The 60,948-nt window shown below is 39.8% G+C and overlaps 2 protein-coding genes across 2 annotated transcripts; one reads left to right on the top strand and one right to left on the bottom strand.

Annotated features, from left to right (window-relative positions):
• Positions 1–1,258: 1,258 nt before the first annotated feature.
• Positions 1,259–31,022, bottom strand: C1H18orf63 (chromosome 1 C18orf63 homolog). The gene is made up of 15 exons (XM_058422484.1): positions 30,827–31,022; positions 28,523–28,692; positions 27,796–27,874; positions 26,338–26,394; positions 24,889–25,000; positions 24,129–24,170; positions 23,097–23,173; positions 21,592–21,701; positions 20,762–20,858; positions 20,581–20,666; positions 19,881–20,064; positions 17,500–18,576; positions 16,404–16,520; positions 15,118–15,205; positions 1,259–1,397 (listed from the first exon to the last, which is right to left on the bottom strand). The coding sequence occupies exons 2-14, from the start codon at positions 28,654–28,656 to the stop codon at positions 15,149–15,151; spliced, it is 2,229 nt and encodes a 742-aa protein (XP_058278467.1). The 5' UTR covers positions 28,657–28,692; positions 30,827–31,022; the 3' UTR covers positions 1,259–1,397; positions 15,118–15,148.
• Positions 31,023–32,328: 1,306 nt separating this feature from the next.
• On the top strand, positions 32,329–48,372 carry LOC120758986 (cytochrome b5). Its single transcript, XM_040077816.2, has 5 exons — positions 32,329–32,539; positions 42,092–42,220; positions 43,922–43,951; positions 46,418–46,452; positions 47,300–48,372. Exons 1-5 carry the CDS (start codon positions 32,396–32,398, stop codon positions 47,376–47,378), a joined length of 417 nt encoding a protein of 138 aa, XP_039933750.1. The 5' UTR covers positions 32,329–32,395; the 3' UTR covers positions 47,379–48,372.
• The last annotated feature ends 12,576 nt before the right edge of the window (positions 48,373–60,948 follow it).

The raw sequence follows: 60,948 nt of genomic DNA, 5'->3' as shown, positions 1-60,948 counted from the left end.
AAAGGAACCAATTTCACTAATTTTGAAAAACAACAAAAACCCCACTGGCTAAAGAGCTTGCCTGAAATTAAAGCGTGTATCTACTTATTTTTCAAGAGAAATAGGAAAAAAAAAGGTTGAAAGAGATGAAACTCTTTTAATATGTCACAGATTATAATTTATTGCTAAAGGAAGAGCCACTGAATTCCTCCTCCTCTAATTAGTATTAATTTGTTAGGTATGGACAGAAGATGTGCCTCTGTTCATATGAATATTTGAAATACTGACATTTTACCTACTATTCAAGCTATTCCCACAGAGGGGTGATTGGATTACTTGTGCTCCCCACACTCGCTGAAGCACTCCCAGGGCAGTCCTGAGGGGTCTGTTGGCTGGCTGAGAGTGCAGACTCCACCACCACAAACACCTGATGAAATAAGTGAGTAGAATTAATTGTTTGCCATGTGATAATGTGTTCTCGCACTTTAAACCCTGACAGCTCAGTTTTATCAAATGATAAAATGCTTTTATCACACGAGTCAATGCTTAGATGGAAAACGTGACTGGGGGAACTGGTGGTAGCTCACCAGTCAGTTTGCTCAATCCATTCTTCTGTCCTTAAACTTGTCAAGAATGAAGTCAATCCATTTTTCTGTCTTTACACTTGTCAAGCATAAAGACAATTAAATCCTAGCAGCATTTGCATTTGATGCCCATCCAGACCAACTTACTGAGTAAAGGAATTACCTTGGTCTGACATTTGAGGTCACCAAAAGGGTTTCTGGACCAAAGACACGAGCAGAAAATGTATCAGTCAGGCTTCTTGATGGCCCATCAGTATAAAAACAGCTTCTTTCTGCTGTGAGGAGTTTTCACCTACAGATGTTTATTGTAACATGTGGGCCCATGATTTTCTTGGCAACTTTTCAAGACTGGCCTTTTTGAAAATTATTTCCATACTCACTGAATAGTTGGATGTTTGGAGTTTGGCAAACTTGAAGAAAAGATCTGCAGAAGGGAATTCAGGGTTCAGAAAGTCACACTCATGTTATCAGCATTTTAATTTGCCCCGAACTCAGGCTTAAATCCAGAAGGAATTGTTAAATATTGTAATCTTCTGCAGATCACAGGCTTTCATACAATTACCCTCTGTTGAGCCCCAAAATTGTTTGTCTGATTACTCATTTCTTCCATGTGAGATTTGATTGTTGATTTGAAGACATCCAGACGCAGAAAACCTTCCACTTCTCTTCCCAGTGTGTTCCAGTGGCTAATCACTCTCACTTGTTTCTCAATTAAGTCTGCCTGATGCTGGCTTCCAGCCACCTCTTCTTCCAGTATCTTTCTCATGGAGTAAGACAGCTTTGGGTAAGACAGGGTCAGGCACTGGCACGCTACATCCACTCAAGCAAAATGCTCTGCAAGAATGTGTGTTGGCATTTTTAATTGAAAAACTCTTTGCATATTTATTTAAATGAACTGAGATTTAAAAACAAACAAACAAACAAACAAAAACTCCACAGTAGATTAGTGTTTTATATAGAATTTTAAAAGGCATTAAGTGCTCTATAAGCATATGGTTTTATTTTAATGTTTCTCTAGGCAGGTATTACTGAGAACTGACAAAATAAATAATAATAATAATAATAATAAAAACCAACAACAACAAAAAAACCCCCCTATGTATTTGTTCTTCTGCTTCGTATAATGAACATCTGCATTCTTTTCTACCTCAAGTATCTGTTTATGAAGTTAGAGAAATCCACTACATAAGGAGCAGGCCAGAATGGAACTGAAAACTCAAAAGAAATTCCAGATGACTGGAATTCTCTGACTAAAGAGAATGAAATAAAACTCAAAGCTTCACCTGTCTCTAACAAAACCCATGCCAAACCCCACCCCACCACCCCCCCCCAAAAAAAAACCCCAACACCTTAAAGACCCAGCCATAGCATTCAATAGCTATATTTTCATGAGAAAGCTGTTTCTTCTCCGCAAAATCTACTCTGAAATTGGGATGCACAGAGAAACTGAGTTCTCAGATACCCAGAAAAAGTAGAAATTACTCAAAAATACTAAATATTCAGCAGATAGAAGAATTAAAAATCTGTCTGCCTCTGTTGGAACTGATGGAAGTTTTGTTCTCGGTGCTAAGACAGGCTTTATTACTTTGGTTGAAATACTTCTGTTTCACAGTCCCCTGAGATTCACGGACTGTGAATGCCACGCCCTGTCAACACCACTGGGGTGGGGTGGGGTGGATCCATAGGCTCTGTGTTTACAGGCTGGGTTGGAAAGGATGGCAAGATAAGCACGTACCAACAATCTAAGACAATCCACCAACTTCAAAGCCCAGAGAGATGTCAAATCAGGCAGAGACCAGGGGCAAGAGCAGGAAAAGTAAAAATATTTAAATACCCTCCAAACAGCCTCCCAAGAACTACCCTTGAAAGTTATTGTCATCTTTCTAACTCAAGTTTCAAAGACCCCTACAAACCAAAGAGGCCAAGATTTATTTTAATAACTGATTCAATGGTTTAACTTCTTGTTTTTGTTCTCCACCGTGGAAGAACAACATTGCACTTAAGTAATTATTACAAATTAATCTATTACACAATTACCATTAGTGCAGTTGTACCATTAAGCCTTTTCACAGAGTTAAAGGAAGACAATCCATGCACATTAATGGTTTGTACCTTTTCTGCAGGATGCTCTGGCATAGCATTAAGTGCTATTTTTAAAGACTGCCTGCAGCAGATTTAAACTCTGGTTGGGATGAATAAAGGAAAGATGATGTTACTTCAGCCTCTTACAGTCATCTGGGTTTTGTTTTGATCATATTTCAGAAATATTCACATGCTTTCCATACATTCTGTAAGGGTATTTTTGTAACATAAAATTCTCCTTTCTAAGGTCATTTATTTTAGTTTCAATGCAGCCGTGCTGATGAATGGGAGACAAAGGGGCATGAGAAGTTATTTCCCCATTTAATCACAAGCTCTAAGCAACAAAATGTACTCCCCAAGTACTAAGAATAGTTTGGGGACAAATCTTTTATATGGAAAACTAGCTGCTTGCAGGGCTACTGATGACTGTCAGTCGTGGATCTAGCTCCTCTGGGATCTCTAAGCCTTTAACGCCCTCTGTGCACCTGCTCACTGGGCAGGTCTGGCACTGCTTGAAGTTGTGCAGTCATCACAGCCACCGTGAACCCTCCTGGTAGATGGTTTCTGTGCCAGCTCTAGCTCTGGCAGGGATGGGGAAGCTGTGCTGGCATGTCACCTCATCTTGGGATGCTAGAGGATCAGTTTCCAGATATCCAGATACACTACTGGAGTAACATATTTTTTTTGCAGTGATCACAGATCATTGGGCATAAAAGGCTGTAGGAGCTGGAAGAAAGGTATTGGTGCAATCAGGGGAAGAACATCACCTGTCTGAAATCAGCAGCACATACCCTAAATCTTGCATGCTGGAAAAGACACTGCTCTGAAAGATGTCTCAAACTCTCTCTTTCAAACATCTCTTCAAAATAAATACTGAAAGAGTAAAAAAACTGGAAAATTTCTTGGTCATCCCTGGATCTTTGTTTGGACATACAACTGTGGAAGCCAAGACAGGGGTAAGAAAACACTGATTAGTGACAGATTTCTGTCTGGGAAACTAAAAACATCAGACTGGAATAAGACTGTGAGAGAGAGCAAGCCTCATGGGAGGAGCTGGCGCTGTCTGGTTTTCTGAGACTCACTGGGCTGCTCAGAAATGGATATTTGGCATGTACTCACAGAAAGAATGAGCTGGTCCTGGGCCCTCCCTGGCCCAGGAGGGAAGCATCTCCATGCAACTCTTGTAGCACCATCAACCAAACTGTGTAATCACTTCAAGCCTGGAACGGGGAAATGGGGGAATGGATACCAGAGCATTATGGGAGGCATCCAGGTGGCCAGAGCCTGGGTACAAGTGGGATCAGCACTTTAGAGCAAAGAGTTTGCATTCAAACAAAGACCATTTGTGTTAAGATCTTTTCTGATACTGTATACAGGGCAACTCTGAGGCACAGAAGGCCGGGTCTGGCTGTCTGACCAGGGCTGCAGCCGTGTCACACTGCCTGAGAGCCCCGCCATCCCAGGGTTGTCTGCCCACAGATGATGATGGTCTTGGTACTGTGTAGCTGGGCTGACACTCCTGGCCAGAGAGATACTGGCAGGCACAGAGACACCCTGGGGCAGGCACAGGGACACCTTGGGCAGGGCCATCCCAAGGAACTGCAGTTGTGGGTGACCCACTTGGGAAGAGAGCAGGAGGAAAAGCAGGGAGCAGCAAACCTTCATCACAAATGGGAGTTGGCAGCTTTGTGAGACAACACACTGTAAGCACAAGCAAGAAGCAATAGAAGTTGGTGCAAAAAGACCAAGGTGCAAAAAGACATGAACGAAGACATGAGCAAATACATGAGCTGAATACCTGCGGTCACAGTTTTAAGTCAAAATATTTTTTTCCCCTCCAAGAAGAAACGTTAGAAGGATAAAAGAAATCTAACGTGTTTGGTGATGAACCAATCTCAAAAGACCAAAATGGGAAAAATAAAGCTTATTACAGGTCTTGCTAGATTTCCTTTTCAAAAAGCACCTGGCTCAGACACTCTGAATGGATTTAATCAAAACTGTCTTATTAAGCAAGATTGAGCAACCTAAACCATATGAAAATTGTTACTGGCCCAAACATGACTCACTAGGAATGAGAGCCAGTCCCATTAATTACCTTCCGTAGAGCATTCCCAAAAGTCCATTATTCACACTGTAGTTCTAAGCACACTGTAGCTCAAGAAGCAGAGGTGGGAAGACCCTCATTTGGATGGAGGCAGAGAACTGCACCTTTGCACTGAGCAAGCATAAACTTGTGGGAGACAGAGTGACAAAAATGACACAGAATTCAGTATGATTGATTAATTGCCTTTAATGGAAGCACCACCATAATCATAAAGGGAGACTTGATTAAATGCGCACAGAACTCAATGGGAACTGTGACACAGAACAAGTTGTAAATTTTGATACTCACTAGCTCTGTTCCTGTCCATAGTCTACACCTCCAAAAGTGTGTCTGTCCTGCCTGAGTATAAGCTCATCAGAACTACAAGTGCCCCATCCACTGATACTATGTGAGTCTTAAATTTTTACAGACCTTCTGAGCTTGTGTGACTGTTATATCTGAAAATGCAACATAATACATCTTAATAAAATAGTAAGTTACTGAATAAGTGTTTTAGCCCAAGTTCCCAAAAATACAAAAGAAATCCCTGGTGCACTCTATGCTAAGTTTTTTGTTTGTTTGTTTGTTTGGTTTTGTTTTGTTTTGTTTTTCCTTTTTCCCATAATGAACAAGTTAAAAGGCTACTGCTATTATTTGGAATTATTCTAAAATACTTGCCCTGATTATGCAGTAGCAGGCGTGTGCAGTTGATTCAAAGGAGCTAAACTTTGCATCGAATTTCCCCTGGGTACTGTGTGAAACTGCACAATAAATGAGTGTTGCTGTAACTTAAACAGATACTGACTCTTCGGAGACATGAAAATAAAAATGTTCTGGTGTTAAAACGTGGCCCTGACAGGTCTATTACACTCACAAAGTCTGATCGTTTTCTTCCAACAGTAGCTCTCTTAAAAATTAATGATGCATACTTTCCATGCTATCTCATTACTCATGCACAGCTCAGTAGGTTCAGATGAGAATCCAGCTAGGCGGGTACTCAGTCAGGGGGGTGTACTCCCCCTCAGCAGGGAATGGGCTTAGGTCACCAAAAAACTTTCCTTCTCTGTATCTTTTTCTATTTAATCTACAGAGACTTTCTGTAAGATCTCTCTTCTCCTTTCCAGTTGTCAATATGACTGCTTTAGATCTCCACCCTGGGTTTAATATTCAATATAATTGCATAATTATTTTTAAAAAAAAAAAAAAACAGAAGTTTGGAAAAAACCCCAAATATTTCAAAAGAAATCTTTTTCTCTACCACGTGTTAAAATTTCCATTAATATTTGAAAAGATGCCAGTAGATGAGAACTTTTCTCCATAAAGCTGCAAAAGTTAAGGCATTCAGGGTCCCGAAACTCCCAGCGTAACTGTCACAACAAATTCCCTCGGGCTCATTATCACTCACTAACAATGCAGCAGATAAGTAATTTTTACCCTTTTGATTTGAGTCATTTAAAATAAATTAATCTCTGAAGTCAAACATGTACATCAGCTTTCTAGAGGAGTGTCTGTGATTTAACTCAGCTTCTTGCCCACTCCTATCCAATTGGCTCCCTCCAGCTCAGAAAAGGCCTGGGAAAATAGGCAAAACTGGCATTCTGGTGCAAAGGACAGCAGCTCTGGCTGCGCTAGGGGAGTGCAGGGCACGAGGGAATGCAGTTCAGCACCGCTCACCCAGCAGCCTCGGTGGATGCAGGCATGCCAGTGGCCAAGGGATGTGTGTTTACCCAGTATTCCCAATGCACACGAAATCCCCATAGTGGTGTTGTTTTTCCCTTTACAGCTGAATGGTGGCTCACACTGTGTGCACTTATACTGCTAACATCACTTGACTCATCTCTAAATGAGAACTAATGAATATGTATGATTAATACCAAGCTGGGCTGGCTGGGTGCCCAGGTGTCGGGAGCTATGTGTTTTCTATTACTGGAATGCATTTACTTTCACTGATGGGCAGATTTTGGATTTTATTGTTATTCTTTCTAAATTAAAAAAACCTGCAGAGGCAGAGTATTCAACTAGTGGTATGAAACTGAAAAATAATAACCTAGGACAACACGATCACTTTGGGTGGCATTTTACCAAGAACATTCTTACAGGACCTGCAAAATCTGATATACAATGAAAATTTTGTCAGCCTTCAAAGCATCCAAACTCCCAGAAAACACAAAATTATGGAAGTGAGCCTTACTTATGCCTCTCTTGCAATACAAGGAGAGCTACAGAATTTTCCTGATTAACAAATGTTTGATTTTAAACATACTTCAGTACTTAACAGTGCTGGCCACATATATTAAAAGCTGCACAGTAAGCTTCAGAATGTTATCTGCTTTACCAAGGTTCCATTTTAATTCTTCCCATATTATTTTCCATCGTATAAATGGAAAATAAATGAAGTTAATGTTCTGATTTTTTTTTTCATTTTTAAGACTAAGAACTACATTTTGAATTATGATTTACCACCCCTTTTTCCCTCTTCAGCAGAGGTTTAATTTAGTTTCATTTACCTCATGTGCTTTGAAATATCCCAGAGACGTGAAGCTTCAGTTGCAATAAAAATATTTCTGCTTCATAATGTAATAAAAAAGGCGACATAAAAAATTAAATAAGTACCTTTTTTTTTTGAATGTGTAGATATATGGGTTTCTTGCTTGCACCTCCCAGGAGAATAACCCTTCTTATTTTTATTCTGGAAAACACTTTGGCACTGAGCAGTTTTAGCTGATTTCACAGAATCATAGAATTTTTTGGGTTGGAAGGGACCATAAAGATCGTCTCATTCCAACCTTCTCTCTCATGGGCAGGGACACCTTCCACTAGACCAGGTTGCTCAGGGCCCCATCCAACATGGCTTTGAACCCTTCCAGGGATGGGGTACCCACAGCTTTTCTGGGCAGCCCGCTCCAGTGCCTCACTATGCTCACAGTGAAGAATTTCCTCTTAACATCTGATCTCAGCCTGTCTCTTTCAGTTTCATTAATGTGTCCTATCACTCCGTGCCCTTGCAAACAGTCCTTCTCCTGCTCTCTTGTACCCTTTGGCTGGAAGGCTGCTGTGAGGTGATCCCACAGCCTTCTCCCCTCCAGGCTGAATAACTGCAGCTCCCTCAGCCTGTCCCCACAGCAGAGATGCTCCAGCTCTCTGATCATCTTTGGGGCCCTACTCCAGACCCACTTCAAAAGGTCCACTTGCTTCTGGTGTTGGTAGGCCCAGAGCTGGATGCAGAAGATCTCATGAGAGCAGAGTAGAGGGAGCAAATCCCCATCCTCAACCTGCTGGTTACCATTCCCTGGTACTCACTGGCTGCACTGAGACAGGTGGCCAACTGCTTTGCAAGACAAACGTTCCTTCTTGCCAAAATCTGTGCTGTGATACTATGCATAATTAAGGGAAATGCATTTTATCGGGCTGTGGAAGCTGAGAAGCACATAACAACATGCTTTGTGTTTATTTATGTTAAAGTTCAGCTTTGGATCACCCACCCAGGTGACCACTTTCAACTCCCCGGCACCTGCAGTGGACAGACTAGTTTTGGAACAGGTAGGTCCTGGCACACAGAGAAGAGTCAAAGTTTTACCTTCACTACTGAGTTGGCATCACCCAAAATTTCATGCCATAACCATACTGCAATCTGCAGATATCAGCACACTTCTTACTGTTGATTTATTTAGATAGCAGTTGATGGTTTAACAGTATTTAATTAAGCTCAGCACAGTTAAAACCAGCTAAGCTTTGGCAGCTGCTGCTGTCATTGCAAATAGAATTTTGTATTGTGGACAGGGGAATCGGGGAAACAAGAGGAAAATTATCCCTCTTGCACCACCCCCTGGTACTTGGCAACAGGGAACTTCCCAACACTGCTGCCCAATCTGAACTGTTTGCACTAGAATAACACTTTTCACATTACACACACTCAGCATAACTTTTAAGCATCTCTAATGAAGCAGAGTCATATGTATGTATGTGCTCTAAAACATATAGACATGTGTGTGCATGTTTATATACAAATATACACACGTATTTAGCTGTTAACACAATGGAATAGAAGAGTCTCCCTGAGAGTGATCATTTAATCCCAGACAAAGAGCTTCCTCAAGAAGATCAGATATATTAGCCTTCAATACTTTTGAACTTCTCCCACTGGAACAAGCATAAATCCCTTTTACATATTGGGTTAAATAAGAAATTTGTTGTCACTGTTTTGAACAATAAAAAATGGTTGCAAGAAGCTATGTGTGTTTCTGGTGGATCTGTAGGCTCTTTGAAAGCAATTTTCACATATTTTCCAGCAAAGTTGGACTGCCTTGTTCCAGATTCTAACACTACCCTGGGGGAATTAAGATGTTCAGAGTTTGCATCGAATTCTGCACAGATCCTAGGGAAAACAGACTTGCTCATCCTGGCTGCAAATTTTTAAGTGAGAGGTTAAGCTGCTGCTCTGTGCTGTGCATGGGTCAACAGAACCACTCAGATTTGTGAAGAGATGGAAGAACTCTGTATGGTTTTCAGGGCCGAGATAAGACGTTTTCCTGAACTAGTTCAGGAGATGCCACAATTCTTCAGTACCTGTTTCTCCGTGAAGGAAGGATGAGCAAGTTGGTGCAACAAAACATGCAGCCCAAAGCTCTTAAAGTGCTGTATTTGTTTGGTAAGTTACTTTGTGATACAGTAACTTAATACTTCCAGAGATCTGGTTTAAACCACAAGCAGGTACGAAGCTGGCACCAAAGGACTAAACAGCAAGCTTCCCTGCAGTTATAAACACCTATAAGATAATCTGTAAACTTTTAAATTGAGATTTGACAGAGGGCTTGAGCATACGCCAGTTAAAAGTACATAAAAATTCCCTCTGGCTTACATCTGTGAACACGAGGGAGGATAAGAACGGTGTCAGCATAGGAATATATGTGAGCAAAGATCACTCTCTGGAAATGCATATTTACTAAATATAGGGAACTCATCATGAATGCTTCAACTCAACAAATATTTGCTGAATCCTCTAATACAGAGGCCAAAGAACTCTTTGGCAAATGTGAATCGGAATGAAACTTAGATATAGACTCAGATGATTTGATAACTGATGGCAAGCCTATAAAACACTACAAAACCCACCAGATGTCAGTGGGCAAGTGATAACTGACCTCTTCGCCAGCTTCTCACACCTGAGAATTGTTTTAACCTTTTACATTTTCACTTGTTCCTATGTATATTTATATATTTTGGGACCTGTGGAGTAGTATGTTTCTTTAATCTTGAGAAACCAAGCCTGCAGATATCACATGTGGAAGCTGCATGTGATCCTGAATGTTGAGGGTTCCTGTGCTTTGACAGGTTTTGGCACCTGCCAGAAGTGAGGGTGTTCTGGCCAGTCAGTGAGAACTGACTAAAAGCAGAAACTGAGGTGGGCTCTTACAACCCCTCCACATAAACAGTGAAGAGTAAGACAGCAGCAAAGGTCCCTTCAGCATCACCAAATCCTCCCAAGGCAGTCACAGCACTGATCCTTCCTTCCCACTAGTGGCACTTCCACCACCGTTCCTGTACCCAGCGTCGTTCTGCTCACTATCATCACCTTCCCATGCTTTCACAAGGAGTGGGTGGGTGGAGTAACAGGGCTCTCCCCCACAGTTTAGACCATGAAAGTAGCTGGCTATTTAGCACAGATGAGAAACTCAGCACTTTATTTAAATGGAGCACATTGCAGCTGAGATAATTTTTTCTGTATTTTGAGTTTTATAACTGATAACACAAAATGACATAAACATTTAAAAAGGCAAAAGTAGTGCAAAATTACTTCTATGATAATACAGGACAAATGTTGGCAACCAGCAGCATTTTAAAAGCAACAATAGGAAACATATCAGGCAAAACACTAATTTACATAGTGTGGTAGAAATGTAACTACTCTACAGGCTTTTTCATGTAAGTCCGGAGAAAGATGAGTTACATACAGTCAAACCTATGAATGGTAACTAAACCACTGCATTTGAAAAGTAGCCTTGTATACCAGCTTCCAGATAAAATGTAAATATAATCTGATTTCTTGCTGAGTATATTGCACTAACTTCTTTTACTGTTTCTTGTTTGGTTGGTTTTCTGTTTGGGGTGGTGGTGTTTTTTGGTGTTTGTGGTTTTTTTTTTTTTTTTTTTAATGTATGAGAAAATGACATGCTGTTGAAGAGCTCACTTCCTTTTAAACACTGGCACCATGAAATTAGAGCTATACTGACAGTCACTATTCAAGAAAAAAACAAAACAAAACAAAAGTTGTCATAGTAGTAAGACAAAATCCAGTTTGGAAAAATGAAGTGAAGAGAAACACAGCTATTGCAATATAAACCTAAAAAAAAAAAGTTTCATGAAGAGCATAAAGTCCCATTGTGTCAATTCCTTTAGAAAAAAAGGATTTGCAAATGTATGTCCAAAACAAGTGTTAAACTACAGTTCTGTAAGGTTTGAGTTTAGGATCTAGCATGACATTTTCTTCCTTCTTTCCAGGTCACACAATATTGACTTCAAAGCAGTGATTATGAAGCAACGATCTTGTATATGTGTTTGTATTTGTATCTGCACATTGAAGTATGTCACTGAAGTCACACTTACTGCAACAAAATTACTCCAGGGACAACTACTACAGGTTCCCTATGAACTCCTGAAGAATGGGGTTGTCAATTAAACTTAAAAAAATCTTTTACAGAACAATTTCATATCTGAAAAGTCATCAAAAATTACAAGAAGAATTAATGAAGTCTGAGTAAATTCTAGCCTTTAAATTATTGCCATAGGAATAAAACTGTTTATTTTCCAATCACTTGACTTGACAAGGAAAACTTATTTGGGAATTTTTTACTGATGAATCAAACTGGCCCAGACACTATAACAAATAATTAAATATTTTATCTTTAAAAACCTGACTAGAAACAATGAAATAATTTGGAAGAATGATTAACTGTGTAACCAAGTAGCAGGATATACAAAATGTGATTCAAAAACTAAACAATATAGTTAAATTTTCAAATGCATTAGAGGCTTATTAACCTGAACTATCTGAAGAAGTTGATGATACACGCATTCACTTGGCTGTATGTAACCCTCAAGTTTTCATTCAGAAACAGCTACCGATGACAAACAGCAAAATACAGAAAGTTCAGAGATTCTCAAGTATGTTAGTGCGCTCTTGGGAACTGGAATGGAGGAAAACAGAAAAAGTTTACATCATAGAAGAAAACAAAAGACACTGAGAACTCTATGGCTAATATGAGGGAAAATAATATTGCTGTATTCCCACATCTGTATTTGCATTCTTTTTACAAAGTCTGGGTTCAGGGCATTCAAATTAAATGTCTGCATTTTTATACAGAACAAGAAAGAATTCTCCCCATCATAAGTACGTGGTACTGTGCACAGATTCATCCTCTTAGGTCTGGGCTTTTTAAATTTAAAGCCCTCAAAATATCACAGTCAGTTGTGGTGTTGGCAGAAGGAACTTCTGTTGCAGAAGTTTATTCATACCTTCTTAACCTTTGGCTGAGGTCAGGCAGCCAAACCACATTCTCAACTCTACAGGAAAGTAAGATATCATTCTTTACCATTTATAAATGGTCAACCATGCAATAAATTAAGTCCTAACTTGAAACAATCCCATAGCAATGGAAAATGGATAGGACAACAGAAAAAATAATACAATAGCAAGTCTTTTCTGGGGTACATCGTAAGTACTCAGGTACCAACAACCTACTGATGTACATAGTCCAAAGGTTATCTCTGCTACTAGATTCGATTAGGATATTTTCCCCCATCATAAAAGAAACTGCTTTTTCATTGAAAGATTGAACATTTTCAGAATCTTTTTTTTTTTTTTTTTAATGAAACCAAATATTTTCACTACACGGGAAAGATATTATTTTAGCCTACTATTCACACCAAAAAAAAAAGCATTTGAATGACAGTTTTGTTGACATTTCTGTAGAATAGCCTTCAAATTATACGATAAATTCCTAAATGTTGGCTTGAGGGTGGCACCTTTTAGAAGAAACAGTCCAATAGATCTCAGCTCAAAACTGCTGAGAATTTTTTCATATAATTCCAATTGTGTGGACCTCCTACCTTACTCTTATATTCACAAAATATCCTTACAGTAATAGCAGCAAATACTTTCAGGTGAAATCCTACTATTGTTATTTTCTGTGATGAATTTGTGTCTTCTCATTTGTTAAAAGAAATTTGGCAGCTGAAACCAAAGGTCAGTGTCTCACTACAACACAGGAGCAGAACAACAGGAAGAGTTTTGCAGATCAGTGGAGAAAGCTTAGAAGCGTCAGTGCTGCCATTTTTACTGTGTCTGTCCTTCCATCAACACTGCATTTGCAATGCTGCAAATGCTTCTTTTAAAACATCTTTCTGCAGTAGTATATGCTGTTCTTCTGATTTGTCTTAGAAAACAAATTTCCCTTTCACAGTAGTTTTTGACCTTGAAAATGATAGGATGACTTCCATTAATACAGAAATAAGCACGGAAACCCATAGTATTAGAATCAAATGTTCAGCTTCTTAAAATGTTAAATACTTCTCTCACATTGCTTTATTAACACACTCCAACAAAACAAAGAAAAAATTAGGATTATGCTGTGATTTCCTGGACAGGTCAAGAGGCTGTGCAACTTGGCACATAAGTCATAAAAACTAACCCTTTTTGCAAGATAATTGCAAAAAATGGGGGGGTTTGCCATGAATTATAGAACCAAGTCCTTCCTGCTGACTACATCATTGAATTCCATTGTAAGGACTTCTCACACATAAATCTTGCTACACAGTAAATTTGAAAACTCACCAGTAATTCCCAAGTGTTCAAATGAAAACATGCACTCTGAATGCATATGCAGTGATATATAATAAAGGAATTTAGAGCCCAGCTTTTCAGATTCAAAACTCTAGGCAAGAATCCAACAGCAGAAGTTGTTTTAGCTCCAGTTTTCTTTTTAAATCATCAACACCAATGAAGAACCCTTACCAGTGGGATTCTTGGAAATCATATTTTAAACACTGTATGGAAGACACTGTTTTCTCTCTGGGGTTTAAGCATTGTCTACCATGATCAACTTGATGCTGTAGCATTTAACTCATAAACAAGAAAAAAAAAATCAGAGTTAAAAAAAGTAAAGTTCCGACCATTCGCAGAGACACCACCTCTGCTCATCAGTCCTCAGTGAAAGTCACAGACTTTGGACCTGTGGATATCTGTTCTGATCACTAGAACAGATCACCTTTGAAGGACCATGCCTGAAAGGCCTGGCTTGTAGCAGGAGAGATGAAATGCTAAACCCAGGGACAGAATATGTTAAATACCAAAGTGTGAAGTCCAGAGATAGAAAGCTTCTGTCTATACCAGAGACTTTCTTTAGGAAAAGCAGACAACTGATACATTTATTCACTGGAGGAAATATATCCCAATTAGGAAAGGAAGTTCATAAAGTGCATCTCTGAAACAAAATGCACATTTGGCTACTTGTTATCACTTCCACTGAAACTAAAAGCCAGGTTAAAAGATGTGCAGTTTGTATTTTTCATCTTTATTGCTCTGTTTATCTATTTGCTTTGTATAATCTACATTTTTGTGCTGTTCTGTCTGCATGACCATCTTATTTACATCAATACTTTCATTTGAATAAATATACATCTATTTATCTCTGAAACAGTTAACTGTATAGGCTACTCTTTCCTGCACATTCAACTACTAATAACTTGTGACAGGCATTCAGTCTTTAAACCTGGTGAATTTCTTATGCTATGTCCTAATGCTGTATCCTTGATATTCAAAGGAATGTTGAAAGGACAAGCTTGTTTTATCCTGCAAAAATATTATTGACAACCACCCACAATGTGGGTTGAAATATCTTGTCACAAAACTAAATTTATTCAGTTTTTATGACAGAAGATTTTGTCCTGTGATTAGATCTCAGCAACACAAGAGCATTTAGCCACGTTTCTTGTAATGATATCAAATAATATACACAGCTCCATTTTCATGGTTTTTGGTTTCAACTTCAACTCGGATTCAAGTGAAACTCTGAAGCTCAAAAACCAGGCTTATTTTAGTCTGAGAGAAAAATGAGCCAATCAAAGTACAAATTTATGTCAAACTCTAAGTTCTAGTAAGTATAAAATGCCTTTTTTTTTTTTTTTAACATTGCTTGCTTCACAAAAAAGGCACAATGCTTTATTTACTAGTGTCCTTTGCATCAATCACCTCACCACTTTGCTCTAGAAGCCTTTTCTTAAGTGATTCCTTTGTAGACAGCTGATATCATCATCATGATACAAAAGCATAGGAACTACTACAGACATATTATTTTAGTAAAGGAAAGTATTTTAAATTTGTAATAAACATACCCAGATTTTTCTTGCAATACTCCAGAACACCTTAAGTAGAAGTTTTACTTCTTTTGGCTCTCTTTAACTTTGAATAACCTTCTTCTTTCTGCTTACAAAAAAAAGACAAACAGAAAAGGAAAAAAAAAAAATAAAACAAAAACAACAACAAAAAAGAAAAACCCAATAAAGCAAATGAAGCAGCAATGAGTCCAGCAGTGGCAGCACTGCAGTGGCAGTGTAGCAGTGAGAACTCACTGTGTCCTAACACTTCCCAAAAGTAGCTCGCAGGACTCGGGCAGATACCTTTACTACTCACAGCCTGCCCGGAGAGTGAGGAATGCATGGGGCACTTTTTGACTCCTGACTAGGACAAGGCAGTGCCCTTCCCCATTCCAGCAGAGATGCCAGACCAGCTACAAGCTCTCCATGCTCACAAGCCCGGGTATATCTGAGTCATTCCCAGTGGCAGGCAAAGGACTTCAACAATTCATACTGTGGTGGAAGTCTCCCCTCAATACCCAGACCCCTGGGGTTGTTATTCTTATAAACAACTGTTTTTAGTTGCTGATTTTCTTCTCTTTGTGGGAGGACACTACTGCTGTAGCACTGCAGAGCTGAGCCTGTAACCAGCAGACTCGTTTGTGGCCCTGTTGAAAGGGCCTTTCCCAGCTGCAGTTGGATGGGGCCAGCTCAGAGCAGCTGGGCTGGCGCTCCCCACACAAACTCTTCTCTTCCTTGCTGCAGCTCAAGCTCTGGGGTATGAGTGTGTTCCTGCAGCAGGCCCCTGGGGTGGCTGCACTGGCCTTTTCTGATCTGCATGGAGAGCACAGACTGTGTTCTTTTAATTACAGTTAAAACGTCCAGAATCGTCTTGTATTTGGCTTTAAAAGCATAACAAAACAAAAAGGCATTTCTACAGAACATTCCTAAATTCAAGTCCTTGAGATGAAAAACTCACAGAGCCAATGAGAATGCCCAGACTTATATTGGGCAGGATAGAACTTTTCTGTAGAATCAGAAAACCTGCTTCAGAAACAGTAACACCATTAAACATTTCAGTAGCATGTTTTGCTGGAGACAAACATTTAAAATGAACTCTTCAAGTCACAGTATCATTCCCAATGGTTACTGTCAATTTTATCCTGGTTAATGTTAATTTTATCCAGAGAGGTCAGTAAGATTTCTTAGCCAGCCCATTTTAATTGGAACATACTAAAAATATTTAAATATTTTTTCATCTCCTTATGGAGTTCCTTCTGGACTGGATCAAGAAGTGCATGTGTGTGTGGGGGGAGGCAGTTTACCTGTCTTCTTCTGGCACAACCTTTCTGTACAGATGCTTCCATGTTGCTCTCCTTGACTGGCAAAGTTGGTTTGGAGGTCAATGTTTCACATGCCAGATACTTGTTCCCTGTAATCATCTTAAAGTATAGAAGTTTATACCTTATTTAGAAAAACACCCCACAACATTTTGAACTTTTAAAATTACCTGATTTTCAGAAGGTCCCCTCATCACATAAAGCTGAGATAACCCACCAAATCACATTGTATAGATGAAAAACGTGATAAGCTCAAGACATTTCATCCGTGTACCCTATATATGGAATATCATCCTCATGAAAATAGCACAGGAATCAGCCCAACCATTTATTTAATTGAGATGCAGGGGAATCACAGAAAAATTAGGTGGTAAAGTACTTCTAGCTGTTACGTAACCATAACTTTTACTCAAAATAGAGCTAACTTCAAAGATAGATCACCTTGCTTTGGGCCCCATTCAGTCGAGTTCTGAGAATCTGGAAGGCTAACAAACCCAAAAACCCTCCCTCTGCAACTTGTTCTAGCAGCTGACTAGTTGTTCTCACATTGAAGATTTTTTTTTCCTCATGTCCAGTGGGATTTTTTCAGTTGCAACTTGTGCTTTTTGTGAAATTGGAATTAAACTTGTATTTTCAAAACTTCCATGTTTGTCTAACAGCACAATGCCTTACACACAACTGCCATCAGCACTGTACAATTGATGAGGTTTGAGATTCCTTCCAGGAGGAAGGAATTATTCCATTAATATGGTTTTACATGGAGAGAGACTGAACACTAAAAAAAAAAAAGTCACCATGTTAACCTCACACAGACCTGGATAAACTGTCTAAAACAAAGGAAAACTAATCAGCCCACCAAAACAGTTCCAAATTAAAGAAGCACTTATTTCACACAGTAAATCATCTTCCCTTTCAGAAAAAAAAAGCACCAGCGGCTGAAAACATTAAGTTATATGGTAGAATTTTAGAAAACTATATTGAGAATTATGGTAGAACATGATGAAAGTCATGCTCTTTATTGCTTAACATTGTTTTTGAATTTGTGAGAAGCAGTGAGAATGAGCCCTGTTCTTTACTGTACCTGTTCAAAGTTAGGTTTGGAATGATGATTGGTTGTCTCAGCAGTACAGTCCTTAGAGTGGCAGGCTGCTTTGTTTTCTTCCCTCTTGGCCACGCACACTGTATCTCTGAAGACAGATTCATGAATATTTAACCCAGCTCCTTTATTTGATCTCTTTGTTTGTTGCAGTGACAAACTGGAATTTGTAATTTCATTGTCTAATTCACAAATCTGCAAATGCACTTCTTTTGGCTGGTGCTCTTTCTCAGGAGATTGAGTAGTACTTTGACTTGCAAACTTTTTCCCCCTTCTTGCACTGGAAGCAGGAGATTCATGTGTATTCAGACGTGGACTGGTGTTTGATTTCTGAAGCACTGGCCCAACATTCTTAAGAAAGAACGGAGAATTGGCTTTTTTGTGATTAACGTCATTTGGATTCCCACCTGAAGCTGAGTTTTCAGAAAAATCAGTGTTAACAATTTGTCCACTAGACTGGGTTTTCCAACGGAATATGGGTGTACCATGTTTTGTGTGTGCCTTCTTGTTCTTTACCTGAAGCATGCTGTTATCAGTAGGAGTTTTGACTGGCATATTTTGAATGTGTTTGAAAACCTCAGTTATGCTGGATTTATTCACAGACAGCATAGCAGATGAAACACCCACACTTACTACTGGTGAGCGCCTTTCAGCATTTTCCCTTTTCTTCCTATCTGTTTGATTTGTGATCTTTCCATTCATTTGCATCAACTTTCCTTTGAAAATTGGTATAATTTTGCTGACTTTTGGGGGCGTGGATTCAAAGGCTGAGTTTACACGTGTTCCTGAAGATTTTACACTTGGTAGCTCTGGTAGGCCTGGTATTTGCTTACTGCTCATTGATTTCTCTGTTGCTTCAACGCTAACCCCTCCTGTACTCCTACAGCTACTCGAAAACCTGTACGTTCCTGGCTCTTTGATCAAACACTCCATCCAGTGGCTGTTTTCCGTACTGCACGGTGAAGGGATTCCAGGAGAAAACGGTTTCCTTGGACGAGCCTGGGTTAGAGACACTACACAAACCATCTCACCGTCCAGTTTCGTAGGCTTAGGTTTTATTTCCTGCAACACATCAAGAGCTGCTAAATCGAATAAACTGGATTTAACGATCTGATAGTGCCACCTATTGCATCGCTACATGATATCAACCTAACACACATCACAATATATGAACATACAATTTTGTGTTTTGGATGAGAAATACAATATTTTAAAACAATATTTAGTTGTCACTATAAATTAAGGGTTTTATTTTTTTAATTCTCCCCGAGTTCTTTGTTTACAAACTATGCTAGAATATCGTATTTCTCAGAAGGAAAAAGTTAAATTACAGTCATTATCTTGGTTTAGTGCTTTCCAACCGGATAATTTCCAACCCCTTTTGAGGGGTTCTGCAGAGGGTTTGACTGAATGGGCTCCTCATCTCTTAAGACTTCTAAGAGCATCTGTATTCTGAGCAAAAGACAGCTTGGATGTCTATAAAAACTGCAGATGACACAGAGGACCCATTCTAGCTTTGATCACTGGAGAGACATAAACAGGAACTGCTCTCTGAAAGAGGATTATAGTATTTTAGAACCTCTGCAACTTCTGTCACTATTCTTTGTTCAGAACTAATTACTTCATTTCTTCTTTCATACATTGCTACCAAAGAAATTTGAGCCTCAGCCTTTGTCACAACCTCAAATTACAGGAGTTTTGATTACTTGCCTCCTTTCCATCACCAGATATGGAGTAAATCTTACAGCTTGAGTGTTTTAAAATGCTTTTGTCCACACAGTCCTCTTTTTGTTTTTAAATAAATTGTACCACTACTACTACTGCTAGTAATAATAATAATAATAATAGAATTATAATGGTTTGGGTTGGAAAGGACCTGACAGATAATTTAGTTCCAGCCCCACTGCCATGGTCATGGACAACTTTCACCAGACCATGTTGCTCAAAGCCCCATCCAGCCTGGCCTGGAACACTTCCAGAGATGGGGAATGCACATCTTTGGGCAACCTGTCCCAGTGCCTCACCACACTCACAGCAAAAAATTCTTCCTAATATCTAATCTAAATCTACCCTCTGTCAGTTTAAAGCCCTTCCTCCTTGTCCTGTCATTACATGCCCTTGTAACAATCATAATAATGTTACTGTTATTATTGTTGTTGTTATTACTGTTTTTATTATTATGGAAGAGATTTGAGAAAGTTCTGGATATCCAACTGTAAAAAAGAAAAATAGAATTGCAAATACTGATAGCAACTAATTAACATCAAGTCCACTTTTTATGTATTTATAATGTTCATAATAACTTCACCATCAGAAATACAATGAAAAAGTATGTGCCATTAATATGTTTATAAAAAAAGCCTTACTTGCACTGAAGCCCTGGAGAGTTCCTTTGTAGCATAAAGTGCTTTACTTGTCATCTTTACTGGAAATCCACACAGCTGTGAAAAACTGTTCTTCATGTCAGAAAGGAAAGAGTTCACTACACTTTCTGCATCTGTTCTGGGGAAATACTGCACTGGCTGACTTCGGATGCAACTTAAAGGGTACCTGAGTATGTGTTCAGGGACACGTAACAGGTTTCTTTACATTTCTATAATTATTAATCATCTTTGTTGAGAAGCAAACATGAGTTTGTCTAAATGGTTTCTAAAAAGGTGAACAAAAGCACTTAATTCCTTATGGGCCTGAAGTTTATAAAGATACAGGACTTCAGCACAATTATACCACATTAACTTATAACAGCAAAGATTACTCAGTATAAGTAACCCTTAGTCTACTCTTTCTTGGCAGGAAAGTTCTCTTTAAAAGCAATCTTTGTTGGCCACATTTTTACACAACTTAACCATCTTTTACAGCACTTTCCTTTACATCACATTTAAAGTGGCATTATCACATTTATGGAAGCCATGAAGCAATTTGTTCTATTTGACCTCCTATTATTCAATACTGGGACAGACACTTGACTAAATATTTTGTTTCAATTTGTCTAGTAAAACACTTCTCTACTGACTGCTATGAAATTATGAAAGAAGGAAATGTAACAAATATATACTGAAAGGATACGTGAAGAACCTTTCCCCTATTGGTTTGAAGTAAACACTCAAGTACACTTTTGTCTCTTCAAGATCCTCAGGAAGAACATATCCATACTTAGATAAACCAAACACGAACAGGTATTACAAGGACAAAACCAATAGGCACAAAAAAGGGAGGGAAAAGTGAAAGCAGTGTGTGTGCTTCTTACCAGACTCTTCCAGTGCATCTCAAAGTCCTTATAGGAACGGAAAGGAGATTCTGGAGGAATTATGTGGCTGATGTTTATGATCTGACCCATTTTCATGCTGTGCACAGGTAAAGAAGGGAAGAGCCATTTACTGGTTTACTCCCCAGAAAGACCCTGTTCAGGGATTTTCTCTCAAATTTGTCCTAAACCAGGACAGATGCTTAGAAAGGGTGTCATTAAATCCAGTTGAAAATATACTGATCTTTTGGGGAAAAATAATCTTATTTTTGGCATTCAAAGTATTTAGAGACTATTTTTATGTTTTGAGGACTAATATCTTTAGCTCATAAGTTGATGGCATAACAGTAGCAATATTTCCTCAAGTATGGTAAAGAATGTGACAACTACAAGTGCCATTTCTCTTCAACACTCACCAGAAGTTAATGTAGAACAAAAGCAAATATCATCATTACTTCTCCTATATTTAATGATGAAAAATCTTAGGTAAAAATGGAGGTAGTTCATGGCAAAGGTGGAAATACTTTTTCTTTAAATTGGCCTTCTGCTAAAATTGTACTTGAGAAAAACTGATGATCTTGGATAACATATAAGTAGCACAAAGATTAGTAAAACTGAAATAGTATTTAAATGTGTAATTTATGATTTGTTTATTAATTTTTCTTATTTTCCTTAGCAATGACATAAAAACAACAACAAATTTCTGAATTTAAAACAGACTGTAAAACAGAAGTGTTCTTATCACTAGTTTAAAATTCTCAGCGTTCTGGGAAGGGAAGGGAAAACGTTCTGAGAAAATGTATATTTCTGCTGAAATGTGAACAGATTCCTACCTTGGCAAAACATAGCACCAGTTACTTAATATGGAATGTTGCTGAATAACTGTACTTTCATTGCTGTCAAACAGCTTTACGGTGTTTGCTGAAATATCAAAATCTCCCAGCTTAAAACAGAAAAGAAAGTTTATTTGCAAATAATTCTGCAGCAGTACAAATTTAAAACTTTCAAAAATAATCATGTATCATGATACACTGAAACTTGATATATTATTATTCTTTCATCAGCTCTCACAGATTGATTATTTCAGAAGTTATTCCCGTCATCAAATTGCACACTACCTTACATTACAGCCCACCCTTCCACAAGCTGTGCAAGTACAAGGTTTAAAGTTTATTGAAATCAGTGAGATTTAAACTTTATTTGAAATGGCTTAATAAGAGTACAGAAGGAATTTATCAAACTGAGAGCTGTCTCACTTCCATGAGCACTTTTAAAAAGGTCAAATCAGATACCCATGGCTGGCATTCTAGTAACTGTGTGTGTCACTTTGCCTAAGCATGTGCAAATATCCAAGGAACAGAATTAATGGGACAAAAAGTTTCATCCTCTGAGAAGTCAAAAAAACACCACACTTTTTCACAATGTCAGAATTTGACTGTAGGGAACAATCAAAGACTGAGATTTGAGAAACATTTTATCTTTCTATAATCTATGAGGGTTTGCATTTATTCACTGAGAGAAAATCTGACCATCTCTGTTTTAGGAAAGTATTGAAAGGATGAATCTGATAATAAAGCCACATCATTCTCTTTTCCATCATTGGTCTGTATCATTTGGGAACTGGCTCCTTATAGATGGCTTTAACGTTTACGCTATCCCAAGCAGGTCTCAGAAGAAATTCTACTCTTCTATTACAACAAGGAAGAGATTGGATCAGAAATATTTATTTTAGAAGAAACCAGAAAGCCTGAAAAATATGCCCTGCATGTATGGATGTATTCACCACAGGTGACATGGCTGTCAAAAAGGATAATAAGTTTTCAACCTCAACAATGATTTCTTAAACAATTAAGCTTACAAGCAGCATAGTCCTGGCTGCTTCAATATTTTGGAAGCTGTACAGAAATTAAGCAGATTCCATAATAACCATATAAAGGGGCTTTGAACATGGTGCCAACAACTCACATGTAGTTGCTCTGCTGTTACTCAAAATTGTCTGTGTACTGCAGTGTGACTGAAAGCTTTCTAGAAAACACTGCTAGAAGGAAATCTAGAGTCACAAAGACACTTCACTGCTATATTCTGTTAGCATTTTTGAAAGCTCTCTTAGCCTTGCATCTCAGTTTTACAATGCTTGTTAGAATCCATCAATATAGACACAATATGGATGTTATGCTATTATAACCTGTGCAGATAGTCAAGGAATGTGGATAATGACTCAATGCAATCAGAAATAAGCACTTCTATCCCCATCATGCTAACTGGAAGTCACCTAACAGAAAAGAAGATTAAGATTAATAAAACAAATACAGTCATAGAAAATATAACAAGCTTGTACCTCAGGAGGTGGCAGCCGAATTGAGCAAGGCTCCACACTGATGCAAAGCTGTCTCTCTGACACATTTAGGTCTACAACTAAATTGAAAAAAAAAAAGTACAATGCCCTGTTTTGAATTACAGCTCATCTCTTAGGCAGAAAGCTAACCCAGATATTTATTTAAGGTAATTGTTAGTAAAAATGCTGTGTTTGAAAATCAAAAGGCTAGACTTTCTCAGCACAGAAATTAAAATTATGTGCATTTTAACTGTGAAAAATAAAATTAATAACGAATTACTGTCACACAGTAACTCATAAACTCAAGGCTGGCTATGCAACTGTGTGCTTGATACTCATATCCCTGACAAACAAACACCCATTTTCAAAGCAAATGTAGTTCCTACAACCATTTACTGCACTGAGTCATTCAGCCCAGTACTTTCCATCCAGGAGCTGTCAATAGGAAAGACTAAATGAGCAAAGCAAGCATTTATGGTTACACCTCCGGAACTTTCACTCAACTCTGAGTTCCTCAACATGTATCTCTGCTACAAATTTAGACTCCATTATCCCCATAGCTATTCTTTAACTTTTATAATGGAATAAAAATACTGCTTGGTAATTGTTGCAATAGCTAACCAGCAGGCTTTGTGACTTCACTTTTGTGAACAGCAAACAGTATATACTGGACAGTCACCTTAGCTCATTTTCCTATCTATTATTATGGAACTTTCACATCACATGCAAGACTCCTAATTTAAGGCAAGCACATTTAATTGCAATAATTATGACTTTAAAATGGCAAACATCAATCTGAGGCTGCAGATTAATAGTATAAAAGTTATCTTCTTTGTGAGTAATTTTTCAGAGGTTCAGTTGAGCTGACAACTATCAAAGACAGAACATCATCTGCCACCAAGGGTATTTTGACAGAAGTTATTTCAGAATGAAAACCTAAGATCTGTGCGGGTAATACCAAGATTGTGGCAGTATGAAAGTTCTTAACTTTATCTTGTATCTTTAACTTTACCATTAACAGAATATTGCACTTACCAACAGCATTTTGCCTTCCTGACTGAGACAGAAAGTCTTTCCCTTAATAAATAGAATAGATAGACATTATTTTCTAAACCATATGTCTGAAGTGTTTATGTGAAAAAAAAAAAGGAGAAACCATACAGTTTTGTTTGTGTCTGTCATAAATGCTGAAAGGTGTGTTCCTTCTAAGGAGAGAAAATCCCCTCTATCAATTAACTTTTCACTGATGCATTAACATCTTCAATAAGAAAGCGAGATATGCAAAAGTATATTAGTGGGCAGCAATCTATAAATCGCTTTTTCCTCCCAACCCTCTACTTCCAGCTGCTACTCCTGAATCAGCTGATTTCATTCTGAGACTCATTCTGAGACACGTCTGTTTAGAAGAGCCTACAAATCATGTGCAGAAGTGTCACTGCTGAAAGCATGAATCTGAAAAACAGGCCAAATTTTTAGAAGATATTCTCTGTCCAATAATATTTGGTTTCATCTGGTACATTCCATTGAGTTGATGTAATAATTTGATCTATTACAAAGATAAAGAAGAAGGTGAAAAGGTGAATGGCACGTCCATTCAGAACATTAACTTGAGTCATTGAACTTGGATAACAAAACAATAGAAGTGCAAATAAAGGAAAAAAGTAATAGGGTAAAGGAATGAAACAATTTATTATAATGAATGAGGTAAATATGGAACTTAAATGATGGAAAATAAATGCTACAATAAACAACTGAAAACTAAATTCTTGATCCCTGACCCAAGTGAGTCAAATACCTTGCACCAAAAGATGACCAGCCTTGTTCCATCTGGGTGCAAGCCTGGCAGTAAGTGTGTAGGAAAGACAGGTTTGGAGAAGGGCTGAAGTAACTGTTTGCGGTGCTTCCAGCTAATAACAACAGTGACAAAAAGAAATATATTTTTTTAATAATTTAACAGATTTTGTTTAAAGGCCTCAGTCAAAATTTAAGCAAATATACTGCTACTTTATCTTGGAGCCAAATCCTAGTATGTGACACATGTGTTTGTCTTTCACCTACTCAGCTACAAGAGGAAGGCAGCACAGTATTTGATGTAGGCATTTGGATTTCACACACCATTAAAGTGAGGTGCACGACAGTTCCTACAATGCTTTCACAGGGCTGATAACAGACTCAAGGAATAGACTGACTGAACCCCCAGGAGTGCTTTACTAGATATGCAACTCCCCCCAGACAAAAGGCACAACATCCAAAGCTGACATTACCTCTGCTGTCAGAGTCAAGACCAGAGACATTTTCTGGCAATCTCAGTAGACAAATGTAGCTTTGCTCACCCAACTGCTCTACTTGCCTGCCTGTCCTGCAGAGCTTTCTCTTGACCATCAGCATTAGTCAAGAAACCAACTACAGTAGGTTAAAAAGAGTTAAGTAATACACCTCCAGGCGAATGTTTCTAATGAATCCTGCAAGGAACTGCTTGATGTTGGAAAACCAAACAATGACAGATCACCTACACATATCAAGATAAAGCAGTTTTGTAAGGTAAGCATATTTGAACAGTGTATGTCTTAATAATCTGCATATGCATTTGCACTTCTTGGAACAAATTAAAATACACCCAGCTGGCTGTGCAGATGAATTATGAGAGTTACTGGCTTTGGTTACAATCAGTCTTCTGACTCAGCAATTTTAATGCATCCACACTTACATTCATAAACCCCAGAGATGTTGCATACTAGAAGATAGTAAATCATAAGCATAATGGTCTAAAAATATATCCACTGTTAAGCTCAGGGGGTCCATTTCTTCTCTGTGCTTTTGTTTTGTTTCCCTGAGACTGTCCTGTACAGGCTGGGTAAACCCAAAGGTGAATGGGGAGACAGTTCAGCTGCCTCAACATTCCCACTGGATGAAGGGGATGACACCATCATGAGAGTTGCAGGTCTGTGGTCCAAAGGTTGTCTTGAGGTCAGTCCCCAATGCCTCTGAGCAGGAGCAGGATGCCACTGCAGCAGAGAAATCTAGAGGTATTGCTCACAAACCTTAAAACTGTTGAGTCTGACAAAGTATATTTACCATGTCCCAATTCACAGGACACATTTTGTCTATGGGGCAGATTTATTAACCCTGAAACTCGGCTTCTGTAGTGCAAACTGCAGAACCTATGAAAAATACTCATCTCTGGCAACAGCAACTGTAGACAAGTGCAACAGTCTAAAGAACTGTGTCATATTTCAGCACTTACAGTAGCTCCGTGTCTCTCCACATAGGCTTGACATATTCCTGATTCATAAAATGGTATCTAAAAGCAACAATAAAAAAATAAATCAAGTGCTTGCTATTAAGCCTAAATTAAGTTCTAGTACCACAGTGACTTTGGAAAGCATGCAAGGGAATAGTTAAGCAAACACTTTATCCTATGTTTTAAAGGAGAAAACTAAAACTAGCTCAGGCATTTGTCATAGTGTAACCTCAATTCCAGCTAAAGATACAGTCACAAGCAAGCCAAAAACTGCCCAGAATAAAGCTACAGAATTCTGCACTTGTTTCTCTCCTTGTGAATTGGGTGGCACCTCACCAATTGACTCCATTTCATTCCACATATTGGTTCACCATCTGAAAAGGCCATTCCATCAAAAAAAATAAAGGACTTAAATTGTCCTTCTACACCACTACCGCAGAAAAAAAAAGTCTTCTTTAAATGAAATATTTTTACTTATCCTTGATCCCCAAACAAACCACTTCTTAGAGAAACATAACGTGTGTGTGACGAATACAATTGACCCCTAGCCATACTTAGTTCAGACTGACCAAGAAGCAAAAGGCCTCACATCCTTGGGATGAACTTGCAAGCTGGAAAGTCCCTGGTTCATCTATGAGGGAGTAAAGGTGTCTTGAAAAATATTTCAAAAGGTGTTTTTGAAACTCAAAAGTACAAGATAACCAAAGCGCTATCAGCACTCAATCAAAGACATCTGTCTTGCCTGTACTATTGATTAGGAGCCAATTACTTCACCTTTTAAATATTAAAATTGTGATGGGCTCAATCTAAGCACTCCTTGAATGCCAGACTGTATGACAGCTGGCCTGCATGGCAGGTGACTCTGTTTGAGCAGGGACTCCTCTCAAGCTTAGAGATTCCATACTGGAAAGTAAGAGAACCTTCCTTACAAAAGGTCAAGAGACCCCTTACCTGTGATCTGCAGTAAATAACTGAAAGCATGCTGAATTCATGCTATGAAGAATGACTAATCCATGCAGGTACCCAGATACTATAAACATTGTAGGGATAATTCCATTAGGCATGAACTGTTGACCAAGTCTGAGACAAAGATTAGATACAGCCACACATAGGCTCCAAAAAGGAATTCCTAAGAGGGATCCACTCTGAACCTCATGTCTCCACAGGAGGGCCCTCTTTACTCTTTGCACCCCAGTCTCTCTCTGAGTCATTCTAACACAGTTTTCCTTTTCATGTTTCTTCTGTGTGAAATTATTAAGGTAAACCTTGGCATCAAACTTCTTGAACTCTGTCAGAACACTGTTAAAACTTTGTTGAATTCCATCAGACCCATCAAACTCTGTCCAATTATTATTTTACTTCAACAAAACATGGTGCTGCTTTTCTCTTTTGAGTGAGGTGCACTCTGCCCATCTGCAGCAGTCTGTAACTACAGATACTTATTTACACAGTGATACTGACCGCCATCACAACCGAAATTTGATTCAGTGTCCCCAAAACAGGTGCAGAAAGGATCTCTTGATACAGGAATAACAACTGTCTATGAAAAAGGTGAGAAAGAAATGAAAAATGTTTTATTTCCTCAGCTTAAATTTATTTTCCTTTCTTTTTGCAAACACAATACATTCCACTTTTAATCCGTTTCCATTGGTTCAGTATAATGAATTGGATTAGTCCAAGTTACTTGCTCTAGACAACCCACAGTGGTCTAAGACAAAGATCACAGGTCTTTGGCACACAAATGGAGCTCTCCAAAAGTGCTCCTTTTGGCACAATTTCTCTTTTCACCCCTTTTCTTTTAAAGGGAATAACATAATGCTTGGTGAATGCTAAGGAGCCTTCATCTGCTTTCCAAACAATCCCTTCGCTTAGTCTCAAACTACAGGAAGAATCCCAGCTTTGCAGGTAAACATAGACTAATTTTAACCATTCATAAATTTGAAGTATGTGGATTTGTTAGTTTTAGCCTGTGAAATTTAAAACATAATAGAAATGTATTTTTTGTTCCACAATAGCCAGGGAGTCCCTTACCCAAGGAAAAGAAACACTATTTTAAAGGTTTTTTTACCATTTGCCACTGATAAGAATTTTGCTGATTTTATTACAGTTAATTCTAGTACTGCTAATAAAATATTTGAATAACAACCACCAGCAGCTTCTGGAAATAACAGCCCTCAAAACTCTTTACCTGCAAGTCTTTATCTGTGTCGTCCTTGCCTCAGTTTCTGGTATCTGAGAACTCAGTGTTACCGTAGCAGCACAGAATTTTTGCAGCTCAGGGAGACTGACAAAGAACAGAGACTGCTGTCTAGTGCTATTCATGGTATGTTGTTGGTTGCCCCAAAGCAGCTCCTGGGTCTTAAAAAAAAAAAAAAAAAAAAAAAAAAAAAATTAAAAAAAAAAAAAATTAAAAAATCAATTTTTAGGTAAGGCAGGTATTTTGTTCACAGAACTTTATATGTTATTAGGTAAATAAATAATCAATTATATTTTGATTAAGAATACAGAGAAAATATAATTTGGTCAGCTAAAACAGATGAATATCCTTTTTCTATATGTATTGCATTATACTTGAAAAAATAATTTTTTGCAAGAGCTGAAATAATTAAAGACAAGGAGAAAAGAATACAGAGTACATATAAGATCCTTGCCATATTAACTGAGCACATGCAATGGAACTCTGTCATTTTTGTAACTTCCTAAAAGCCACCACAAAGAACCCAAAGAACCAGAATTTCAGACTAAGAATATGATTCTTTGATGCAGTACTAACAAACTACACGTGAATGGGAACAACGTGAATTCATATTACCCATCTTGTTGGGTGCCTGTTGTGTGCCCCTTTGCCCTACAGAACAGGCCAGGCTCAGAGTAATGAGCTAGAACAGTCATGACAAAAAAAAAAAAAAAGGAAAAAAAAAAAAAAAAAAAAAGAAATCTATCATTATTTGAAGAAAAATAAGCCTTTTAACTGCAGCACCTTTTTTAAACCAAAGTATTTCAAAGAAAGAGAGGTAGTTAGAAAGCCAGGAATGAGCATTGCACGCCAGGAAAAGCTGGTTTCATATTTCTTCCCTCTCCAAACCCCAAAACAATTTTGGGAAATGCTCTCATTGGAACAGTGAGGACAGCAATAAATATTTTGATCCCAAATTTTATGAACTCACCAGGTATTCACCTGAAAAGCAATTTTGTAAATTGTAATAAAACAATTATGAATTGGAAGCATATTTTGAAGAACAATGCCAAAGATAACTTCGCCATTCTGATTTTGCTTTGCTTTCTTTACAATGTAACACTTTAAGCAGATTAGCGCCATCATATCCAAGAAAAATCACAAGGTGAGTGTTTTATAACTGTCATTTAAAAGAAAATGATGTTTTCTTACTTCTATCACGTGAAAAACATTTCAATTTGTTTCGGCAGTCATGAAAAGTAGTTGGTTTTTTTGTTTTGGTTTTTTTTTTTAAATGTCAGCCAAGATTATCACTTCATCAGAGAATTCCAAAAGCTACAGCTCAAGGGAATGCTCCATTTTAAACAAATGAAAAAAAAAGTCTTGTCCTTATGCAACCATGGAAAGGAAAGCCTGAGTCCTCAGCTTTCATAATGTTTATTGGGGAGTTTTGTGGCCCAGATGTTGTAAAACACATGCTGCAATGCTCCAGTGCCCTGCTTGATGTTTGAGGATGACTCCCCTGTGGGAACAACTTGCTGTATTAAGCGTAAGTTAAATCTTCCCAGACATCTTAAAAGCAAATGGGACAGAGTGCTTGCAAAAGGCTTCTCCCTTCAGGGGAGAGGATAAAGATAACACAGAACTGCCAGTTATGAAAGAACTACTGGTTATAAATCATCGGAAATAAATACAACCGCCCTCTGTACGAGAGGACTTTACGTGTGTGGGAGAAATTGCGCCTTTACATGCCGATAATTCACAGCCCGTGATCTTGAAACCATCGCTGAGCTCCTCGTAAGCTGAAAAGAACATCAGTCAGGGAATGGCTATCACTGTCTTTTCTGTCAGAACAGGCAACTAAATCCCAGAGCTTGGCAGCAGTGTTTGCAATTTTCTGTAACAATCTGGAAGCTGGAATGCAGAACCTCCTTATTAAAGCAGGGAACCAATCTGACGGAGAGTAGCTACTACTCTTACTGTCAGGCTGCCTGAAAAGTTGAGGCAGGATCTGAAGATGATGGTGGCATTCATTGAAGTAGGAAGCTGCACTCAAGCTCAGGGTGCAGAAGTTAAGCACCAGCTTTCAACAAGGGTTACAGGTCATCCTGGGTAAATTTTATGCTACAAAACCCCCCACAAATCCAGCCTATAATCACGCCTGAGTGTGTCTATGGGGCTATTGCTGCTGAGGCATCCAAGTTGTGTGTAGACGTGACATGGGGATGTGGGCACCCATATTGGCCTGAAATACAGAAAAAGACATCGAACACATCTGAGAGCAGAGCAAAGGAAACATAAGGAAACGCATTTTACCTCAGCCAAAACCGAAGGGAAACAGGATGCTGGATTGGTGACAGAACCTCACCGAGAGAAGGGGAGGGCACCGCTCCCTGAGCCCTCAGCCCACCTGGCCACCTGGCAGCAAAACAGGGCAGTGCCACTGGGAACCCTCGCTCCAAGCCCCGTGGGACAGCTCTCCCAAGGCGGAGCGAGGGACTCCTGCGACAGCCGGGGCTTCGGAGGAGCTCTGAGGAAGCGTCTGTGGAAGGGCCGCTCCCGCCGGGATCACCTCACGGGCGGCGCGGGAAAAGCGGCAGCCGCGCGCCTCCCGCCTTCGCCGCTGCCGGGATCAGCGGGGATGTGTGACTTCCCGGGCAGCCCCTGCCTGCTGCGACACCGGCAGGAGAGGCCGGGGCGCTCGGGCGGTCACAGCGCCGGCCAGAGCCCCGGCACGGCCACGTTGTGTCCGGGTGTAACTCAGCCCGCCGCGCTCGGCGCTGCGTGTGCCCATGGCAAAGGCGCTTTAGCTGGGCGCAGGCAGCTCTCCGCCGAGCCGGGGCGCCAGCCGCCTTTACCACAGCGGCACCCGGAGAATTCAGCTGAGATGTTAGGAAAAAAATCTTTACTGCGAGGGTGCTGAGGCACTGGAACACGCTGCCCAGAAAGCCTGAATCACAGAATCACAGATTGTTAGGGTTGGAAGGGACCTCTGGAGATGGTCTAGTCCAACGCCCCTGCCAAGGCAGGGTCACCGGGAGCAGGCTTCACAGGAACGCGTACAGGTCAGTTTTGGATGTCTCCAGAGCGGGAGACTCCACGACCTCCCTGGGCAGCCCCATCCGGCCCATTTCTGCCACTCTCAACGTGAAGGTCTTCATGTTAAGGTGAAACTTGTTTTTCTAGTTTATAGCCATTGTTCTTCGTCCTGTCTCACTAAAAAGAGTGATGGCTCCCTGAGTCTCCTCCCGTAAGTGTTGTAGACTCCTAAACATCTTTGTGGCCCTGTGCTGTACCCTCTCCAGCAGTTCCTTGTCTTTCTTGTACTGCAAGTGTTCAAGGCCAGGCTGGATCGGACTTCGAACAATCTTGTCTAGTGGTCCCCGTAGCAGGCGACTTGGAAGTAGATGACCTAAAAGGTCACTTCCAACCCAAACCATTCCAGTGTAGTTCTACATTGCAAGTCGGCGATTAGCTCGTCGGAGCGCACACGGGCAGCCCCGCAGCCCGCCGCTGCCAAACGCGCACGCTGGGGCGACCATCTCCGGAAGCGGACAATAAAGAAACTGCGACGCCAGCGCCCAGCACCGACCGCGGCCCGACGGAAGCCAGCGAGGGCGGTCCCGGCACCGGCCCCGCCCCGCCCACCAGCGCCCGTCACGTGGATCGGCGGAGAGGCGAGGAGAGGGCGAGGCACGACGGCTAAGTCCCGCCCCCGGCGGCCAGGGCTGCCCCCAGGCAGCCCGTCTGCTTTGAACGGCACTGTCCTCCGCCAATGAAAGGCCGGCGGGGCGGAGGGGCGGGGCGGCGGCGGGCGGTGATAGGGCCTGCGGCGGTGTGCGGCGTATCAGCTTGTGGCGAGCGAGGTGCGGGGCAGGACGGGACATGGTGGGCTGCAGCGAGACCGGGAAAGAGCCGTGGCGGGGCCGCTACTACCGCCTGGAGGAGGTGCAGAAGCACAACAACAGCCAGAGCACCTGGATCATCATCCATAACCGCATCTACGATGTCACCAAGTTCCTGGACGAGGTGGGTGCCCACGCTGCCGGGACGCTGAGGGCACCGGAGCCCCGCGGGGAGGGCTCGCCGGCGGCTCCTCGGCTCCCCGCGCTGTGCCCATGGCGGGCTCCCGTCCGCCTGCTCCGGCCCGCGGCGAGAGCCGCCCTAGGGGCCGCGATAGCGCCCTGGAGGAAGAGCCGCGGGGCGGGCCCGGGCTCCGGCGCCTCTCGGGCCGGAGAAACGCGTAAGTGCTGTACACGCCGGCTGCGCTGCCCTGTCATCCGCTATGTGCCCGCGCCCGCCTGGAACGTTCGGATTTGGATTCTAATTTGAATTTCCAGTAAATAAGGACAAGGAGAAAAAACTGGAGTCAGTATTGTGGGCTGAGATAGGCGGGCTGGCTGTGTGAATCTTGGATACCAAGAGTGTGGCTGAATCCATCTGGTCTTTGCTTTGGTGTGCCAGCTGAAAACAGAATTAAAAGTGGAGACTCAGCTGAGACCCAGAGCCATATTATCTTGTGAACTAAAAGGTCAGCAATTTATCTCTTCACACTGTTGTAGTGTGTGTTGTATTATGGAACAGGAAAGAAACTTCACAAGGTGGAAGGAAAGTACCACAACATGCAGACTACCACAGATCTTGGGGTTACTGTAGGAGTCACAGAATCACGAAATTGTTTGGATTGGAAGAGGCATTAAAGCTCATCTCCTTTCAGCCCCCTGCCATGGGCAGAGACACCTTCCACTAGACCAGGTTACTCCTGGCCCCTGTTCTTGAACATGTCCAGGGATTGGGCGTTCCTGGCTTCTCTGGGCAACTTGTCCAATGCCTCATTCCTGTCACTGTAAAAAAATTCTTCCTTATATCTGCTCCTTGGTCAAGCCTCTTGATTACAGTGGCTTGTGTTCATATCTGCCAAATAATTAAATCCTGGGTAGCCTTAAGACCTGTGTGGTTTTGTTTTGTTTTTCAGGATGTGGCATTACATACAGGCAGCCAGATTCAGAAAATTAGGGTGGCTTTCACTGCTCTCCACTTGGTGCGGGGATGCAGTGTGGTGCTGCAAATCTACACGAGTTCAAACTCTGGTGTAGAGCATTAGAGTCAAGTTCAGTTCCCTTGGCTGTGTTTTGTTGGGCTTTTTTTCTTCTCCAGTTAGTGTTTGATGGTTTTGATCTCTGGCAGACAGTGAGTAGTTGGTGTGATCATTGATAGTCATGGTTAATAAATAAGCATTTTAGTTATTGGACTAAAACATTCTTCAGGGGCAATGCAGAAATAAAACTACCAGTTTGTTTGTTTGTTTTTTTCCCAGTAATTGAATGGCACTGGGATTTAGATATTTTGAGTTTTCTTCCATGCTCTGTATTCCCAGTTAGCAAAGGTAGAATCACAGGATCAGTTAAGTTGGAAAAGACCTCTGAGATCTCATACAGTCTTTGACCAAACACCACAGTGTTAACTGCACCAGTGTTGACCACATGGTCAATTAGACCATGGCAGTAAGTGCCACATCCAGTCTTTCCCTAAAGCTATCAGGACAGTGACTGCCACCTCTCTTTGCAGCCCATTTCAATATATAATCACCTTTTCTGTAAAGAAGTTCTTCCTAAAAGCAATCAATTAAAAAGTGTAAGGTAGACTTACCTTAATTTCTTAAAGAATACTGTTTAGATGGGTAGAGATGTGATGGATTTTAAGCATCAGTTGTTCTGTAGCCCCATCTTGATTTTTGTGCTTGTAAACACTTGCAATTCAAAGGAGAAACTGAGCATTTTGCAAAGGAGGGTTGACAAGCAATTTTTCAAAGGCAGTGTTGGCACAGGTAGTGTTTCATTCTTAAACTATGTGTCAATGCAAATTGTTTGGCTTTTCAGCAAGGCAGATTGTGAAACTGATCTACTGACTCTTCATTATGTTTCATTTAGCTCTGCCCCTAGTCATCTTCATTCATTAGTTATGGACATTGCTGTATGGTTATGCAGTCAGGGCCAATTTATTTACAGAGGCTCTGGAGGAGAACGCAGCTTTTCATGTGGTCTGCAAAACTGAATTAGCTTTTGGAAACTTGATCAGTTTTGATTGATATGTAATTATTGCACTGTTTGTACGCATTGTCCAGATTGAGGAGGCAGAAACAAAAAGACCCACACCTTAGAAAACCCCTAAACTTAACCCCAGCCAAGAAAAAAAAAAACCACTTGACAAAAAAAATCCGGGATCTAATGAGCTTTTGAGTTTAAGTAGTTGCAAAGCCTCTTCCTTCAGTACATATGGTGAAATTGGTAAATTAAGAGGCATCACCTTGTGTAAATTTCTCCAAGAAAACCTCATTTTCGTCCTTTGGGACAACACTGATAATTTGGCAGCATATCAAAAGAATTCTGTTTGTTAGTATTAAAATAGTTGGATTTTGGAAAATGTGGGGGATGTCTTGAGACACTCTGGTACACATAAGTCAGACTTCAGTCTCACATTAAACAGCTTGCAGTAGAACCTGGCTGGTTTTGAGCTGAAATTTCTTGGACATTTGGAGATAATGAATGAAATTGTTGGAAATAGTTACGTGAAATATTTGAAGTGAAGCTGGAGTCTTAGGGAAAGTTCTTTGACATTTTGATATTCATTGTGTTGGTGATTTTAGTTATGGAACTCCTCAATTAAGGTACTTCATCGGGCATTTTTTTTAACTTTTTTTTTTTAATGCTTTTTGGTACTTAGTTAACTTATCAAGTGTTATGCTAATTCTTTTGATGCTGTCAGACACCCTGAGGCATTTACATGTGACAGCTGAGGAGAAATTGAAGCTAGTCTCTTGCTGGTTTGTTCCAGAATACAGTAAACCCTACTCAAAGTGGGGATTATGTTAGCTGTTTCAATAGCATTACTACTTAAACTCAGGTTTATTTCTTGCAGTTCCTTTCAAAAGTAGAAAAAGCTTAACATATTTTAAGGCTTAAATGTGGACCACCAAAATCTAAGTCCAGTAGTATTAAAAAGTGTGCCCTGCTAAAGTGTCCCCTCACTCGTGCCCTTCCCAAGTTGTACATAAATATCAGTTTACTGGGCAGTGAAGAAATGGGAGCAGCAGCTAAGCTCACCAGTCCTGTTTCTTAAACCAATAAGCCATCTTGTAGCTACTGCATTTGCCTATGGAAATATTTTCTTTTTGATAATGAAGCTGAAAACTTTACTGTGCTTCAATCCTGAAGACACCTTGGATGCTCTTGTGGTTAATAAGTGAAAGTGTGGTGCTGCTTTTCACTCCATTACAGTAGTTAAAGGGTTTGCTCCCTCTGTCCAGCTGTTGTGTCTTCATAGACCTTGTAAATGTTTAGTGGAACTTGTTTGGTTTTGGGGAACAATCAGCCTCTTGTGAACACTTGATTGAAGTTAGATAGGAAGTGGGCTGGGGATGGTGACATGTATGTGTTGGGAGTGGAGGCATCACATGGTGTGACCCATAGTAGCTTGGTTTCTTAAAGGACAAGGCTTTAAAAAGATCCTATGAAATATAGAAAAAGTGCTGAAGGAGGAAACAGTTGTGTGCTTTGATATCTCATCCTTGGGGTTAATGAAGATTCCAGCAACTGCTGCTTTTAATCAGGTTGATTTTTTTTGTTTGTTTGCTTTTGGTTTTTTTAAGTGGTACAGATTGGGGAAAATTCATAGCTTGAATATTAATCTCTGAATTTTCTTTGATTTTCTTTTCTCCCAAGTCTGGGAGAAGAAATCAAAATAATTCAGCTTTCAGAATGCATTATTTAAAAAGTCTTGGCAAGAAAGAGTATTCTTGAAACCAGAAACTTCTGTGTTATTTGTCATTAAAGGCTGTCAGACCTGTGTTGCAGAAGATTTGGGAAACCTTTTCCTTAGCTTCAGGTCTTGTGGTTTAACCCCAAGGAGTACCCACCTACCATGCAGTGCTCGCCCTCCTGCCCGGTGCTTGGGGAGGAGAACCAGAAAAAGGTCAGTTTTGTCAGGCAGTATAAGAACACTTTAATTATTGAAATAAAGTAAATGTAACAATAATTGTAATGATAAGGAGAGAGAGAGAATAAAACCCAGCAGAAACAAATGGTGCACCATGCACATGTTCTCCACTCACTGACTGATGCCCAGCCTGTTCCTGAGCAGTAATTGGTGGCTCACGGACAACTCCTCCCAGTTTATGGATGGAGTGTGACATTCTATGGCAGAGTGTGAGACACTGAAAAGTCCTTGACTTAAGTGAGCACTCCTTGGCTGCAACCAAAGCATCAGTTCACTAACAACATTATTCTTGTGCTAAATCCAAAGCACTGTACTGTACCAGCTACTAAGAAGAAAATGAGCTGTATCCCAGCTGAAACCAGAATAAAGTCCTATGTCATTTAAAGGAAAATAGCTACTAGAAATGCATGTGTCCTCACAGCAGGATGTCATGTTGGAGATAATTCCATATATGAAGAACATTAAATGTCAATGAATGGACAAAGTATGGTGGCAACTCTCTGTAGAACTTCCCCATAATTTTAATATAGTCATCACTCTAGTCAGGTTTTGACATCAATCTGCTGAGCTAAACAGGAATAGCTGGTAAAAATTAATGATCTGTGTCTTGATTAACTTGCTGTTGTGGTGAGGCTCTTGTGGGAACTTGGTTGGATTCCTAAAGCTAGGTGAAAAAGCTGGCATGTACAGGAACATCTCTACCAGAGAGGAGTTTCTTGTTTTGGAAACCAACTATGGCATGCATTTAGTATTAATCTAATACAGACTTTGTTTAGGTTAATTCTATTGTTGATGGTCTAAGAATTCAGCAAAAACATTATTGGTAAATATTTTTTTTTTTTTTTCCCCCATAAGGTATGAACTTGTGCTTGCATGGCACTTTTCCTAAACTTCTAGAATGGACAGCTCCCAATAAATATTTTGTAATGCTGGTCAAATAAAGTGCAAAAAGCAAATATTGTTCTACTGCATCAGGATAAAAGGTATTCTCTCCCCTATGTGGCAATAAGTTGCATTCATGCAAGGTGGTGTTGTGGAGGAGTAGCATAATGCCTTCCATGTTTAAAGTCATGATCAGTTTGCATTGAAAGATGCCTGTATTGGCACATTTGGAGTCTGCCAGTGAACCATGGGAACTGTTATTGCAGAACCTTGCAGTCTAGGAGTAAACCCAGTGTTAATGCTTCCTTAAGCTCTGATGAGGCTTGCACGAGAATTTGAAAGTGTTTTAAGAAGTAGCATTTCTTAGCACTTCTATGTGAAACTCTGCAAGCTGTGACTGTCTTGTGAGTAAGGAAATGGGCACTGCTGTGGTTTAACCTTAGTGCCCTGCAGCCCCTTGGTGGGATGGGGAAGAGAATTCGGGGTAAAAAGATAAAATGTATGGGTTGAGATTAGAACAGCTTAATAACTGAAAAAAATATATATAATAATTGCAATAAAAAAGGAGACACAAAGAGATGCTAATCCGTGCCCAGCCCATTGCCAAGGAGCAAGCTGCAGCTCCCAGCCAACTCCTGCCAGTTTGTATACTGGGCATGATGTTCTGTGGTATGGAATACCCCTTTAGCCAGTTTGGATCAGCTGTCCTGGCTGTGCTCCTTCCTGGCTTCTTGTGCACCTTCTTGCTGGCAGAGCATGGGACATTGAGAAGTCCTTGAGTTAGGTTAAGTGCTATTTAGCAACAGCTGCAGCATCAGTGTGTTATCACTGATTATTCTCATACTGAATCCAAAGCACAGCCCTGTGCCTGCCTCCAAGAAGAAAATGCAGCTCTATCCGAAGTGAAATCAGGGCAGGCACCAAGCTACTGGGTATTTTGTTTGCACTTCATCTGAAAGCTTAATGATAGTTTTCAAAAATACACTTTCAGAGAGATCTTCTTTCCTAGGCTCCTGACATTTTACATGAGCTGACAACTTGTGTCCTGAAACTTAGATGATGGAAATAATTTGGAGGACTCGTTTCAGGCTACATGAAAATGCCCTTGAAATAATCAGGCATTGGTCTGTCTGTCCTGCATAATAGAGCTAAGGTGCTCTGCATATTCCTGCCTCTGTCACTGTCCCCTTTCTGCTTTTCATTCTTGTCGTGCAGGAAGTGAAGTGTGAGTTTGAGACTGCCACTAATGGAGACCTTTGCTGATCTCTGTAAAAGTTAGATTGGACCCAAGATTTCATTCCCTCGCTGTAGGAAGGGAGAGGGCACAGGAGTTGAAATTAAAGTAGTTATGCTTTAATAGAGTCTTGAACTATGACACTGAGAAATCTGCATGACAAAAGCAAAGGGGAGAAAAGGTGGCATTCAGGATGAGGTAAGATGGACTTTTGACCCAGATGAGAGCAGCAAGATTAACTACATGTTTGCCTTATCTAAAACTTTCTAATGTGCTGCTGTTAGGAATTAGTCTGTGCTCGGTACTAGTGCTGGCTCTGCATAAGCATTTGTTATGTGTGTAATTTAGATTATTTACATATTGGGAATGTCCTAGGAATGAGATAGGCTGTCTTAATTTATCATTAAAAGCTTTTTCATTTCCCCTGAAGCACAGTTTTACTTGCAAGAACTCTTCAATTAGTTTTATCAGCAGGATTTTGGTTTAGGAGTCGCTATCTGTGTAGCCTTGTGGGCTTTCCAGTTCCAGGGTCTATCCAGAGGATCTTCATTAAAGTAGCAGTTCTGGTAGCAGGCTTTGTTTACCAGGCAGAATCATGAACAAAGGCCTTATATAAACAAGCTTTGGGAAACTCATCCAACCATGAAAGATGCTCATCTTTTGATAGAAAAGTCATTTCTTGCCCTTTGTGTGAGACATTACAGCTGCTCTCTTTCATTAGAGGAGGTGAAATCTTTTCATTAATTGCATGTATTATGTGCTAGTTATTTACAGAGGGTTTGTAAGTTCACATCATTAGGCAGAGGTGGCATCTAAAAGCAAAGTGTTTAGTTTCAAAGTACTTCCATCAATGTCTAGTAGGTTATTACTAACATTATCTGGTAGATGGCTTAATTTTGGAATTCTGTGTGTGATTCTCTGTACTTAGCCTTGCTCGTGTCATAAAAAAATTACCAGTTTTCCAGCTATTACCCTGACCTTTTCCAGAGGTCGAGGTGAATTTGTCCTTTTCAGCTGATCTGTGATAGTCAGTCAGAGGATTGGTTGCAGTCACTGTCTTGACACTAATATTGTGGTTTTGTAGACAGAGAGATCAGTTGTTAATTAGACAAGAAACTAGTTCTACAGAGAAAAGCTGGAGTGCCTCTGTGGTGCTGCCCGTACTGCTACGTGATTGCTTTGTAGTGGCACAAGGGAGGGATTTGGGAGCACAAGTTAGTACATGATCATTCTGTAGCTGGCAACCTGCAAGTAGTTTGTTAAAGTACTCCATGAAGTAATTTTAGTGTAGATGCAGTTCCATTGGTAGGTATCCACTTGTTTGGCTGGATAGTGAATTTTACGTTGTGAGCTAGTGTAAACCATGTGATCTTCACTTGCTGGAGTAACTGGTATTTTATGTGCTTGTATGAGTGGGGTTTGGTTTCAGTGCAGTGCATGAGTAGGAGTTTACATACTGCTTATGCTGCTGGTGCTTTGTGAGTGGCTTAACTTTGGGGCCTTTTGCTGTTTGTTGGTACCTTGTTTGTTAAGCATGTTTTCCAAGGAGTTGCACCACCTTTTCTGCTGAAGTTGGTACATATAGTTTTCTATTTTTGGAGAACACAATTCTTTAGCATGGTTTTAAAAACCCCAAACCCACATTGCTGAAGAAATTCTATGAGGATTTAGTTGAGGCAGTGTCTGGGAGTGCTAGTTAGACCCAAATTCAGCTTCTTAAGTGCTTTTTTAAGGCATTGAACTTGAATGCTCCCTCAACTTTTGTCCCATCCTTTTCCTGAATATGTACCAGAATGGATTCAAGGACAGGATTTTGGTGAGCATGCCACATTTGTGGGTTGCTTGCATAATCTTTACTCTGCTTGTACTCTTCTAACCTTTTTTGGCTCAAATGCTGTGTCTAATCTCTTTATCAGTTGCGTAATCTTGGTTTTGCTTAGTCATGGTAGGGATCCTTTACCCTAATAGCTGTCTATCTTGGCTCTTTAAAAAATGTTGTGTTGGGGTTTTTTATTAGTGGTTTGTTTTATTTTTTCTCCTCAACGTCCTTAATCTGTTGAAATAAATGTCTGCCTTTAATGTGAAGACTCAAGTTGTGGAGTTCTGGTACTGCTGGAAATTCATAGTAGTAGTTTGATTCACCTGTATGAACAAATTCTGGTTTTGTCAGAAGAGGAGTTTTGATATGAGATTAAAATAGGAGGATTTGAAGTAAATTACGTAGATGAGGTTTCTTTAACCTTTGGGCTTTTTGGTGAGCTGTGCTCCCCACAAGAAGACCCTAAATTGCAGAAGTTTTGCCTGTTTTCCATCATTTTAGATCTTGTACTCAGAAGCATTAAAAATTAAATTGAGGTTCAAAAGTGTTTTATCTCCTCTGTACTGGTAAAGTGCTAATATCTATTCCATGGTTGCCTTAATCCAAGGCAGTGCTAGTAAATGCTTTTAGCTTGTTTACCTAGTCATTCCCAATGTTTATATAGTACTTTCTTCCTTGAAAGTTAAGTGGTGAATTTTTGTGGCACATTACCTGTTACATGAATAAGTGACTTGGAGCTGAGGAAATGCACTGAAGAAGATACGATAGATCTTGCAGCATATTCAGGCAGTTATTTGGTAGATAAAAATGTACTTCATAAAAACTTCATAAAACCCCCAAAGTGCATCCTGGGGAAGAATAAAAGTTAATGGAGAACAGGGGTTTATGTTATGGGAGTGGTGATGGATTGAGGTATTAGAAGATCCTGGGAGATGACTTCTCTGTATCTCAGGGGTTTTATCAACAATATAGTTTCGGGATTCCATAGTCTGTGAAAACCAAATTGCTATTCTAGGGTCTTGAGTGAGCTTTCAGTTGTGTTTAATCACTTCCAAAGGAGCAGTCTTACTTGATATTTGTACCATAATTTATTTTGGAAAGGACCCTTAAAGTTAACTGGGCCAGCTCCCTGCTCAAACCGGGATTAACTGGAAGGTCAGGTTCCTTAGCACCTTGCCAGCTTGTTTTGCCAATGCTTGATTGCGCTTCTTGTGAACAGATTTATCTTCCTGGAATGTTCTTGCTGCAGCTTATACCTTTTTGGCTTTTATCCTTCTGATGTATAAATCATTGCTTGGATAAAAATCCACATTTCTTAAAGAAGTGAAAATACGGAGTGTAACTTCAGATGATGGTTGGGCTATTAAAATACAGACTGATTCCCACACAACTTTCTAAATGCTTTAGTTGCAAGGGGTAATGCCTCTTACTGCTTCTTTGCCAATGAAATAGAGACTTAGCTTCCTTGTTTTTGGCTTCAGAGAGTACATAAAGCACTCTAGTTATTCAAAAAGGCTTGTGTTTGCTCTAGAAAGTCTAGCAGCTGATTTTGCCCTTTTTTTTAATTAAAAAAATGTAAAAATGCAGTATTTCCATTTCTAAAATGTGAAATGTATTTCAGTAACAAATTCAAATTCCTTAAAAATTGCAGCACCCAGGAGGTGAAGAGGTCCTTAGGGAGCAAGCTGGTGGAGATGCTACTGAGAACTTTGAAGATGTTGGCCATTCCACAGATGCAAGGACAATGTCAGAATCCTTTATTGTGGGGGAGCTTCATCCTGTGAGTATATGAGTGTCTTTACTTTTGTGTTTACTATACTGCTTTTGCATCTAATTACTTGTCTGGTAATTACTTCAAAATCAAGAAGAACTGCTAGTTTGGTTGGATGCCAGTCCTGCAGCTGTTTATGGATGGACCTAGGTTTGAGATAATTCCCCCAATGTGAAGGGATTTGATTAGTGTAGCGTAAGGATGATCACATCTTTTGGTGATTTAAATTGCCTTACAGTTCAGTTCTTGAATAAACTGAATATGAAATTGTCATTTCTGATATACACTGTCAGCTTTGTAATGAAACTCTGTAACTCCTGAAGGTGGTCTGTCAGAATGTCTAGACCTTTTCTTATGCCAGTAGGCAGAGTGACTACTTAATAACGACTTTCATGCTTTCACCACTGTAAATATGTATCTGCCAGGCTTCCATCTGTATCGAAAGGTGCAATCCTGGCTCTTCATGTCTATGTTTAGAAAATGGTTATTATAAGCATTGTACTTCTGGTTTGTTGCTCTGTGTTCCCCTCTCTGTCTCCTGCCATTTTTAGCTGTGTCGTGGTTCTCTAGTTGTGGTTGTCAGGGTTGTTTGTGATCAGTTTCCACTGGGTCATCTGTCATGTCCTCCCTTTAATGCTGTCCATCCCATAGTACATAATACTGTCCATACTTTTAATGAGCATCTTTCTGCTGTCTCAAAGTTTTGAAGTATTTCTTTCTGGCTACAGAGCCACTACCTTGGCTTCCTGCAGCTAGGCCATAGTTAAACTCTCCTGCATCTTTATAGCTGAAAACCACTGTTTTGAGGTTTAGGCTGCTAGTGTGCCCATCTGCTCTACTTTACTGCCCATTCCTGCTTCTTCTCCTTTACTCTTGTTTCATGTATGTTTAGTCTTGCGTTTGGGGTAAAAATCACTGTCTTCACTAGCCTTTTTCACAGTTAGATACCTGATCTTGTTTATCTCAGGTAATCTCTTGATAAATAGTACTGTGTAGCTTGTCCTAATAAGAAGTAATTTGGCTCTGATGCACATTTGTGGCTTTGCAGGCTTCCCCTCTATTTCTGATGCCACTGAGGTTGTTCATAACCTGGCTATCAGTCCAGTTCTTCCTTGTTTGGCAAGTGCCTGCTTTCACTTGATGTGAAACGAACAGCTTGGTAGTTTAATGCACAAACACAAAACTGTCAGGATTATATACTGTTGGGCTTTTTTGTAATGAATGTGACTGCCAAGCAGAACTGAGTTGTGACAGATCCCAAGAATTTGGGACTTGTGGTCCAGTGGACATTGTACCTCAACCAGTGAGTTGACTTCACCTGATAGTACAAGTACACTAATCAGAATTAATATGATTGCAGTCAGTGTATAAGCTAAGGTTATGTACTCTCCACAGACAAAGATAAAAACACGGGCACAAAGAATAATGAAATTTGTTGAAGGCTCAGGTTTCACTTCTTCCTTACATACTGGGAAGTATTATTTAAGGAAGTGATCTTGTTTATGTTTAGCTCAAAATCAATCACTGACATCTGATCTCTTGCAAGTCTGTTTTTACCTAGGGAAAAAAACCTTACACATTAACAGAATGAATAGCAAACTGAATTAAGTGATATATTGATTGAGTTTGGTTTTGTTTTAATGCTTTCAGATTTTGTCTAAATGTTTCTTGCTTTTTTTTTTTTTTTTTTTTCTTTTTCCCTCCTTGCAGGATGATAGATCCAAGCTTCAAAAACCAACAGTAAGTGTGTTTCTTGAAATGCCACATTGTTTCTTTTGGGTGTTACAGGCATCGTCTTAGTGTCTCTGTAAGAATGAAAAAGAAATAATTCAATTTAAGCATATTGTTTGAGGGTTTAAATCTCTTATAACTGTTGATACTTCTTCAAATTTCCCTTAACCATTATTTTCTTTAATTTGTGTGGCTTCATACCGGGGGTTACTAAGTGTGATGGCATTATACTATAGCAAAAAGGTGACTGGAATCAGTCAGTGCTATTCTAGTATTCAGTTTAAGAAAAAAAATTAATCTATTGGCAGAACAGATTAAACTAATAAGTGTTTGTGGGAGGAAAAATGTGATGCTTAACAATATATTGGTCACGCTAGTAGCTAGAGAATGTAGAGGCATTCAGTGTATTATAAATCAGTTAAATTGCAATTGTGAACCTTTTTCGAGGTGAAATCACTGATTATTTGCTTCCTGACTATTTCAGTAGATTCTGCTGAATGTCCTGTCAATGCAGTATTGCACTTATTTTCTAATTTTTTTTTCCATCCTTGTTAGAATTAGTCTGTGTTGGCACTCAGCTATCAAACTCAAAAAATTCGTATGTCCCTTAAGGGGGAAGGTGCTTCGGGGATTAATTTGTACAGTTGCTGCTACTGTGTCCATAGAGGATGTTTGCACTGGGCTTACCAGTACAGCAACATGCTTAGAAATAATTGGAAATTAGTTTTAAATGAAGCTTACTGAGAATAAGATCTTAATCTTCCTGTTTTGAGGTATTTTTTTCTTAGAAGTAATCACTTTTGTAAGATCTTCCAATGATATGAATCAGTTAAAGAAAGAAATTTTATTTATGTGTATATATGCATTGAAATGCTCACTATAGCAGTTATTATTTTTTTTTTATTAGGGCCTGGAACTAGTATACTAATAAAAGTAAGAAATGGAATAGCGATTGAAATTCTGAGTTTTTTCCCACCAAGAACAGTACCTGCTATTCAGATTTCTTTTGACATTCAGGGCAGTTTACACTTAAGGTTTAAGAGCAGTAATGATAAATGCAACTGAGAACAGACTGTCCAGTGCAGGTTGTAGCAGATAATCAATCCTTTGGCTAACCTCAGAGGAATTTACCAAACAGAAGTACTTAGAATATTAGTTTGGCCAGTGCATAGTCAGGTGGGAATTAAGATGTATCCACATAGCTACCTACACTACACCTGTTCTCCATCATTCCAGAGGGAAGTTGGGGTGCTTTTCTGCATCATGTGTGGCTGTAGAAAGTTTCAATATGCATTATTCTCTGGGTGGGTATATGACAGGTTGGGAAGGTTCTGTCAGAAGGCCTTGGGCTTTCAAATGTCCTTCTTGTCCTCACACTGTGTTTAAAGTACCTTCACTGCACCTGTCCAGTGTCATAGAGTTTAAATTTCATTTTTTATGGGCTGGGCCATATTGCTGTTACTGTCTTGATGTCAGGGGAGCCATCCCCTGGGCCTGGATGTGGTAAGTCTTTTTATAAAAGGTGCTAGCCTTGATAATATGGGCATCGGTTCTTCCATGCTGTTTGGCTTTGGGGATAGTTTTTCATTGAGGTGTTCACAAAAGCAACATAGATGTAATCTATGAGTCATATCCTTTTACACACAGTATTTGCACACTAGGATGTTTGGGGTGCTTGCAAAGGTAGTGTGCTTGCACCTCTGAGATGGTGCTGGAAATCATTCTTTCTTTAAATTAATTGCAAATGTTCTGATACCAAAGCAAGTAATTTTGCAGTGATGGATCTTGTACTATTAAATTTAGGTAGGATTTTAATGCTTGGATTTTTAAAATAAACACAACTAGAATTTTTGAAATAATACACAACTAGAGTTACTCAGAATAATAAGTCTTCATATGAATTGTGCACATGTACCCAATTGGAATTTGATCTTGTAGTGCTGCTTTTTCTGTGGAAACTGTACAAGAAGTCCAAATCAGTATCAGGAACAGCTATAACAATTTGACTAATTCTTACACAGTCTGAAACACCACACTAAAACCCCTGATTTCAATAAGCCTTGTAGATGTAAATTACTAGTTTTCTTGATGTAGTCTTGATACAAAAAATATTTGTGAATTAATTTCAAGGGTTTTTTTAGTTTGATTTTAGTCAAGGAAAAGATTTTTGTCTTACAGATGACTGAAACTTTTCAAATGTAACCTGAGGTTAAAGTTCATAGAAAACTTGCGATGAAATTCTTGTTCCTAATGTTTTAGGAACTTGGTGCAATGTTGGCTGTAGAAACTGCTACTAGCTGGCTTGTAATTCAACAGAACTGCTGTTGGAATTAGGAGAAAATGCTTCCCAAATGCATGCACTGTGTTGTTTCTGAATTAGTCTCATTTGATGAGTGTTGAGAAACTGTGGGGCTAGATAAGATGGGAGAGTGTTGTCTTCCTGAAGTAAATATCTTCTTGTGCTTTACTTTCCAGGAAACTCTTATTACCACTGTTCAGTCTACTTCCAGGTACAGTATGACGTCTAATGTGAAACTCAAAGTTCCTCATGATAAAAGCTGAACAGCTTTTATCTGCTGGAAGCTGAGGTATCAGGGGGTGGTGCATGAAAATTTCTGTTCTATGTAAAGTCCAAGCTGGCATCTATATACCACTTTACAAGTGGTAAGTGTATAAGCTTACTAGGTAGATACTTCTCTCATATTGACAGATGTCAGTACCTACCAAATGGTTTGTTTTGCACAGGCCTTTTTTTCTGGAGTCTGCCACGTGAAGGGAAGACTCTTAGTGCCTTTGCCAACTATTTTACTGACATGGATGCCTTTCTTTTAAAATTTGCTACCGCTGTTGCATCTAAAGGAAATAAGAGGACTCCGTGTATAAGAAGGAAGATCTGTCAGAATTGGGAGGGAGTTGAAAAACACTTTGGAATAGTACTGAATCAAACTTTGTAAAGTTATATCCTGCTGATATAGCCTACTGCTGAAACCTCAGAGGATTCCTACATGACCCTCTCTGGGGAGTTTTGGTGCTTAGAAATGTCATTGTGATGCTGCTGCTTAAATGGCTTTTGAATGAATGACATTCTGGGCAGCACACCATGACTTTAAATGTGCCTAGGGTTTTACTCTTCTCTAGTAAGCAAACTTCTAGTAAGCTCTAGTACAAAGCCTTGCTGAACGAGCTTCTTCCCTTGTCTGGAGTAGTACTGGCCAATACAGGTGTTCTGTTGCCCCAAATCTGAAGTATTTGTTGGAGTGGGGAGGAAGGACTTCTTTAAGCAATGACTTGTTTGTTTGTTTTTATAACTTGCTGGTTGTCAATTCCTAAACTGCTTTTTCAAAAACTTCCCTTTAGTTCATGGACCAACTGGGTGATCCCAGCAATAGCAGCAATTATTGTGGCCCTGATGTATCGTTCCTACATGTCAGAGTAAGCGCCTTACTGAGAATTAATGCAAGAAGAGAATACATTCTCTGGGAGAAAATATAAGCAATCCGGACCCAATATGTTCCTGGACAAAAGCCTGATGTCTGAAGAAAAATTCAAGTTTTTCAGAAAACGAAACAATTCTTTTTCTGCTGTGCACTTTTCTTAACGTTGCCTTCTTATATGCTGCTGTGGAGTGATAAAAAGGCACCATTTCTCTTTTTGTATAACACTTTTATTCTCTAATGAATTATTTGATAACTGTATTGGTTTCTGTGGTAGAATATTATTTTGTATGTAACACTGATTCTGGTTATTTCTCTTTCATCTGTAATAGGGTCATTAGGGTTCTCTTTATGTATACATTTTACAGCTTTAAAAGACTACCAAAACTGTGTACATGTACACAACCTAACTTAAAAAATCATGTTGTCTTTTTAAATGTAGTACGAATGTAATGAATAAAACTGAGTGGAGTTATAATTGCCTGGAAGTGGGTTGGGCCCTACCAATCAACTATAATGAGGTGGGGTTTTTTCCATTTTTCTGACAACTGCTCTTACAGTTGTTGTAGGTACTCCTACTAGCAAACTGTTCTGTTTGTCTCCCATTGAGAAATTCAGGTGAAATATGAAACTCAATGTTTGGCCCAATTATGTCTGTATCATTTTTATGTGAAAAATAGGTCTTCTTTTCAAAAAAGGCAGAAAAAAGCAACTGATACTAAATAGTACTGTTCCTGCCAAACACTCAGGTGACTGTAGGATTTCTTCTAGAACTTTTAGCCTTTGATAAAATCTTCAGCTTCATCAAGTACATTGTGAGGGGAAAAACTGATAAATGAAATCTATTTCTGACACTTCTGTGATGTGCTATGGTGCTTTACTATGAAGAGGCAACTGTTTTCACTGCTGAATACAAGATAACTACAAGTCTGCATTTTGTGGTGGACAGTTTTAGTCATATGTAAACGATCATGAATAAAAGTTTAATTGCTTACACCTGCTGGCTCAAACACCTTAATTTCCAAATTCTTTGAAGGCCTTGAAAGGGACGTCCTATTGGGGCACTTCTCAGAAGTGCACTTACATTAGCTGCCGTCAACTTCATATCAAGCACTAGCTTTTGTCCTGTTCTTGCCATGGCTTTCCCTCTGAATGTGGTGAAGCAGAATTTAAAACTTCAAGCTTTACTGATTTTTTTTTTTTAATAGATAACCTTTAAAAAAGATATAATAATTCAGAGTTGCTATTTAGAATCACAAATCAAGTTTCTTTTTTCAAACCAACACGTGAATCCGTAAATCTAGGTGAGGAGGAAAAAAAAAAGACAACTTCAGAAAGCTTAGCTTCCCCCTCCAAGAATTTCAGACAGATAAATATGTCCACACCAGCTGATAGAGCAGTGTGATTAAGGTGGATCTGTAATGCAAAACACGTGCTGTGAAATGCTTTTTTTTCCATGCTGTGTATGTTGGAGTTTTAATATGACATAACTCTGTTTTGTCCTGTGTGTGGGATAATCATGCAATTCCCTGGAGTAACTATGGAAGCTCAGTCCCATCTAAAAGTATTCAAGCTGGCATGTGCAGGGAGTTTCCACAATGTGAACCAGAAGCATGGTGAGTATAGATAAGTAGGCAGTGCTTCAATAACTGGTACAAGTAAAAGTGCTAATGTGGATGTGCACTCCCCTCCCCTGGTGTGGATACAAATTGTTCCTCAGACATATGCATTCCTTTTGGGTTCTTAAATGTAAACTGATTTTGCAAGTGGACATAAATCTAAACTAGAAAAATGATCAGGCTTATTTTCCTTTTTAATACTCTTAAAGTTAGAGCTGCTTTCCTTAGAGGTGTCATGTAGAACTTTTTATGTGACTTTAGCTTTTGAGTATGAATAGGAGAAGAGAAAATATATATGGGTGTGGTGAGGAATGAATGACTGTGATATTGTAAAAGCAAGTGAATTAAGGGTAGTAAATGTTTTTACAGTCTGACAGCAAAAACAAAAGAATTGACAGTCTGCTTTCTTCTCCAAACAAAATCCTTTGTTCACAAATCCAATCTGAAAGTATTTGCTCTAATCATCTGATAATAAATACTAATTTTTGTTTAAAGAGGCTGGCTTTAGTGGTTGATGCTTTAAATCAGTTGTCATCTTTTATTGTCTACTTGTATAATCTTGTAATGTCTATACTGCCTTAAATTATTTGGGCATTGCAATTTTGGCCTTTATTTGCCTGTTCTCTTGTTCACAAGTGATGTGGAGCTCCCTCTTAAATGGAGATGGCCTTGGCTGCTTCTTGGTGTCTGTAGAATAAAGCCAGCACAACTTATTCACTTGTTTCCTCTGAGATGACAAGGAAAAAATATTGTGCTGTTCCTTTCTCTGGCTTCCTTGCTCTGCCCCACTGGTCTGATGCCTTTCCCTAGTCATCATGCTGCAGTCAAGATTTTGCAGAATGCTAAAGAGAAGCTGGCAAGGGGGTGAAAGCTAGGCAAATGGAAGCTCATCACAAATCTTCTTCAGAGACAAGAAAAAAAAAAAAAGGTGTATTCTTATTTTCCATATGTTTGACTACTGAGGGTAAAAAAGTGTTTATAAATTCATGGGCATTTGAAGCAAAACTGTTCCTGTATTCTCTGCAAGGCTGGCAATGACATAACTGAAACTCAGTGGGAATGAATGAGCTACATCAGTGTGCACAAAACATAGAGGACATTAACAGTACTGCTGCATTTTCTCCTGAATATAGAGAAGGATTTCAGTAGAAGGAATAAGAAGCAGGAGGAATCTCCTGCTCCTCTATGCTTAGCTCTAGTGCCTGTTCACATATGTGGTGAAGCTAGTAACTGATGGATGACATACTTGAATTCCACTTTACTTTCGTACTTCATTACATTTCTTCCTGTGATTTATCCATTATGTGTTGAAATATTTTGAGTTTTTAAGTAGGTGGGCAGACAAGCACATGAATTAATGAGAAAATGTTGGAACATTGGATCTTGGTAGATGATTAATGCTGGATTTTCTGTTCTTTCTGAAAACTAGTTAGACGTGTTCTTTATTCTTCTTACATATAGGAGTGTGCATAAAGCAATCCTTGACATTTTCTTTTTTTTTAAGTGGGGACATAAAATGTGACTTTCTAAAAGTAGGAACATGCAGTGGTCCATACTGATGCTGCTAAAACAAAGCTCAGAACAGACATAAGTGCACTGCAGTCTCATGTGTAAGAGAATAGATTTCTTCTTTTATCCTCTGTATAACTCCTGTGCCTGTACTTAAACAGTTTGCTGCACTTAGGCAGACACAGCATAAGTACTGCCTGTCAGTTCTGCTCACTGAAAGTAGCACTGTTAGGCAAGAAGAGTTATGCTCAGGAAAGCCTCAGGGAAGGTTTTTCGGTGTTTCTGGACAGAACACCAGAGAACTGCTGTCCTCCAGAGTCCAGGAACTGTACCCAGTAGCACAACTACCACAAATTTTTTTCACTTATTCTGCGGACCCTGGTCTGTGGATAAACCTGAGTGATCCTATTGCAGGGTGAGAGTGCTGCACTGTGTCTCTGGAGTCCCACCTATTTAGGTCCTGGATAAATACAGCCATGTATTGTTTGAAATTAATAGGGGTTTTACCTGCCAGCAGTGGGAAATTCGTTCTTGAAACTGCTTCAAGGTTTAGGAGGGCATGAATGGAGAGAAAAAGGTAAGCCAAGCAAAGGGGTGTGCTTTCCTAAATGATTTTTTTTCAAAAAGGAAATGTCATTCTCCTGTCACAGATTTCTGAAGGCAGTTGGTGCTTTTAGTGTCACTCAACCAGGGTTGCAGAGATAACCATAAAAGATGCGTTTTCTGCATAGGTGCTTGAGGGTGGATGTGAAAGAGGAGTCTAACCTGCTGCTCTAGAAGCCTTAGAAGCAGAGTAGTGGGCTGGTCCCTGGAAACCAAAAAATATATCCTTTCATTCGTAAACAGAATGGATTCACAACTTATATTTATTTAGATCTATTTTCAGAGTAGCGTTGCGGTTGATAACATTCTCCATCAGTCTGAGGCAGACAAGCAATTTAAAAACACTCAAGGGAAGTTTGTACTTGAGCAGTCACGGCTTCTGGGGTCAGAATGAGAAAACTTTGTTTTATTTTTAAGTGATTCTCTAGAACTACTTCTTGATCCTACGGAAGTCACAAAGACATTTGAGAATGCAGGTTATATATTTTGTTGTCATAGTGAGATCTTCAGGTATGAGGATATGGATGAACAAGTTACTAGAATACTGGCTGGAGTGTGCAGACTTAGAGCTAACTCGCTGCTCTCAGACAGCTCCTGGTGGTGAGCTGCTCTTAGTCTTGGTTGCCTGCAAGATAATTTATTGCAGCTTTGCTGAAGGCAAGACCATCACAGGCTTGAGAAGCTCAGCATCTCTTGGATGTGCCAGCCTGAGCAGACAAGATTATCCTGCCTCAAGGTCCCAGGAGAGTCTTTATCTGGGGTTGTGTCTCAGACCACATAGAATGCACATCTACCAGATCAGACTCTTCAAAACACATTATGCTTTTTCATGTAGTAAATTGGTGTCTTCAAATAGATGTCAGCAGGTGAGGAAGAGCAGGAACAGTGGCTGGAGAAAAGAGAAACAGCCTGTGAAACAAGGACTGTTGTCCACGATTTTCTTTCTGAGCTCTATGCCCTAACTGCCAAGTGTAGAGATTTTTTACTCTCTCCTCTCTACTGTGAATTGTTTCTGTTGGAACAGATGAACTGACTGAATATTTATCCTGTTTCTTGGACAAAGTTTTACAGCCTGAGAAGATTCTGGCCTAGTTTAGTGCAACTTTGGATATGTCTGCATCATTCCTGTAGGCGTAACCTCACTGGTTTCAGCTGGTCCTCACTTCTGGTTTGCCTGAAGCATGAGAATGCAGCTCCAGACTTGTCACACACTTTCATGTGGGTACATTTCAGTTTGTTCTTGAAGTCATCACAAGCTCATTATGAATCCTTTAAAAATAGATGGCCTTCCTACTTTGAATTGCTGTTATGCCGTTTAAAAAAAAAAACAAAGCAGCATAGGGTTAAAAAAACAAGTCACCAAACTACATTCCTTTTGTACTTGAAAAATCCACACATTTTAAATGCATTGCTGCTGGGACTTCACTCCCATGTGTAAAAGAAAACCCTGGCAAACAGATTGTGATTTTGTTTGGAGTGCTGATGAGTTCCAGTAACACTGTTGAGAAGGGTGTCAATAATGCAGCTTGCAAGCAAACAGATGAGTGTGAATTCCCTCATAAATACAAATTTGTACATTTGTTAGATTTTCCTTTGTCTACTAAGTAAACTCCCAGCACAATTAAAAATCAGAAGTATGGAATGAATTAAGACAACAAACTTTGTCCTGAAACTAAGCACGGACTGAGCCCCGGAGTGTGAGCGCTGTGAGGCACTGCAGCTGTTTGCAGTGCTGTGCAGTGTTGTTGAAAAGCCAGCCAGGGGACTACGTGTCAGCATCCTATTTCTTCTGGCACACAGCACTCTGGTAATTCTGTCTTCTGGGAAAACTTCCCTTAATACTCTCATTTTGAATCCACTAGTACAATGCTATTAGAAGAAGGCTATATTTACTTTAATGCTTGCTTTACTGACATAATGAAAAAGGACTTACAGATTTTGAAAATGTCATACAAATATCAGGATTTCTATTCATTGCTCGTATCCTGGCTCAGATGTTAACTCCCAAGATCAGTGACCAGGAAGATCATGAAGGAAACAGGATTTCCACAAAAAATATATTCTATATCATAAACATACTTTTTCTATTTTTTATTTGAAACTTCAAAGAAGCTTTAAACTCAGGCAACAGTGTGCAATTTAGAGGGATCAACCCCATCTATGCACCAAAGTGCCATCAAAATGCCCTGAAAAAGAAGAGTCTTATTCCAGAAACACATTTGCTTAAGTATATGTATTTTTAGCATCTTGTTGCATAAATCAGTCATGTGTAGGCCACAAGCAGCTGCTCAGCATGTGACAAATTTTGTCTCCTATGTGTACAACAAAATTAACATATCTTGTCAAATGTGTTACACTATAAACATCGTAAAGAGAAAGTAGTATCAAACCAAGTTTTAGTAGCTTTTGTTAAGGTGGCTCAGCCCTTAGTGGAAGGTACACCACATACCCTGGTTATCATCCTCCTTCCAGTTCCTCCATTTTATGAAATATGTGAGCCTTTTTATTACAATTTAATGTGCCCAAGTCAGAGTACATGCATTTTATATCTCTGACCTAGTAATAAAAATTTCATAGGGTACATTCTATGACTTCACAAGGTGAGAACTTGATTTCCACTCTAAAAGACCCTGCAAATACTGAGGTTTACACCCAAAAGGTCCTCTAGTTTTTAATTATATTATGAGTTAACATGTCACCAGGTTGTTCAGTGATTAGAAGTATCATAGCAAAATAGAAAAGTGCATGGGACTCACCAGAGCTCTGTAAATTGCTGGCAATAGAAAAAAAATGAGGAAGGCAAGTCCAATTTTAGCAGTTTTTAATTGGTAAAATGAAAAGAAGTTTTGTTCCAGGCAATGGGCATCAAAGACAAAGCACATGGATTTGAAAACTCTTAGAAACTCTTCTCAATAAATAGGAGTTGCTTATGCCACTTTCTAGTGTCCTGCAACATTTCACTGGTGCTGATTTTCAGATGCAGAGGATCTCTGAAGTTATCTCTGGGTGGTGACAGTCCTCCTGTCTGACTCCTCCCATGTTGCTCCTGTACTGTGCTAAGCCACCATGCTCTGGCTGCTGCAGCCTCCTCAGACACCAGAGTATATAATATCCTCATGCTGAGCGTTTTGGCAGCGCTTTGTTGCATTGACCAGGCTGGTCCCTCTGACATGGGCACCATTGGCTCAGTTTAAAGGTATTTTGTACTAGTGAAGCTGCATTCACGAGATGCCTTGTGCTGGTAAAACAAGGTCACCTTCAACCCCTTCTTCCATTTATGCTCCAACCTTCTTGAAACCCAGTGCCAAGGTAGCTGCACTTCTTGGAGGCACAGACGTGAAAGACAGTATTTATTAGAAACACTTGAGCAAAGTAAGCAGATTCACTGAGCTAAAGTCAGTCCTAAGGTTGCTTAATGCCAAAGCCTAGCTGGATTATTGTTCTGTGCTGCTGAAATCTTGCCAATTGTTTATCTAGCTACATATATGGAGATAAATGTTAACAACTGGAAAAGGGAAAGCTCTCATTATAAATCATATTCTCGGACTTAGCTGCTCATCTGTGAGTACTGAGCACTGAACAGTCCTTTTCTTTTTGAAAACTTCTGTTCACACTTTTACTTAAGAATGATTAGCTCTCTTCCACATTCTTTTGAGTCCTTAATGCCTTCTCCCGTAGAGCAAAACCTGTATATGGGTTTTGTAGCTGTGCCAAAAAACAGCCAAGACAAAAAACTCAGCCCAAACATAGAGCTGTTCTGTTGTCTGACAATGTGAGCAGTAAGGAACAAAAGGTTTGCTAAGAGATTGAGCTGATTAATTTATTTTTTTTTCCTGCACATCTATACCATATGGAATTACATGTCTTTTGTGAGTTCCACTGCAGTGTTTTCTTCTTTCAGATCTTTTCCGTCCCCAGCAAGGTGATGCAGAGCATGCCACGGGCAGGGGCAGCTGGGGGATCTGTATAAATCCCCCCACTCAGTCCCAGTTTTGCTGTGCCTTTAACTGAAAGTCAGACAGAGGCAGAAGCAAACTCTGCCATTAACAAATATTGGGCCAAATGCTTTATGACCGTAAGTTCAGGCTAACTCCCTCTGACCTTACTGAAATAACAGGGCTCTGAGCCATGGAGGGGCTTGGTCTGTGTCCAGGGGAAGATTCCTACATTCCTGGTGGATTTTATTGTTTTATTGGTTCACAGGAGGGAAAAGTGCTGCACATCCACAGAAGATTCATATAATGTATTGTGTGTTTTGACAATGCTTGCCAGTGCTGGTGTGTTGGCTGAAGGCATTTGCTGACTCCTCTGTGGCCAAGGGTTTAAAAGCTACAGCTGAAGGCTTTTAAACACTCCTGGCTGTAGCAGGTTGGGTCATAAGGGTGACGGTTCAGGGCTGCCTCTTGTGTTTCAGTAATTCTTCCTTTTCTGCTAGTGTGGTTTTATTTGCAAGACTTCTTTCACAGGCACCTCTGAAGGCTGCTAAGCTCTCAGAGCAAACACTTCCCTGAGGGCTTGGAGGGGTTTTGAAGATGTGCCAGGATCAGCTGTGTCACGCAAGTAGATGTTAATGAGGAGAAATTCAGTGACCTTAGAAGCAAGGCATCACCAAGTTGTGCTAAGGGACCGTATGCTGGGATCCTTGCAGGAGTCTTGTTAAGTTGATTAACTGTCGAAGAGGTTTTCTGTGGGGATGAGGAATATAGTTGTGTCAGGCTGTGGGCTTAACTGCAGAGACATAATGAAGCTAGCATTTTGAATTAGAGTAGTGTTGTCTTCTGTAAAAAATTACTATTTACTAAAACATTTAATGATAAAAAGATGTGGAAAAAACCCTTAAGATCTATTTTTTTCCAGTGTAATGATAGGTCAAAAATAGTTTTTAATCATAGAAAAATATTCATCTTTTTTTGAGCAAGCATGGTCATTACATTTAGTTTTGATTTCTTTTTAAAAAAAGAAATTATAAGAAAATTTTCCCTACTACATGTTCAGTAAATTTTTTAAATCAGTGTCTATGTGTTGAATAATTTTTGTATAAATACAAGTGGAAATGCTTTGTTGTTGTCTTTTCTAAATCTTTTGTCACCACAAAACTTGGATAAAACCCCTTGTCCTTTCTCTATCCCTGCCCTGCACTAGTGGCAACAATCAATCTTTTTAAGGTTATCCAGGCAGTTTAATTTATCTTTGCTATCCTTCCCAGTTGCCCAAGCAGACCAATAATCTTTTGTTTACTTGAACTTTGTGTCCTTCTGGACTATGTGAAGGCAACAGTCTCAGGACAGAGTCCAAGGCAAAAGAGTTAAATTGACCCTGTTGCCTGACAACTCCATTCAGAGGTTCACTGCTTAGTTAACTATTTCTGTTGCCTCAGAGCCATTGTCACAGTCCAGTATCCAAAGTGGAAGGAAAAATGTTCAGTTATGTATTCCTTCAGACCTAAGCCAAGTTCAGAGATGCCAGAGAGCAGGAAGCCCAAAGGAAAACAGACTGCTTTTGGGGACAGTGAACCATTTTGGGGCCTCCAAGGGAAGCCTCTCTCCATTTCCCTGCCCAGCATCAGCTTTACTAAGCTTTAAGCCTCCAGATTTAGGCAGAAGCAGCTGGGAAGCTGTGGGGGTGCTGGTGGTACCAGTTAGACTCAGCTCCACCCTACTGCTGCTCACAGGTGCACACAAGCCTGAGCCATCATCCTTACTCACAGCCTGGTCATAGCTGGGATATACCAAGGAAACTGGTAAGTTAAAAAAACGTGTTGCTAGATTAAATTGTTAGCTGATGCCTGCAAAGGTTGCTGAGCTTTGCCTCTGCACAGGGTCACTGAACAGGGGTCAGTGCTTTGGTTAGAGTTGGGGATACATGCAAAAACGTAGCTACAGGTGTGAAGGGATTAGAGTGACTGTCATGGGTTTAGCTCAGCAACACCTGACAGACCTTTTGCAGCCCAAGCTCTTCTGGAAAAGCCCTCCAAACCTGAGCTATGAATCCAGCCTTAAACCAATGACTCTTAGCATTAGTGTAACTGAAGTCTTATCAGACTAATAGAAAAGTTATTATTCTGCAGGTTCATTTGTTTTTCAAAATTGTTTATGGAAAGCTTCAGTAGTAATAATACAGCCAAAACTGTTATGTGCACATGGTGTAGGGCTCTTCCTCTTTCCTCTAGTGTTCCCTTCACTCCTCTACTCTTCCTCTGGGCCAGTGGCTTCAGCGTGGGGGGAGTGGGTATGGCCAGGCAACAGCATTCAGAGTCCTTCAGTGAGGTAAGTATGGTGATGGTGGTGGTGTTTTCCTCCTCCTTCTTCTCCTCCAGGATCCACTTAAGGCCATACTCATATTTCCCAACACCTTTTGTGTTTTTTTCTTCCTTCATTCATCTGCAGTTCGATGTTACATCTGAATTTACTGAATATGGTAAATTTTAGCTATGTTTGAGACTTTCTCAAGAAAGCAAGTCCAGGTTTGTCCAGAGACCCCTGTAGGTTCCAGCCTGCTGGTCAGCCCCCAGTGCCTTCTCAACACCCTCGAGTTACAGCTCGGTAACCTCATCCCTTGTCCTGTCCTTGACACTGGGGCAGTGGCCTCCCATGGTGGTGGAGGTCCTGCCTGAAGCCAGACCTTCTCTGTAGCCCCAGGTCCATACTTAAAGCACCGACCCTTTTGGCTCTCCTATGTCAGGAGCCACCAAATCATGGTGTCCTCAAAGAGAGGCAGGGAGGGCTGGAACCGTTTTGAAAAATGCTGGCCTCTGCCAAGGGTAGCAAGATAATTTTTTCTCTGGCAATACCAGATAATGCTCTTTTCACTCTGTTTTGGCCTAAGTTCAAGCTAGGTCATGTGCCAGGATCCCCTTGCCATGTCAATTTTGTAAAGAAGCATGAGATCCTTTCTGGGTTTGATGACTGAGTTTTTGCAGACAGTATATTTTAATATGGTTGGGCAAGAGGGAAAAATTCACTCATTTCATAACAATCTTAGCTATTGTTTCAGTAACTGGTATTCTTAACTTTATCCCATTTTATTTCTTGATCAATCCAATTTCAAAGTGAAGGATATTTTTGGTAAGATTATGACTGATGCTGCATTTGTGGTTTTAGCTTTAGGAAGCTGGAGACTAAGCACAAGACAAATGCTAAAGGTCCTAAAACCCATGCCTAGGTGTTGTGTCTAAGTATCCACAAAAAAACTTTCCCATCTGACTTAAAGTTTCCTGAATGACTGCAGTAGCATCTATATGTGTATCCAGAGAATCCCCAGGAATTAACCAGGTTGAGCAAATTGACACCTTGATTAGAGGAACCATAAAACCGATGTTCTATGTAAAGTTCCTGAGGGCATGATCTGGGAGGAATGGCCTTGGTATCTTCTGAGAGCACAGGCAGGCTGAGACTCAGTGTGCTGCACTGGTGGGGCTAAACTTTTCTTCTAAGAGATGAGAGGCAGGCAAAGGGAGAAGGAATCTGGAATTTTTTCCTCATTTGGGGAAAAAATGCTCTAAAGCATACTACTGATCCTAATAGCTTTGAAAGACAGGGACTGGTGGATTTACAGAATTACAGAATCATTAGGTTGGAAGAGACCTCCAAGATCATCAAGTCCAACCCAAGTCTAACCTCAGCTAAACCATGGCACCAAGTGCCACATCCAGTCTTCTCTTAAACACATCCACCACTTTGCCAGGCAGACCATTCCAGTACTTCATTACCCTTTTTGTAAAAAATTCCTTCCTAATATCCAGCCTATATTTCCCTTGGTGCAGCTTAAGGCTGTGTCCTCTTGTTCTATTAATTGCTGCCTGAAGAAAGAAACCAACCCCCACCCGACTACAAACACCTTTCAGGAAGTTGTAGGGAGTGATAAGGTCACCTCGGAGTCTCCTTTTCTCCAGGCTAAACAACCCCAGCTCCCTCAGCCGTTCCTCACAGGGTTTGTGTTCCAAGCCCCTCACCAGCCTCTTTGCCTCCCCTGGAAGCACTCAAGTGTCTCAATGTCCTTCCTAAACGGAGGGGCCCAGAACTGGACACAGCACTCAAGATGTGGTCTCACCAGTGCCGAGTACAGGGGAAGGATGACCTCCCTGCTCCTGCTGGCCACACCATTCCTGATCCAGGCCAGGTGCCATTGGCCCTCTTGGCCACCCGGGCACACTGCTGGCTCATGTTCAGTCAGTTATTTATCCCAATTCTGCCAGAGGTGTCAGCTTTGTGCCAGGGTGGTATATAACCCAGTTTACAAATAAGCACATTAGTACAAGCCCATCTTCATAGGTGAGAGTTTCGCAGCAGCCATGACCGTGATGGATGAAGAATGGAGACAGGGCAATATCTCCATGGGCTTAGCAATCTTCGCTGGTGAACAGAGAGACCTTTAGCAGGATAAAGGACATCTGAAATTACTTTGACATAAGTTACAGCAGCCTTTGTTTTCCAGTCTCATCCTGTATTTCACTTGGGTTTTACCTATCTGAAAAAGTTAACATAGATATTCAATATTTTACATGTTTAAAACATTGTCTATTGTGCTATTTTTTATCAAAAAAATTACATTTTTAAAGTAATTATATTTTATAATGTAAAATATCAACATTTTTCATAGCTTTCCAAAATAAATGTGGAACTGATTATATACCACATTTTGAAGCTTATCTTGAAACAAACCTATATTTTCACAAATTGATTTTATTATTTTGCTTACTGACAACTCTGAGGTGGTGAAGAAGATTTTTTTCCCCCAGGTAATTTATTAAAAAGCCTAACTAATTACTTTTACAGCTCTTTGAAAAAGTTCATTATTCATAAAGTGCAAAAGAGTTCAGTCCTGCCAATAAAACTTTGGACTGTTTGATTGCCAGAATCTATTAATCAGTAAAAGAAGTGTTTTAGCGTCTGTGGGTGAGAGAGAGAACCTAAAAGGAAACATTTAGTACAATTTTAATTTTAACTCTTAAATTGCATACTTGTTTATAATATAATTAATTTTTTCTTCTAAGGGGGAAAATACCTAGGATTTTTATGATATTGGGGTGAGAGTAAAACACTGAATTAAAAAAGCAAAATTAATCATCAGAGCAGTAGATTATAATTGAAGCTCAGGTCTTGGTCTAGTGAATGGGACGAAGTGTCTATGCTTTTACATGATCCCTTCCACTAGTGTCCTTAATTTATTTTGCAGATAAACCCCAAAAGGTTAAGTCCTTGAGCTGTCTTTGCTCTAGATCTAAGCCACTTGTTTATTATGGAAAGAGCATGTATTTCCATCCTTGGAGATAATCAGAACTTGACAAGACATGACCCTGAGCAATCTGATCTAATTTTAACATTGACTCTAACTTCAGGGTTGGGCCTGCTTTGAGCAGGGATCAGACTAGATGAGATCAGGAGGAACCTTCTGACGCAGATTTTTCTAGGAGTTTATGTACATGTATACATGTGTATGCAAACAGTTACTGAAAGAGGTTACTCCTTGGCTCCAGGCTTAAGGATATAAGTTCCATACTGAAAGCATCACTATGAAATTTGTCATCGGGCACTTTGGCTAAATCAGTGAGTGGAGAAAATTATTTCTCTTGCTCTTCTAAAGCATTTAAATTCTAAATTCTGTATTAAATTTTAAAGCCTTAAAAGCAATTAAATCAGCTACAGAGCAGTTGACCCATGTGAGTAAGGGGCCACTGTTTGAAGATTTTCTGCAAGTAAATTTTTTCCCAAGATACTTATTTCTTGCAGGAAAAAAAATCTAGAAACAGTCCAGAGTTCCTGGGGTTTTTTTTGTATTTCACACTCCAAAACAGGTAAATTTAAAAGTCCTGCCTGCCTGCACAGCAAAAAGTTACCTGCAG

Source organism: Hirundo rustica, chromosome 1 (assembly GCF_015227805.2).
Source record: "Hirundo rustica isolate bHirRus1 chromosome 1, bHirRus1.pri.v3, whole genome shotgun sequence".
Lineage (NCBI taxonomy): Eukaryota > Metazoa > Chordata > Aves > Passeriformes > Hirundinidae > Hirundo > Hirundo rustica.
Note: the sequence above shows the minus strand (reverse complement) of the source record. Positions and strands in the feature narration are given on the sequence as shown.

Excerpts from the sequence above, each read along its gene's own strand:
- C1H18orf63 (XM_058422484.1), bottom strand. The coding sequence starts at position 28,656 with ATGAATAGCACTAGACAGCAGTCTCTGTTCTTTGTCAGTCTCCCTGAG. Across the intron at positions 24,171-24,888 it reads TGGTCATCTTTTGGTGCAAG|GGAAAGACTTTCTGTCTCAG; the intron begins GTATTTGACTCA and ends CTATTTATTAAG. Across the intron at positions 15,206-16,403 it reads GTTGTGCCAGAAGAAGACAG|AAAGAAGAAGGTTATTCAAA; the intron begins GTAAACTGCCTC and ends TTTTGTAAGCAG.
- LOC120758986 (XM_040077816.2), top strand. The coding sequence starts at position 32,396 with ATGGTGGGCTGCAGCGAGACCGGGAAAGAGCCGTGGCGGGGCCGCTAC. Across the intron at positions 32,540-42,091 it reads TCACCAAGTTCCTGGACGAG|CACCCAGGAGGTGAAGAGGT; the intron begins GTGGGTGCCCAC and ends TAAAAATTGCAG. Across the intron at positions 46,453-47,299 it reads ACTGTTCAGTCTACTTCCAG|TTCATGGACCAACTGGGTGA; the intron begins GTACAGTATGAC and ends ACTTCCCTTTAG.